The sequence below is a fragment of the Marmota flaviventris genome, unplaced genomic scaffold (genome assembly GCF_047511675.1).
Source record: "Marmota flaviventris isolate mMarFla1 unplaced genomic scaffold, mMarFla1.hap1 Scaffold_428, whole genome shotgun sequence".
Classification (NCBI taxonomy): Eukaryota; Metazoa; Chordata; class Mammalia; order Rodentia; family Sciuridae; genus Marmota; species Marmota flaviventris.
Window position 1 is genome coordinate 6,012 of NW_027288258.1, and position 72,089 is coordinate 78,100.

At 37.2% G+C, this 72,089-nt stretch overlaps 1 protein-coding gene and 1 long non-coding RNA gene across 2 annotated transcripts; both read right to left on the minus strand.

Annotated features, from left to right (window-relative positions):
- Positions 1 to 12,859: 12,859 nt before the first annotated feature.
- LOC139704170 (amine sulfotransferase-like) lies at positions 12,860 to 23,212 on the minus strand. Its single transcript, XM_071607238.1, has 4 exons — positions 23,122 to 23,212; positions 22,208 to 22,302; positions 15,110 to 15,296; positions 12,860 to 13,119 (listed from the first exon to the last, which is right to left on the minus strand). Exons 1-4 carry the CDS (start codon positions 23,138 to 23,140, stop codon positions 12,998 to 13,000), a joined length of 423 nt encoding a protein of 140 aa, XP_071463339.1. The 5' UTR covers positions 23,141 to 23,212; the 3' UTR covers positions 12,860 to 12,997.
- A 3,333-nt stretch (positions 23,213 to 26,545) lies between these two features.
- On the minus strand, positions 26,546 to 39,625 carry LOC139704171 (uncharacterized). Its single transcript, XR_011706215.1, has 3 exons — positions 39,563 to 39,625; positions 28,309 to 28,460; positions 26,546 to 26,684 (listed from the first exon to the last, which is right to left on the minus strand). It is a non-coding gene; the product is annotated as an uncharacterized lncRNA (long non-coding RNA).
- Between the last annotated feature and the right edge of the window lie 32,464 nt (positions 39,626 to 72,089).

The following is a 72,089-nucleotide window of genomic DNA, read 5'->3' on the forward strand; positions in this document are numbered from 1 at the left end:
GCATAATCTGCTCTAATGCCATCCATTTCACTGCAAATTCCATGATTTTGTCATTTTTAGTGCAGAGTTATATTCCATTGTGTATAAATGCCACATTTTTTTTATCCATTCATCTATTGAAGGGCATCTAGGTTGGTTCCACAGTCTAGCTATTGTGAATTGTGCTGCTATGAACATCGATGTAGCAGTATCTCTATAGTATGCTCTTTTAAGGTCTTTAGGGAATAGTCCAAGAAGGGGAATAGTTGGGTCAAATGGTGGTTCCATTCCCAGCTTTCCAAGGAATCTCCATACTGCTTTCCAATTGGTGGCACTAATTTGCAGTCCCACCAGCAATGTACAAGTGTACCCTTTTCCCCACATCCTCGCCAGCACTTGTTGTTCGACTTGATAATGGCTGCCAATCTTACTGGAGTGAGATGGTATCTTAGGGTGGTTTTGATTTGCATTTCTCTGACTGCTAGAGATGGTGAGCATTTTTTCATGTACTTGTTGATTGATTGTATGTCCTCCTCTGAGAAGTGTGTGTTCAGGTCCTTGGCCCATTGGTTGATGGGGTTATTTGTTTTCTTATTGTTTAATTTTTTGAGTTCTTTGTATACTCTGGATATTAGGGCTCTATCTGAAGTGTGAGGAGTAAAAATTTGTTCCCAGGATGTAGGCTCCCTATTTTCCTCTCTTATTGTTTCTCTTGCTGAGAAAAAAACTTTTTAGTTTGAGTAAGTCCCATTTGTTGATTCTTGTTATTAACTCTTGTGCTCTGGGTGTCCTATTAAGGAATTTGGAGCCTGAGCCCACAATATGTAGATCGGAGCCAACATTTTCTTCAATCAGATGCAGAGTCTCTGTTTTGATATCAAGCTCCTTAATCCATTTTGAGTTAACTTTTGTGCATGGCGAGAGAAAGGGATTCAGTTTCATTTTGTTGCATATCGATTTCCAGTTTTCCCAGCACCATTTGTTGAATATGCTATCCTGCCACCATTGCGTGCACCTTTATCAAATATAAGATAGTTGTCATTTTGTGGATTGGTCTCTGTGTCCTCTATTCTGTACCATTGGTCCACCTGCCTGTTTTGGTACCAGTACCATGCTGTTTTTGTTACTATTGCTCTGTAGTATAGTTCAAAATCTGGTATCGCTATACCGCCTGACTCACACTTCCTGCTTAGAATTGCTTTTGCTATTCTGGGTCTTTTATTTTTCCATATGAATTTCATAATTGCTTTATCTATTTCTACAAGAAACGCCCTTGAGATTTTGATTGGCCTTGCATTAAACCTATAGAGAACTTTTGGTAATATCGCCATTTTGATGAAGTTAGTTCTTCCTATCCATGAACAGGGTATATTTTTCCATCTTCTAAGGTCTTCTCCTATTTCTCTCTTTAGGGTTCTGTAGTTTTCATTGTAAAGATCTTTCACCTCTTTTGTTAGGTTGATTCCCAAGTATTTTATTTTTTTTGAGGATATTGTGAATGGGGTGGTTATCCTCATTTCCATTTCAGAAGATTTGTCACTGGTATACAGGAATGCCTTTGATTTATGTGTGTTGATTTTATATCCTGCCACTTTGCTGAATTCATTTATTAACTCTAGTAGTTTCTTTGTAGACCCTTTTGGGTCTGTCAGATATAGTATCATATCAGCCGCAAATAGTGATAATTTAAATTCTTTTTTTCCTATTTTTATGCCTTTAATTTCTTTCTTCTGTCTAATTGCTCTGGCTAGTATTTCAAGAACTAAATTGAATAGAAGTGGTGAGAGAGGACATCCCTGTCTTGTTCCAGATTTTAGAGGGAATGCCTTCAGTTTTTCTCCATTCAGAATGATGCTAGCCTGAGGTTTAGCATATATAGCTTTTACGATGTTGAGGTAAGTTCCTATTATTCCTAGTTTTTCTAGTGTTTTGAACATAAAGGGATGTTGTACTTTGTCGAATGCTTTTTCTGCATCTATCGAGATGATCATGTGGTTCTTATCTTTAAGTCTATTGATGTGGTGAATAACATTTATTGATTTCCGTATATTGAACCAGCCTTGCATCCCAGGGATGAATCCTACTTGATCATGGTGCACAATTTTTTTGATATGCTTTTGTTTTCGATTCGCCAGGATTTTATTGAGGATTTTTGCATCTAAGTTCATTAGAGATATTGGTCTGTAGTTTTCTTTCTTTGAAGTGTCTTTTTCTGGTTTCGGGATTAGGGTGATCTTGGCCTCATAGAATGAATTTGGAAGATCTCCTTCTTTTTCTATTTCTTGAAATAACTTGAAATGTATTGGTATTAATTCTTCTTTTAAGGTTTTGTAAAACTCTGCTGTATATCCATCCAGTCCAGGGCTTTTCTTGGTTGGTAGTCTTTTGATGGCTTCTTCTATTTCCTCCTTTGTTATTGGTCTGTTTAAATTGTATGTATCTTCCTGACTCAATCTGGGCAAATCATATGACTTAAGAAATTTATCGATATCTTCACTATCTTCTATTTTATTGTAATATAGGGTTTCAAAATAATTTCTAATTATCTTCTGTATTTCTGTAGTGTCTGTTGTGATATTGCGTTTTTCATCCCGTATGTTAGTAATTTGAGTTCTCTCTCTTCTTCTCTTCATTAGCATGGCTAAGGGTCTGTCGATCTTATTTATTTTTTCGAAGAACCAACAATTTTTTTAATTTATCAATTTTTTTAATGGTTTTTGTTTGTTTGTTCAATTTCGTTGATTTCCACTATGATTTTAATTATTTCTTGCCTTCTACTACATTTGCTGTTGTTTTGCTCTTCCTTCCTTTTCTAGGGTTTCAAGATGAAGTGTGAATTCATTTATTTGTTGGTTTTTTCTTTTATTGAGGAATGAACCCCAGGCAATGAATTTCCCTCTTAAACTCTTAAAACTGCTTTCATTGTGTCCCATAGATTCCGATATGTTGTGTCTGTATTTTCATTTATCTCTAAGAATTTTTTGATTTCCTCCTTTATGTCTTCTGTAACCCATTGATCATTTAGTAACATATTGTTCATTTTCCAGGTGATGCAGGATTTTTCCTTCCTTCTTTTATCATTGATTTCCAGTTTCATTCCACTATGATCAGATAAGATGCATGGTATTATCTCCACACCTTTATATTTACTAAGAGTTGCCCTATGGCATAATATATGGTCTATCTTTGAGAAGGATCCATGTGCTGCTGAGAAGAACGTGTATCCACTTGATGATGGTTGATATATTCTATATATGTCGGTTAAGTCTAGGTTATTGATTGTGTTATTGAGTTCTATAGTTTCTTTATTCAGCTTTTGTCTGATGGATCTGTCCAATGGAGAGAGCGGTGTGTTGAAGTCACCCATAATTATTGTGTTGTGGTCTATTTTGCTCTTGAACTTGAGGAGAGTTTGTTTTATGAACGTTGCAGCACCATTGTTTGGTGCATACATATTGATAATTGTTATGTCTTGTTGGTGGATGGTTCCTTTTAACAGTATATAGTGTCCTTCTTTATCCCTTTTGATTAACTTGGGTTTGAAGTTGATTTTATTCAATATGAGTATGGCCATTCCTGCTTGCTTCCAAGGACCATGCGAGTGGTTTGATTTTTCCCAATTTTTCACTTTCAACCTGTGTATGTCTTTTCCTATCATATGAGTCTCCTGAAGGCAGCATATTGTTGGATTTGTTTTTTTAATCCAGGTTACTAGCCTTTGTCTCTTGATTGGTGAATTTAAGCCATTAAGGTTTAAGGTTACTATTGATATATTGTTTGTACTTCCAGTCATGCTTATGTATTTATTTATTTTAATATGGCTCGTTTTTCCTTTTTGGTTATTTTTTTTTCTTCCCTTTACTGAGTTACCTCCCACTGTTAGTTTTGGGTGCTGTTTTTCAATTCCTCTTCTTGTAGTGTTTTGCTCAAAATGCCTTGCAGTGCTGGTTTTCTGGCTGCGAATTCTTTTAACTTTTGTTTATCATGAAATATTTTAATTTCATTGTCAAATCTGAAGCTTAATTTTGCTGGATACAGTATTCTTGGTTGGAATCCATTATTTTTCAGCATTTGAAATACATTGTTCCAGGATCTTCTTGCTTTCAATGTCTGTGATGAAAAATCAGCCATTAACCTAATTAGTTTACCCCTGAATGTAATTTGCCTTCTTTCTCTCGTAGCTTTTAACATTCTCTCCTTGTTCTGTCTGTTGGATATCTTCATAATTATGTGTCTTGGAGTTGGTCTATTACGGTTTTGTATGTTTGGGGTCCTGTAGGCTTCCAGGATTTGGCAATCCAATCCATCTTTCATATCTGGGAAGTTTTCTAGGATTATTTCATTCAGTAGATTGTTCATTCCTTTGGTTTGAACCTCTATACCTTCTTCTATCCCGATGACTCTCAAGTTTGGTTTTTTTATGACATCCCATATCTCTTGGATAGATTGCTGGTGATTTCTTAGCATCCTTTCTGTGTTGACTATATTCTTTTCAAGTTGATAAACTTTGTCTTCATTATCTGATGTTCTGACTTCTATTTGATCTAGTCTATTTGTAATATTCTCATTTGAGTTTTTAATTTGGTTTATGGTTTTCTGCATTTCTAGGATTACTGTTTGATTTTTTTTTAAATCTCTATCTCCTGGTAGAGCTCGTTTTTTGCCATTTGAATTTGCCTATTTAATTCATTTCCAAAGTATACTTTCATTGTTTGGACTTGCTGTCTAATGTCTTCTCTAAGATTCCGTTCCATCTGAGTTAGGTATGCCTTGAGTTCTTTCTCTGTCCATTTTTCTGATGCCTCTAGGTTCTCCTGTGAATTTAAGTTGTCCTGCATTGTTTGTAATCCTTTTTTCCCTTGTTTTTTCATGGTGCTCACGTTACTTTCCAACTCTGTTTGACTACTCTGTTTCTGTTTTCTTCTTTAAATTTGTTTTGGTTTTTATAGTTCCAATATCTCTCCTTTGTGTTGGGAGACAATGTTTAGAAATGTTGGATTTAATTGTGATTTAAGGTAAATTCATTAGTTTCATTAAAGGCCTACAGAATTTGATGGCATGTATAGAATTGAGGTTTGAACTTAGGATTTTATGTTGAGGTCGGGCGATTTGATGGTATGGAGGTTAGTATATGTTAGCTTCTTTGGGGTGTTGCTCAAATGCAGGCGGATATTAACAAGAGAAAAGACAGGAGTACTTGGGAGTAGTTAAGGGCTTAGGCGGACTATGGACCGATTTGTAGTATTCATCTATTTGCATTTAGTAAGTTGTACGTAATCTGGGTGGTCATGCTTAAGAGGAAAGATGGGGAAAAGGTAAGGAAGCAATCCAAGAAAGAGAGAGGTAGAGAGGAAAGAAAGAGAAAAGAATAGAAAAGAAAAAGAAATGATAATAAAAAATAATAATAAAATGCAGTAAAATACAAATTACATTTAAAAAATAATAATATAATTATAGAAAAGAAAAAAAATTAAAATTTAAAAATTTTTAAAAAATTTAAAAAAAAAAGAAAGAAAAATGGGACACTGTTAGACTTCTATTTTCTTCGCTTCCAGTAGGTGGTGCTGTGTCTTCTGGGCCAAGATTTTGCCCTCTGGCTGTAGGAAACAATCCATGTGAGGCCACAACCTCCTCCCCCCCCTGGTGTCTCTCAAATCCTGTTAGCTTAGGTTTATTACTGGTTTCTAGTCTCCTGACTTCTCCTGTCAGCCAGGCCTTTCCCGGTGTGATACCTCTCAGCAGTTCAAACTACACTCTGTGCCTGCAGTTTCCTGGACATGGAGCGCAGATTTTGGGAACTGGCACCTTATTGTTTTGATTCCCTCCACTAGCCCCTCCTCCAAGACCTGGCGCTACAGGTTTTGTTTTCGCCGCTGTTGGGGGCGGGAGTTGGAGGTCAGGTGCCTTTACCTTTCCCCACAGGTCTATTCACGTTCACTCTGTTAATCACACCCCCAGAAAGCCGGGGAGAGATTTTATGTGATTTCCCCACTGTATGGGAGATGGTCTAAATGACACAGACCTGTTCTATCGCTAAATGAGCTGCAATCTGTCGAAAACTGGCGATGGTGACGTCAGCTCTCCAAGATGGTGGCCGCTGGCTTCCTAGGTGGGCTGCCCAGTGTGGAGGATAGAACTGAACCGCTTCCTTCCCCCGTCTCAAACCCAGAACTCAGCCCGGAGCACAGTGAGGGCACAGCTGGCAGGAGCCCACAGAATCTGCAGCACCATTTCTCTGCATTGCTAGCTTGCCATTTCTAGGGACGCCGTTTCCCAGCACGCCACAGTCTCTAGCAGCGGGGTGGGCCACTGAATAAACAGCTTGAATCTCTGGGCGGACAGTTCACTCATGGTTGAGCCCCAGTAACTGATCCTTGGGCGATGGAAATCCTTCCTCTAGGTTTTGGTGCACCCCAATTTTGCTGGAAATTCCTAACAAGATAGCTTTTGGCCGTTCTAACTCGTCATTCACCAGCGCAGTGACGCGGTACACGGGGGTGATGCACTCCATTCGCCGCCATCTTCCACATTCTGATAAACAGTGGAAATTTAAATTTTGCCTTTCCTGTTATCCATTGTATTTCCCTCTCTTGCCATATTGTTCTGGCTAGAATTTCTAATTCTATATAGAATAGGAGTGGTAGGAGTGGATATCCTTAACTTATATTGGATTTTAAAGAAAATGTTTTTGGCTTTTCCCCATTCACTATAAGGCTTTGGGTTTGTCATATATAGTCTATAGGATGTTATGGTAAGTTCCTCCTACCCCTCATTCCTTTAGTGTTTTTATCATGAAAGAGAGTTGAACATTGTTGAAGATTTGTCTACATCTATGGAGATGATTTGTGATTTATATCCTTAATCCTATTTATGAAGTGAATTACATTTAATTGAATTGCAAATGTTAAACCATCCTTGTAACCTTGGGTTGAAATCAACTTGGTGAAGATATCTAATCTTCTCAATATATTGTTGAATATGATTTGCTAATATTTTATTGCAGATTTTTAAATATAATTTAATCAGTGATTTTGGTCTATGAGTTTTCTTTCTTTGGTATGTCCTTACCTGGTTCTGGTATTAGAATGATACTAGCTACATAGAATAAATTTTATTTTTTTTATATTTTAAGGAATAACTTGAAGAGTGTTGGCATTCTTTTTTCTTTTTTCCTACTTTTTCTTGAATCACTTTTGTAATATAATCTTTCCTAGTAATTTAACAATTTTAACTAAATTTAAAACATATTAAAAATAAGTTTTCAATAACATCTTTTGTTCTATTTTCTACTATATCTGTAGTTGAAATTTCCTTTTTATTCATAGTATTATGTACTTGGGTCTTTTAACCTTTTTATTGTTCAGTTTTGTCAAATATATTTTTAGGAATTTATTTCAACCTTTCAGAAACGGGACTTCTGATTATTTTAAATATCTGTTATCTATGTTATCAATTGTTGCTCTTTATTATTTCATCTAATTTCTCTCGTTTTATTCTGTTATTCCTCTAATTTTTAAAAAATTAGATGTTTAACTCATTTACTATAAGACTTTTTACTTTTTTTAAATGAACATTTTTTAAAGCTATAAATATCTAAGTTCAGCATTAGCTGCAGCTGCAAGTTTGACATGTAGTTTATTGACATGTATTCACTACTACATATGAAAAGAAATTATGATTTCTTTTTGAATATGTGAGTAATTTGAAACTTTTTTAAAAGAACTTTACTAAAGTATCTTTGAAAGCAATATCTCATACTTGGTTTCCTCCACAATTACAGTAAATGTATGGTGCAAGCATCATGTCATCAACATCATGGTGAGGGGACTATGGCGGAGTCATAACATAGTGGAGAAATGGACCTAGGTGTGTATAGAAAGGGCCAAGGCAAGGACTGGCCTCACTTTATGACAACCATCCCTCCTGAGGCAGCATCAATCCATTCATGAATGGTGGACTCCCATGACTTTGTAGTTTGGATCTTGAATGACCACTGGGAGGTTCATGTATTCAACACTTGGTCTCCAGACTGTGGTGCTATTGGGAGGGGGTGAATCTTCCGAAGATGAGGCCTAATGGAAAAAACATGATTTGGGGCATGCACTTGAAGGAGTTATTGAGACCCTGGCCCCTCCCCCCACCCCTGCTCGCTCTCTCTCTCTCTCTCTCTCTCTCTCTCTCTCTCTCTCTCTCTCTCTCTGTTTCTTTGTCACCATGATGTTAACAGGCCTCCTCTAACATGCATTCCTACCATGATGCATTGTTGTGTCACAGACCCAAAGCAACATGGATTAAATCCTCTGAAATTGTGAGCCAAAACAAACTTTCCACCTTTCAAATTGTTTTTCTTGGGTATGTTGTCATAGCAATAGAAAACTGACTAACACACCTTCTACTAGGCTCTATCTCTTAAACAAAATGGGACTAAGCCTAATACCATCATACTGAGGATCAAGATGTCAGCATATGAACTTTTGAGGAAAAAAATCCATATCCAAACCACAGAAGAATTCTCCCCTAGAAGCAGCAGAGAGAACATGGCCCCACATGTCTACGCCTGAATTTCTACTTGTAGCCTCTAAATGTATAAAGGATAAATTGTCACTGTTTTTTTCCTTGTCTTTTATGGAACTGGGGATCAAACCCAGGGTTTTGAGAATATGAGGCAAGTGCTTTGCCACTGAGCTGTATCCCAGCCCAATTTCTACTGTTTTAAGCCACTCGTTTTGTGGTACTAAGCTACAGAAATCTAAGGAAAATAATATTTTTGATAAAATATTTTCAATATTTTCCATGCCTTTTAATCACGTCCTGCTATTTTTCTATCCTTACTTCCATTTTGGCCATTCATATTTGCTCAGAAAAAAAGGTTCATGTCATCAGTATATTATAGCTCAGTAAACAGGTATTGCAAAAGGTAGTCTCATTTAATCATCTCTGTATCTGTGGTCATATAGCATACTATTTCCTGTTTGTGTTTTTTTTTCATTTTAATGAGCTTAACAGGTTTTGTTCTTCACATTTTCAGAAAAAAAAAAAACAGAAGAATGTGGAACACTTGTATTTATTGTCATTCCAATTGTTAGACCATTTTCAAAATATTACTTTTAGTTCTTATCTTTGTCAACATCATCGTCTTTTCCCATTTTCTAGCTTCTTCAGAAAAATGCTTAGTTCTTTGCTTCCATTCTTACATGTAAAAACTTAAAAGATGCACATTTTAATTGAGACCATTCACCAGCAGGTCTCTCTCAAGTTAGGACCAGAAAAATCGATATAAGATGTTGTTATTTCTCTATACTCAGAATAACCATGTTTTTTTTTTTCAGGCAAATATGCATTAATGGGTAGGACCCCAGTGGGAACCCAGGATGCTATAGGATCCAAGAAAGATTCCCACAGTCCCTTCCTCACTCAGTTCTCTCAGCAGCTCCACTCTCCACTACTTCACATTTGATCCCTTACCTGTTGGTTACTTGGAGACAACTAGATTCTCAGAAGTCTTCACTCCTTTTTTGCTCTACTGAGCTTTGAAAATTACCTTTTCTGAGTGCATATTCTACCCGTCCCTGTCTCCTAAAGACCTAACTTTTGTGCCCTTTGAAATCCCTGTTTATTATCAATCAAATACTCTGAAATCTCTGTTTGCTTTTGAAACATACCCTTTACCTTTTTGTTCTGAGTCAACAGTCCACCTTTTCCCAGCTTCTGAAACCCTATCTCTTATCCCTTTGAAATCCATAGTCAATTATCAACCAAATATTCTATAATATCTATGTCTTCTGGGAACCTGTCCTTCACCTATTTGCTCTAACTTGGCCAAATTTCTACGCCTCCTCTGCTTCTGAAGCCCTATATCTTATGCCTTTTGAAATCATGGGCAACTATCAACCAAATACTCTTTAACATCAGCAATCTTCTAGGAACCTGTCCTTCAACTTTTTATTATAGGAAACATTTATCTTCCTTATGAAAATAATGCTCTCCTTGTAGTATTTTTTTTTCCAATTGTGGCCATTTTCTGTCTCATGAGTGGTGTTTGACAGTCCTTCTTTTTTATTGCTAACTTCATATAATTAGCCCATTGTCCTTCATGAAAGACTCAACCCAGTGTTGAATGTTACATTATGTCCACATATCACCCATTATCCATTCTTACTATAGAGATCAACCAACTTGATTCAGTTCTCTCATTCATTGACGATTCCACCTCCTTGATAGCTGAATTGTTATTCCTATTATTTACAACTAGAAACTGATCAAAGCAACTATCAGATGATGTTGAAAGATGGAGGAAAAAAAGATGATTTCCCAGAGATTAAGGACTTCAGTAGCTACCCAGTGTTAAGTTCTGTCTGTTCCCCCTTCTATATATCCAAGCCTGGATACAAGGACAATATATACCCAGAAATTTCAATGGGCACATACTTTAAAAATTTCTGAGCCTGGCGCAGTGGCACACGTCTGTCATCCCAGCAGCTCAGGAGGATGAGACAGGAGGATCGTGAATTCAAAGCCAGCCTCAGCAACAGCAAGGTACTAAGCAACTCAGTAAGACCCTGTCTCTTAATAAAATACAAAATGGAGCTGGAGATGTAGCTCAGTGATTGAGTGCCCTTGAGTTCAATCCCTAGTACAAAAAAAAAAATTTTTTTGTGAGACAGGTCTGCTCTCTCAACAAGTGGATGGCAGTAAAGAGATCTTGCAGAACAGAATCCTTTTTCACCCTTTCCCAATCTCTTCCAGGCAAATACTAAGGAAAAGCCACTTACCTCCTCCACAGTGGGTTCTGCAGAGACAGTGGGTTTCAGCCTACTTAACTGGAACTTCCCCATGAGCATAAGCAGAGGTGAAATCTATTCCCAGCCATATATATATATATATATATATATATATATATATATATATATATATATATATATATATATATATATATTAGTTATACGCGGACACAACATCTTTGTTTGTATGTGGTGCTGAAGATCGAACCCAGGCTGCACACATGGCAGGTGAGCGCGCTACTGCTTGAGCCAATACCCATCCCAATATTCTTTAATCCTTGCAATGACATCCATCAAATTTAGTCTATAGGGGACATACATGATCCTTCCCTTCTCAAGATTCTCAAGGTTAGGAGACTTCTACCCATTTTTGAGAGGAAACATTAAAATTAACATTTAAAATATAATCAGTCCTTATTTTCAGTGGTTCTCTAAGAGCCCAATGCTTTGTTCTCTTTCTTTTTTCCTCTGGAACTTTTTGCATCTGAGCACATCATTGAGTATTCCCTAATTTTTAAACTTTTGCTAACTATGAATTAATGTTTTGTCCATTTAATTACTGCAAGATTTTTTCTGCTCTTTGGAAATGTTTTCTTATTTATTTTATAAATCAAATAAATGTATGGTAAAAATCAGAAAAATATACAAATCCTATGTACACTGTCACACAAATATTCCCAAAAGGAACAGTACTAAGATCAAGGGAAAAGAAAAAATGCTAACATCCCAGAAGTGCTCTCATTTACCTGTTAAGTTACTGCATTATTCCTTGAAGGTGAACACCCACCTTCTAAAACCATCATTAGTTGCACCTTTTTTCGAATCATATAAGAAAACATGCAATAAGTGTCTGGCATGTTTCCACTGAATATTATATTTCTAAACTTGTGTATGTTTTTCAGAGAATTGTAATTCATGCTTCTTTATAGATAATTTGTTTCATAATGTGAAATATCACAATTTACTTATTTATTTGGATGTACATGGATATTGGTTTGTGCTATGGTTTGGGTAAGTGTCCTCCAAAAGACCCCTGTGTTGAAAGCTCCATCCCTACTCCTTAGTGCTCTTGGGAAGCAGACCACCTGTCGGGTCTAGATGGAGAAAGTTAAGTCATCAGGGCCATTCCATTGGGGAATATTAGGACCCTAGACTTTTCTTCTTTCTCTCTTTTTCCTTCCCAGATGCCTTGAAGGGAGGAGCTTTACTCCACTACACACTGCCCATCATGAAATAATGTTTCACTACAGCCCATAATCCACTGAGTCAAGTGACTGTGTCTGAAAACTCTGAAACAATGATCCAAAATGGACTTTTCCTTTCTTATGAATTTATTATCTCAGGTATTTTGTTATAATAATGGAAAGCCAAGTAACACAGGTTGTTTCCATTTGATGACTTTGTATGGTGCTACCCTTAAAGGCTTATAAATCTACTAAAGTTTTATTAAATATTCAACTGTTCAATTTCTGTGATGTAATTTTATTGAGTGATACATTATGGATAGAACTTTGTTGTAGTGGTGGTAGTGTTACTGTACTGGGGAATAACCACAGGGGAGTTCTACTACTGAACTATATCCCCAAGCCTCCTTTCCTTTTCTAAAACTTTTGACACAGGGTCTCTGTATGTAGCTGAGGCTGGCTAGAACTTGCTATCCTCTTACCTCAGCTTCCTAGGTCGTGAGATTACAAGTGCATGCCATCCTGACCAGCCTGAAAAAACTATTTTTTCATCTAGTGCAAACTGTGATCTGTTAAATTATTAAAAAGAAGTACCTATTTATATAGGACTTCTCCATTTATTCTATATCACATTTGAATATCCACATTGATTTCGAAACCAAAGAATTAAAATTTAAGTACAAGAATAAAATGATTTTTAATGTTTAATTGATCCTGAATTTAATTGTGGGTATTGGAAAATACACAATACAGAATAATTTCTGAAGATATTTGCAAGTCATGTTTTTTGCTTCCTGTTTTGCCATTTTCATGCAGGGTACCAAAGCTGCAAAAGCATTTTAATTTCTGATTTGTAATTTTAATTATTAAAGTAAAACTAATTTTTTTAAATTTTAAAGAATTCATGGCAACTGATCTAAGCATAGTTTATTTATTTTGTTAATGAAGTTTTATAATTAGTAGTAGGCATTATGTATGTTATTATTATTATGTATGTTAAGGTATAGCATTTGATTAGAGTTTACATGATTCTTTTATAGTTTGATTAGAATTCTACTCCTCATTTATATCCCAGACGAACTTGAGGGGAAAGTCTTTCATTTCCCTTTGGAATATCTGGTCAAATCTTTCATTCTGCTCCACAGTAAAATGATGTTTCCAATCTCCAATGGTACCTAATGGGATATGAACATGAATGTCACTTTGGTGAATAAAGAACACTTCATGCTAAAGACTGCCTCAACCATTTGAACCCATGTGTCCCATTGTCCCAGATGTGGAACCCCTGTCAAATTTAAATGGAGCAACCAATATACCTATTTTTTAACTTTCTAATAATATGTGAATATTATTGTGTTCACAGAATTTAAAAATTGGAAATTAATGGGTTAATCTCTTTTCAACCAAGCTAAATATTTGTTCAGATCCACAGGATTGGAGACCTCATCTTTTCTTACACAGGAATGATTGAATAAAGAATCTAGGAACAAAATAATGCAGTAAAGAGATTTAAAATTTACTTCTCCATATGTTAGCCTTTCCCACTCTGTGATCCTTAGGAATAAAAAAACTATAAAGATATGAATACATTAGAATTTAAAAAGTATTTTAATATATATACTCCTGTATATATACTAAGTGAACCTCATACTAAGTGCACCACATTTATCAACTGTAATATAATTCTTACTAAAACCCTCCAAGATAAGTATTTCTTTCTTTTTCAATTTGAAAAAAAAAAAAAAAAAACAAAACTCAAGTATTTTCAACCTATAAAATCAAAGTCATATAGAGCACCAGAGCTTCTCTTTCTGCATCTTTTTTTTTTATACAAGATTAAACCATCATTATGCCATTCTTTTTCGTGGGGGTGAGTACCGGAGATTGAACTCAGGGGTACTCGACCACTAAACCACTCCCCACCTCTATTTTGTTTTTTATTTAGAGCCAGGATCTCACTGAGTTGCTTAGCACCTTGTTTTTGCTGAGGCTGGCTTTGAACTTGCATTCCTCTGCCTCAGCCTCCTGAACCGCAGGGATTACATTATGCCATTCTTCTTAAGTGAAAAATAACTTGGCATTTCCAGCTATCAGGTTCACATGTATAGACATTATTATTGGCCTTTGGAAAAGATAACAAGCTCTTAGGGATATGAGAATTGCTTTTTATCTACTGTAGCTGAGGAATTAAAAGGGAGAATTTATAATAAATGTCATCAAAAAAAGGAATTTAAAAATATATCAATATCTAGGGCAATTTCCATAGGATGTTTATACAATTGTTCATAAATTAATATCCATCATCCTATTGGTAAATTATGAGCCAATTATGACATAAAATGTGAATAAAGTAGAAGTGAAATGTTTAGAATGTTTATACACTAAATGATTAAATTAAAAATTAACAATTTGAAGCCAGGTGTGGTGTTGTATGCTTGTAATCCCAGCAGCTCAGGAGGCTGAGCAGGAGGATGTTGAGTTCAAAGCCAGCCTCAGCAAGGGTGAGGCTCTAAGCATCTCAGTGTGAGACCCTGTCTCTAAATAAAATACCAAATAGCAGCTGGGGATGTGGTTTAGTGCTTGAGTGCCCCCGAGTTCAATCCTTGGTACTACTATACTACTAATAATAATAATAATAATACTTTGAATTTAAAGGGTATCAGTTACAAGGGAAATAATATTCATTCTTGACAACTACTTCAAGCATGTAATAAGATCACAGTAAAAACGATTTCAAGGATTTTTTGAAGTAACTGAATTCATAGCAGATAGCACTAATAAGATATCACTCTTTGTGATGACACATGGTAACACAGTAATCCAAACCTCCTCCCAGCACAGCAAAACACACATTAAGTTTACTCCTTAGATTATTCTAGAAGAACAAAGGGAAAATAAGGATTATTGTTCTTCTCATTTAATATACCTGACGAGGCTCATGTGACTTAGAAATAAGGCAATATTAATTAAGCAGTTTGTATACTAAAACACTTAGGTTTCTTGAAAACCTCTTCAGACCTACTCTCAATTAGATGCTTAATTTCTCTAGGTTCCAAATGTCACTGTTACTTGGAGAGACATAATGGAAGCACTTATTATTTCTCCTAGGTATCAAGGACTTGAATGACAGCTTACATCTTGCTACTAAGAACTACTGAATAGTACCTTTCCGCAGAAAATTTCCTTCGTTGTTTCTCACTCCCATTTCCTGTTTTACAATATCATCATAATTTGCTTGTGGATTAGTCTTCATGTTCTGAAATGAAGCCTGTTTCACAACAGTATCCACGACTTCTTCACTAAGTTCTTTCTCAAGAAATCTACAGATTTTCAACACTGCACTTCTGAGGTCCTGAAAGAGTCATGAGTATGCATGAGTTACAGCCAAACACACAACATTTTCATATTCTAGTGAAATTGATTGCTGGAATGCAAAGAAGTGTCATCATATGAACCATGCAGTTTGTTATGAAAAGAGAATGGGGAAACAAACTGACATGATTATCTCAATTGATGCACAAAAAACATTTAACAAAACCCAACATCTTTTTATGATGAAACTCTCAATAAATCTGCAATGGAAGGAATCTACGTCAACATGAAAAAGTCTTATATGGAACAGCTAACAGCAAACTCAACTAAGAGAGAAAGATTTTCATCTGAGATGTGGAGTAAGTTCAACTCCATTTTTCCACTTTAATTTATCATGATACTAGAAATACTAGCTGCAGCACCTAAGCAATAAAAACAAAAAAGGTACTGAAATAGAAAATAAAGCAAATGAAGTGGTCCCTGTTAGCGCATAAGATTATCTTTTACATTAAAAACCCCAAGTACACTCACACACACACACACACACACACCAAAACAAACAAAAAATAAAACAAAAAAGACATTAGAACAAAGAAATTTAAGTTGTAGAATAAGAAACCAAATATCTTAAAAGTTCTACTACCCAGAATACATAAAGAATTCTTACAAATCAACGAGAATAAAAAAATCAGTCCAATTAAAAATTGGCAAAGGATTTCTTCAAAGTAGATATACACATGTCCAATAAGTACATGAAAAGATGCTCAGTATCACTAATCATTAGGGAAATGCAAATCAACCACAGTAAGGTACCACTTCACACCCATTAGGAAGGCTATTATTATTTTAAAATTTTAAATATTTTATTTATTTTTATTTCAATATTTTTATTATTAAAAATAAACCACATCAGACAACAATAAGACCAATGAATCAGAAAAATTAAGATTTATGCATGTTGGTAGAAATGTAAAAATGCTGCAAATGCAATGGAAATAGTATGAACCTAAAAACAGCATTACAATATGACCCAACAAATCCACTTCTGTGTATGTACCCCAAATATTGAAAGTTAAAGTCTCAGAGAGAGATTTGTACACCATGTTCATACATCATTATTCACAATGCAGAATATAAAAGTGATCTATATGTATGTATATGTATGAGATACACAAATACAATGTAGTACATATGTACATTGGAATATTATTCAGCCTTAGAAGGAAGGCATTATGCTACAAATGCATGAACCCTGAAGACATTATGGTAAGTTAAGTTAAATGAGCCAGTCAAAAAGGACAAATACTGTATGATTCCACTGATATGATATACTAAGACTAATCAACTTCATAAACACAGAAAGTAGAATGTTTTTTTACAAGACCTACAGGGAGCTGAGACTGGAGAATGAGGGATTATAGCCTTGTGAATATAGAGTTTCAGTTTTGCAATATGAATTCATTTTAGAGTAGGAGAGTGGTGATGTTGGCACAAGAATATGAACATACTTCATGACACACAACTGTTCCCTTAAAAAATGGTTAAAGCAGGCTGGGAACGGTGGCTCATGCCTGTAATCCCAGGGACTCAGGAGGCAGAGGCAGAAGGATGGTGAGTTCAAAGCCAGCCTCAGCAATTTAGCAAGGGCTAAGCAACTCTGTGAGACCCTGTCTCTAAAAAAATACAAAATAGGGCTGGGGATGTGACTCAGTGGTTGCGTGTCCCTGAGTTCAATCCCTGGTATCCGCTTCAAAGTCGTTAAAGTGGCATATTTTATGTCATGGATATTTTATCACAAGTAAAAAATATACTTTATGTCATGGATATTTTATCACAAGTAAAAACTTCAGTGGGAGGATAAAACCTAAACAGAATTACTATAGGCAATAGTACTTTAACTGGAAAAACTGTATCTCAAAGAGGTTATAACAATTTTCATGAGAAAGGAACTTTTCTTTCAATTCAAGAAGCAAAGATTTCTTTTCTGGATAAAATTTTAAAAAATGAGCCCCCAACTAAAGAAACCTGAAACCCCTAACCCTATGAAATGTGAACTTCAAAGTGCTTGATACACTATGTGCTCACAAGAAATGGAGATGGGTTGGCAGGTTGGGGACAGAGGATACAGGGCCTTGCTAACTTCCTGAGTATGTTAGCTGTATTCTTGTAGGGGAAAAAATGTAGTGTGAGAGGATGAATAAAAATAACAGGTCCACAGAAAATGCTCAGGGGTTACTCCAGTTGAACTGGGCTAATTGGGCTGTGCAAAATAACCACACAAGGGACACAAATACCTTTTTCTTTGGGGTCGCTGTGATGGCTCCTCTGACCTTAAGGGTCCGCAGGAAGAGAGAGAGTGCACATGCCCTGACCCCTTTTATTGAGGAGAAGCTATTCAAATGAGGCAACGGGTCAGGTTTCAGGGGGCTGAGTCTATGTTCATGATGTCCACTGTCAGCAGGTTTACTGACACCTGGGTAGGCCACACCCAAGGGCAGAGTAAGAGAAGGGGACACACACAAGGCACTTCCATGGAAGATTCTATCCTAAACAGGGCAAGGGGTTATATTACAAAAGAACAGGTGAGCATAGCTTCACCCATGGGGCTGTAGCAAGACACACCCATGCACGAAACACCAACCCTTGAACCCAAGAAGGGTGGGGAAAGCTCTGCCACATTTCTGTGATTGAGTGCCTCAGCACCCAGCAGAGGAGTGTGACTCAGTCATGTGCAAGGTTGGTCTCCCACACCACAGTTATTAACTTATTTCTACACCAAACTTGGGTGCAGAAAAAAATAATAAAATTAGGATATAAATGAATACAAAGGGATAAGAAAATGTGAACAAGTTCTAGCATAAAAAAGACAATAAAATAGAACTATCGATGTTACAAATGTAGAAATTATCCGAAAGAATTTCAAAACAGCTATACTTGTCACATACAAGGAAATAAGAGATAAAATTAAAGTCTTTCCCTCAAAGCCAACTATTATTAACCAAAGTATCAGATAAACCCCCAGCTTGTTAATCGAAATGTAGACTTTAGTGAATAATTTTAATGGAAGATGAAACACAGATTGTTTTAGTCAGGTTTTTCGTTGCTGTGACCAAAAAAACCTGACAAGAATAAACGTAGAGGAGGCAAAGTTTTTTTGGTGGCTCGCGGTTTCAGAGGTCTCAGTCCATAGACAGCCGGCTCCATTCCACAGGGCCTGAAGTGAGTCAGAATATCACGGTGGAAGAATGTGGTGGAGAAAAGCAACTCAAGACATCACACCAGGAAGCAGAGAGAGCTCCAATCAGCTCATGACATTATACCACAAAGGGATATCCCTGATGACCTACCTCCTCCAGCTCTACCCTACCTACCTGCCTAAAATTACCACTTAGGATATTAATGCCCTGATTAGATCAGGCCTTTTATCATCCTATCATATATCATCCCTAAACTTTTCTTTCATAGTCTCACATATGATCTTTTGGGGGACAAGTCATAATTAAACCATAACATAGATTCAGAGATTATTTTCTAGGTCTTGCTACAGTCTTGTACTTTGGCCAGTTCTTCAGAACACCAGCCATTCCCTAATTCTACTACCAATTACTATCCAAAATTCTGAGCCATATTCCACAAAATGGTTTTTCATGTAACACAACGGGCAGCTCTCTTCTTTACCACTGTATTTGTGGGGTCTCCAAAGACAACTGCCCCACACCCTTCAGGTATATATGCATCTCTTTCCTAGAGGCATCAGCCAGTTCCAATATGTTGAAGGAAAAGATAACAGGATGGGAATGATTAAATCTCTCATATTAGACTCCCCCCAAAGGGGAGTATCATTTCTCTTAAGATAAAGTATTTCCAGAATTTTTACATTTTAAAATAAAATACATATATGAAAATGACACGCATTCCAGAATCCCCCAATAAACACCCTTTCCTCATTTTAAACCTTGTCCTTCCCCTAATGGTAACCTCCATCCTCATTATATGATAATGAATTATTGGTCTTCTAACTTGACTTTTTCCACCTAAATATGAATCTTTAAACATTATAGTTATAATTGCTTCTAGTTCAATTATATACCACTCGACTCTACTTGTGACAGGAAAGTAGAAAATAATCCTGCATAGTCATTAAGGTTCTAGGGCTACTACTACTAATTAAGTGAGAAATGTGAAAAATCCTCTGAGAGAAACTGCCCTGAGTTTATACATTTTGCTGGGTTTATCACTGGAGAAGCAGGCATGGGCAGTGTTTCGTAAAACTACCAAGACATTTCCAAGGGAAGCAACAGACAAAGGAAGACTCCAAAACGTATTCCAACTTTGATGAATACCTAATGTTTTTTTAAAAAAAATATTGTTTGAATGTTGATGGACCTTTATTTTATTCATTTATTTAAATACGTTGCTGAAAATAGAACCCAGTTCCTGACACATGCTAGGCAAGCACTCTACCAACTGAGCCACCACCCCAGCCCTGAATATCTAATTTTTGACAACATTGTGAGGTTTCTCTAGAAAGAGCTCTAAAGCGGAAAACTTGAGTTGACCAATGTCTATATTCCTTCTCTCCTTTACTTCCTTACTCCATCCTACCCCAATCAATTTTATCCACATTCATTCTTCTCATACATTCTTTTGTTCTTTTTGGTATTGGGAATTGAATCCAGGGCCCCTTAACCACTGAACCACATCCCTATCCCTTTTTATATTCTATTTTGAGATAGGGTCTCATTGAGTTGCTTAGAGCCTCACTAAATTGCTGAAGCTACTTTTGAACTCTCAACCCTCCTGCTTCAGCCTCCCAGGCTACTGCCATTATATTCTTTATAGTGATGATGTTCAAATTAATGGCATTAATATCTAAAGGCAGAAATCTTTTTGAGTTTGATTTGTATTTTTCATTTGTTTCTCACTCTATTCATTTGATTTCTTCTAAATCCCTTTAATCTTCACAGGTCAAAAACAATGTCATATTCAAGCTCCTCTGATCCCCCTCTAACCCAACCCTGCCTCAGAGTGCCCTAAACACCTTCACGAATGAGACCACTATCTGCACACCTGCACCAACTGGAAATAAAGGAAGCATCCTTGATACCTCTCTCTTTATCATTTGTACTTTGTACAATCCCTTTTCTTTTTACATCTTAACTGTGCCTCAAAACTCTGTATTCTCTTCATTCATAATGACATTACTCCAATCCAAGGAAGCACTGATGTTCAGTGGATTAACACACTGGTCTGTGTCTGGACTGGATTAGTTATACTCACTATTTTTTCTTTTTAATTCATGAATGGGAATAACATTCAAAAATATAAATCATATTCTATGGCTACCCCTCTTAATAATTCTTTTAGAGGCTCTTGACTACTTTTAACTTTAAAGAAATCACTCTCATTAACATAGTCCACAGATCTTATAAAATCTGGCTCCTACAAAACCCCTCTATATTAATATTTCATCTCTTCCACATTGTTCAAGTTCTTCCCTTAGGTCTTCAAAGGTCTCATGCATTTTCCTTTTTTCTTATAAGTCTCTCCCATTTCTTTTCTTTCTGTTCGCTCTTATTTATTTATTTCAGGAAAAAAAAAGACCTTCACTTTCAACTATACTAGATACTCTCAGTACATATGCACATTGACATTATAGTTAGACTTTTCCTTAATAATTTCACTTATTACTTTTGAACTACATATACTAGCTTGGTGAGTACCTGTTTTCCCTGATAGATTATGAGTTCTGTTTATAAAAAATTCAGTCATCTATTACTCATGATTCAGTGCCAGTCACAGAGCAATCATTCAGTGATTGTTGAAGTAACTGAATATATGATGTATTAATGAATCCACATACCAACCAGAGTCCACAGAACAATAAATTTCAACTATCTTGTGTTTGAATTACACAAAGTTTTCAGGCAGTTTTGAAACTTTCACCAGCATATAAGCATCCTATGACTTCACATGAAGATTCTCTTTAAAAAACAGGAAGAACATGCCTCACAGGCCTCACCCTCATCTATAGCAACAATTATCCTGTCTTTGAAGTGGCTTCTTCCCCCATTGTCATGGTGTTCCTTGATGAACTTTCTTAAGTACAAGTACCATGGAAAAAAGTTTGTTGTATGGTGTATCCTCAAAAAAAAAAAAAAAAAAAAAAAAAAAAAAAACCCACTAAACTAAAAACAGAACTACTCTATAATCCAACTGTTACATTCCTGGGTATATATCAAAAAGAAATAGAGTCACCATAGAAGAGACAACTCACATGTTCATGTTTATTGTATCACTATTCACAATAGATAAGGATTCAGCCTAGGTGTCTATCAAAGATGAACACATAAAGAAAACATGGTGCACACACACACACACACACACTGGACTATTATTCAGATATAAAAAAATGAAATCTTCCAGCAAAATTCATGAACTGAAGGAGATCATGTTAAATAAAATAAGCCAGACATACAAAGACAAGTAGTGCAAGAGGCACACGTGAGAACAACAACAAATATGGACTGAAACTAGAATCATGAATACTAGTGCCTGTGAAGGGTCCAGGGGGAAGGGTAAGTAAGAGTGGAAGAAGGGAGATTGTATATGATCAGTGCATGTTGCATGGTCATATAGAAATCAGATAACAAAACCCATTAATACGTAATTAATATTAATAAAAATGATTTACAAGATTGGTATCCTAGATATTTGAGGTTGCCTTTATTTCTACAGTTTTTAAATGATAACCATGGTGACTGTGTGTAGTGAGAAGACACCCTTGAGGAAAACCAGTAATAATTAATGGATAAGCAGGAAATTAGACCCCCCACTTACCCCCCAAAAGCCTACGAAATATGTATGAAAATGACTAGGAGAATGAGTTTTACTGAAACCAGGAGAAAAAAGGTTTAAAAATAGAATTTTAAAAAATACTTCTTATTTTACCTTTTTCATATCTTCATAGCTCATGAACAGAATATTGAAGTCATGTCTGTGTTCATACCAGCCTTTTATGTGATCAAACCAACGACTTCCCACCACTGTGCAAAAAATAATTAGTAAGAAGGTAAAGATGTTGCACTTATTGAATAGCAAAGTATTCTGTCTTTTCCTCCTTATGGTCACAAAAACAAAAATAAAGGCCCCAACCACTGAACATCTATATTACTGTTTTGAAATGATTACTGCTTAGGGGAACAATCATGGTTTTCATAGAGAAGTGATCATGAAAAGTGACTTTATGGATGTAGGAAGGCAGCAATGAAGAAATGAGAAAGCCCCTGGGTCTAAGTTTAAATCAGATTTCTTTAAAGCAATTTCCTCCACTTTCCTATATCCACCAGAAAACACACATGTCCATTTTTCTTCTCATTCTCTAAGATTTCTGGATAGCAAAGCTACCTGTTTACAATGAGACAAAACCTGAATGTAATCTTTAAATGAGTGAGATCCTGATACTTCTCACTACAAGTCCCTTGCAACCTTCAATCCTCATCAGTAGTGGAGTGATAAACTCCACCATGGCCCTAGAAGGCTTACCACAGGTCCAGGAGAGAGTACACAAACACCCTGATCATTAGTGATTCTGGAATGTATTGTTTTAATTATATTTGTAGCTAGTTTAAATTGATAGAATACGTGTAAGCCTCTTATGGACTGGTCAAAATATTTTCCAAACAACATGCCTTTGAAAACTTGACAAAACCCACATGGTCCTGGCAAGGAATGGAAACGCCACTGGGTGGCAGACTAAGTTGATATGTCATAGTAACTACTCAAGAGCATGCATTGTACAATTGCCCTTTTCCATCTCTCTACATATCTTTCCTAAGTTTCTTGATAAATAAACTCATAGTTACCTTGTCCATCTAGAAACATTTTTATATAATTCTCAAAAGTTTCAGAATTCTTTAATATAGCCACCCAATTTGAATAATGAAAAAAGGAAACCAAAACATCTTTAGGATTTCTGTAGATATAAAGAATCTGCAGGAAGAATTAGAAATAATATTAACAATTCCAGCATATTATTTCAAGTTTTTAACAGTTGCATCATATTCATTAGCTGAATGAATCATAATCATCTTAATCCATTCTTCTAGTCATGGAAAATTAGGTGTTCCCCCAATTTTTCTCTATTACAAAAAGTGTTGAAATAAATTCTTTTACTTATAGGACAGAAACTGTATAAAAAAATTAATATGAAAATACCACTAATGAAAAGTTGAACCAAAAAAAGGCCTTTCACAGAATACACAATAATTATTGTCAATAACCTATCAAAACAGGCTTAATCTCATTAGTGAGTATGGACATGTAGGTTAAGATCACTTTAGCATACCTCTTCATAAATAACACATTGAAAAAATTTAAAAGTCTGATATGTATCATTACTAGGAGGAAGTCAAAACATGTCCATTAGCAATTTAGCAGGAACTGATACACCTGCTTTCTTAAGAAAATATAGTCCCCATCCCATAGAACTGAAAATCCTTGTACTTTTGGCTTTGCAGTTCCCTTCTTGGATGTATATTATAGGAAAATTCCTGCATATGTGCCCAAAGGCCATTCTCAAGAACATTCATAGCAGCAAGTAGTGATATGCAAATGCTGGAATATTCTAATTTTTCTATGAAGAGAAAGTACAGATCTGATAGAACTACTTTCAGAAGTTATATTATGCAGCAGTGAAAATGGCATTTCAAATCAAGAACAAACAAGAGCATGTGGCAAAATCCCAGAGATTTAGAGAATAAGGAACAAAATGAAATTAAGTAAAATTGTAGGCCAAATGATTTAACATGATGGCCCATAATTTGTTTTCAAAGACCAACAGAAAAGGAACCTTTGTCCACTGATGATCATAATAGAAAAACTTCAATGGAAAAGTTCCAGTAAATCTGTAAGTATTTTGATTTAGCCACAATCATAGTAGAACACTTACAGAGAACTGTCTTTAACATAACAATAAAAGCAAAAATAAATTTATAAAATTGATTATTAAAATTTTATTTCATTTAGTTTTTAAAATTTGTATAAGTACCCAACACAGAAAGTTTATCTCCTTTTCTCATGTATGAAACATATTACATGTTTGAAAACTGATCATGCAATTGACAATTAACTTTTAAATAAAATCCAAAAATTAGAATATGTAAACATCATTGCCCATGATAGAAAACTATACAAACACTTTTAAACTAAAAAAGTCTCAAGAGAGCTGAAACCAATTATAAAAGTAAAACTGAAATAACAGAGTTTTAAACATTAACAAAATCATATCCATAGTTATACTAAAAGTGATATTCATTTTAAAATGTTAATATTGACAAATATAAACACTGGAAATAGGTAAACTGAACATTTAATTAAAGAAGATAGAAAGACATATACTAAAATGAGATAATAATTAAAATGAAAGTATACATCCAGAAAAAAAGCTAGTTCCTCAGAGGGTGAAAACCTAGTAAAATAGAAAACTCGTTATATCCTGAAAACTCTAAAAATAAGAGAATATAAAATTTTTATCTTTGCAGCATGAATGCAAATATATAACCACAAAATTGGAGTAAATTGACGAGATTATTAAAAAGTTATACTTTTTTCAATGTTAAATATCTACAAGTGGGTAAAAAGAATAATAAAAGGTACATATTGATGGTATTAAAGTAGACCTGATAAAATAGAGACATAGAATGAAGCTCCAAGAATGTTGGTATATTGCAATGTTTGTTTTCCCAGAAAAAAATCTCTCTTAAATTAAAATCCACATTTGATAAGCGTTGTGGAACTACGCTATATTGTAAAAAGTAGATAGAAAACTTTGCCTTATCAGTTAAAATGTACAAAACAGGGAGGAACTGCTACATAATCAGCAGAAGTACCTATTTTTGGAATAAAGATTGCACACTGAAGAGAGAGACAATGAAAATTTAGCATATCAATATATAGACTTCAAAATAGTGGAGATACTCAAGTCAAAGATTTAAGAAAATATTCTGTGTCAATTAGTATCTCTTGGGACAAGTATAATGCAATATTCATATCTCATATAATAAGTAGTATAAGATTTAATTTATAATCCTAAGAAGGTTTTAATATAGCCAGGCTTGGTGACTCAAGTCTGTAGTCCCAGCTACTTGGGAGGCTGAGACAGGAGGATCACAAGTTCAGAGCCAGCCTCAAAAAGAGAGGTGCTGAAAATATATAACCACAGAAATGAAATGAAAGAATGAAACCCTGTCTCTCAATAAAATACAAAATAGGGCCGGGGATGTGGCTCAGTGGTTGAGTGATCCTGAGTTCAAGCCCATGTACCTCCCCCAAAAAGGTTAAAAATAATGTTAGCTAGGAGGGTATTTACATAATCTTTGTTGTTGGTGTTGTGTTTTCTTAGTAAATCACCAGAACCAGAAGTCAGGAAAGAAGTATTAACAGTTGGGTTACATAAGGTTAAAAGTTTTAAGCCGTTTTTCAGAAAAGTCTTTTCTTTTTAAAGGGGAAGACTGCCCCAAGTAAATATTCCACAAAACAGTAAATAAGACAACCTAAAGACACAGGGGCAAAAAATAAAAAGGATATTTAAAGGCCTATAAAATATATAAAAAGATAATCTTATTAAAATTGAAAGTGAAATTCGCTCAAAAATGAGATTACTTTCTTACTTAGCATATTAGGCAAATTTGAAAATTCCCATTATTAGTAAGCATGTGAGGACAGAGGCATTCCTACATGGTATTTGATGAAGTATGATTCATATATTATAAAAAGCAGGTAGGTAATCCCTGTCAACACTTAAAATATTAGACATTTTAATTTGAAAACTTCACATTAATTGAAACATGGCATGAGAAATAAAGTGCAAGTCTTTATAGGAATGTTTATGACAACACAAGACATCCATTGGCTGAAACTTATCTGTCCATCAAATACACATTAATTATTGCAAAGCCACACAATAAAATTCTATGAAATCATAAAAAAGAATGGCATTTTATGGCCAATGTGAAAGAATTTTTGTTATATGCTATAGAATAAATTGCAAATTATATCCACAATTGCTTATTACAGGCATAGTTTTTAGGACATTCATATATTTTTATTGTGGAAGGCAATATCCTAAACATAATTTGGGGAATCTACTTAAAGCAGGTTATTTTGCTTTTGCAAAAAAAAAAAAGAGAGAGAGAGAGAGACTAAGCTCTATGACATACTTTAGCTTTTTTGTTCTTCAGACCTTTTGGAACTAAATAATATGGAAGATGAGAACTGAAGATTCGAGGGGATGGTATTTTGGTAAAGTCCAAATTATGATTATTGTATTCAAAGAAGGGAGCTCTATCTATTGTTTTGATGTCTTCGGTTCTGTTACGATGCCCCTCAAAATAAATCAAGCTTAGTATCTGCTGAGTCCAGATGGTACCTGAAAAAATAAATCATCTTGTTTTCAAACTCAATTAGTCATTAAAAATTAACTCAACAATAGTGTCATTCACCATAATCATTTGAGCTTTCTTTTCTTTTAAACACTCTAAGTATGCTAACAACTTTGTCCAACTTTCATTTTTGTCTCTATGAAACTTTAAAGTTAATAAAGATAAAATCAAAGACTCTAAATTCCTTTGTCACTTGAAGAGCTGTGTTTGTTCTGATTCCATGATAGTAATGATTTAGATTAATTCTGCCTCTCCTTCTCTGTTTCCTGCTCCATGTTAGGTCCTTTTTCGTGTTTTTAACTTTTTCCTTAACTTATAATAATTCTACATATTGATGGGGTAGAGTGTGGTATTCCACACATGCATACACCCTGTACTATCACATCAGGGAAATTAGCATTTCCTTCTCTGTGTCATTTCTTTCTGTTTGGAGTCTTCGAGCTTATTCCTTCTGTACTTTCTTACAATATGTTATTGGTTACTGAGTCCCTTTTGACTATATTTTGTGGGTACCTGTTTTTCTTTCATGAAATTCCTTTTTCAGAACTTTACCCTTTAGAATTATAGACAAATTAACAAAATTATAGCGAGTTCACTTTCCCCTCCTTTTCTCTTTACCATGTAAGGTGGTTTTGTAAACTATTTAAGCATCCAAGGATGTCAGGAAATAGCAGAACTTGACATGAGTGTATATATATATATATATATATATATATATATATATATATATATATATCATTTTATTCACTTGTTTGGCCTAATCATGTATGATCAACTTCTTTGTGGTGTTCTGGGGAAACCACACTATAAATAAGCAAAACATTGTATGTAAAATCTTAATAACTACAGCTTTACTCCTTAGTCTGCATGGGCCACTCTAAAAACTCAAACCAAGCCAAGCATCCCGCCCTGCTGAAGTAGAAGTCACTATTACTATTATTAGTACTTGTTTAGCCCAACAGGATTGTGTTTTACCACTTCTTTGTAATGATTATCTTCACAAATCTCAAAATCATTCTTATTTCATTTTCTAGTAGAACTTACTGGTTGAAAACGTTTTTGAGAATCTTCAGTGGAACTCAGCTGACATGGAATACTTCTCAAGAAAATGAAACATCTTAAAACATGTATAATTATGGAAGATAAATCTTCCAACTCAGGAAGCATTTACAAATTAGAGAAAAGATGAGTTTGGACTGTCTCAGGTCTGTCCAACAGACCAAGCCAACAGGTCAGCCTTTACCCAGTACCTGCTCATGGCTCAGTATTTGGTTTCTTTATATATATATATATATATATAAAGAATATATATATATATATATATATATATATATATATATATATATATATATATATATATATATATATATATTAACAGAATTGACAATATATCTATTGCAAATGAGCTTTGGTAGTATAGATTTGAGATTTAGCTAACTTTTTTTCTGATTCCTAATGGATATATAAATGTAGGTCAGGCTGCTGTTGATGTCTGAGCACATTTACATACACAGAGACACAATCACACACACACACACACACACACACACACACACACACATACCAAACTTTGGAAAAATCTACTCTCATGAGGCCACTCTTTACACTTACCAGATTTTGGATAGGTAACTATGAAGACATCATCATCTCTAATTTCAAAATCATCTGCACTTCGTACTATATGCATTTTAACTAAAGACCTTTCAAAATTGTAGCCTTTAAATTCAAATAAGTATTCCTCTGTGTTGTCCATAATTTTTCACCTACAAGTGCAAACATATAATATCAAGTTATTTTAGAAGTGAATAATAGTTATTGAGTGGTCAATATATGCCTAGCACTATTGCAATGACTGATGTGTATGAACATATTAATGACACTAACCACAGCACATATATGAATGATTTAAAACTTCACAAAACACCAACATTGCTGTGTTGCTAGCATCAGTGTTTTAAAGATGAGGCAGCAGAAATGCTGAAAAGTGAGACAACTCTTCTTAAAGGTCCATGAGGAACAGATACCATGATCCTCAACATAGAGAAGAGGAATTAACTCAGAGAAGTCAACCAAATTATTTAAACTTGTCCAGCTAGCTGAACTGGAAAGATTGGAGAAGGGATAATTTGGCCAGAGAATTCATAATTTTTATCCAGAAATTCTTAGTGTTTTACATTTTTATTGCTTATATTTTTTGATTGTTGTAGAAATAAGAAATTCTTCAATGGATATTCTTTTATTTCTAATGTTTTTCTAGAGTATGCATAACTCATTGCGTCTGAAAGAAACTTCTGAATTAGGGATCTGAGATGCTGTTGAAAGTGAAAAATGAAAATGCTTTGCTCTTTAAATTGTTGTTACTTCAGAAATGCTGCCCTCGTAGTTACAAGTTACTTCATGAAAGTTATCCTAGTTTACAGTAGGAGATTTTAAAATCAGAAATCATATGAATCTCAATAATAAACTAAAACAAAAATGGAAAGCAAACAATGTAAAGACAAATATAATTAAAATTTTGTAATGAGAACAAAAAGGGAGACATAGAGGCAAGATGCAAAGGGAGGAAAGATGGCAGAATGGCCAAGCTGCCATATATATTTATTTATATCCATAGGTTACTTCAGGTCATTGGCATCATTAGTACATATTGTTCATTGTATTACAGACTTAGCAACATTATGCAGCTAATCCTCAGCTACATACTAAATTGCAATGTGCAATGTTAGGTGTTTTATGTAGCTCTCAAGAAAGTCCACTGTATAAAGTTATTGTTATGTGGAGAGGTTTAGGCTCAGTGAAACATTGTGTTTGTCCCAGGAGCTGTGTGCCTGAGATCAAGGTCTAGGCTAATAAGACTCTAGGGGCATTGCCACAGCAGCTATACATTGCACATGTATTCATTATCTTACTAGTTCCTAGGAGAAATTTCAGGGCATTCTAAGGGTGGGAAACAGAGTTCCAGTTACCCTCTCTGAGTGTGCTCACAAGAGGAATGCTTCCATGTATATTTCCATGGTCAAAATACCTACAAAATTCAGACCAGCCAAGCATTTCTATTTGCTCTTCCTGAGAAATCTTTTCTTGAAGGTTACATGATTGAGACAATCCCATAAGTTCTAATAGTAGATTTAGAATCAATATAGATTTCAGGTTTTTTTTTTTAATTCTGTGCATGCCAAGAAACTGAATTTGCTAAAAAGCTGCAAATATGGCTTTGTTTAAATTGTATGTCAAGAAATAACATTGAGTTCTTTACAAACAATCCAAGTTAACTGATCAATAGGAGGAATTCAGAGTTTAGTCTTTTCCAGAATAAGAACAGAAAATGATTAATGTTAGACTCACCTGGGTGATGCCTTCATGACTGGTTTCTTGGCTACCAAATGAAAGATAAAATTAAGGCCCTACTAAGCTGCTAGAGGTTTCCCCTCATTAAGTTGACATCTAGGAAACATGAAATATTGAGTCCTGGGGACAGAAGAGCTGGGCTGATGCATCAAAAGATTGTTTTCAATGCAGGCAGATGGAGAGCTATTTTGATATTGACATCCTGCATTTCCTAGGAAAAACCTTGGAGAATTCAGCCTTCAAATTGTAGTGAGGGAGAATTTATACTGCATCACATGGATAAACGGAGAAGCGCATAGTAGGAGATATAAGTTGAGGAGAAAGCCAAAAGTGAAGTGTGATCCCTACCACATCCTTCCTAACCGCTAGTAACACCATCCACACACCCTTTGAAATTTCACAAAGGGTTCCAGAAACTCTGAGTGATGAGAAAGAGCATCAGGCAGCATCTACAAACATTCCGAATTCTTCTATTTAGTCACTCAACTGTCAGTCTGAGGGGAGAGAAAATTTTGAGAGCTCTGGTATCACAGAAGCAAAGGAAAAAGCTGCATGTGAAGAGGATTCAGGTAGGTGCCGTCTGGCTACCCAGTATAGTTTGCATGTCTTTGATGCATGTAGGAGAAGGAAATTGTGTAAGTAGCAAGCCTTTCTGTGTCTCCTTCTTATTCCTTCATGGAAGTCCGAAAGAAAAGGGGTGAGGGTGTTCATAGATAATTATGGAGAAAAGGAGGTCAATACAGATATTTGTCTCTCATGCAAAACAGGATGAGAATTGACAATGGCTCAGAAACTATTCTGTTACTCACTGTTGAGATCAGCTGCTGAAGGAAAACCAGCTCTCACAAAAATTTTAAGCTGACAGGAACTGCTCTGTCACTGAGGAATAAATAGTCCTATGGAGTTTGTTTTGGCCAGTGAGTAGTGTTCTAGAACCTGACTGAGTAACTCAGCTCTTATAAATTGGGTAAGATTTTGTTGACACTGTGGAAAGCATATCAGGTTATCCCAGGTTTTTTTTTAAAGGGATCAAACCTTTGGAGATACTTTAAAAATTTCAGAATAAGAGAGGGCACATTTACTGAATTACAGCAATTATGAAACAAACAAAAAAACACATTCGAAATCTTCAAGGACAGCTTCCTTGTACCTGAATGATGGTTAAGTCTGTCTTTCCAGCCCATCTCAGGGGCTGGTGATCATTCTTAAGATCTTTCCTTGCATAATCTCACCCAGTTTGTTTCTTCTGTTGTTTGACTGGCAGTGGCTACAGAAGGCTCTAGGGGTTATATAAACTTACAAGTGGGTTATATAAACTCGAAAAGAACATAAATTTGTTTTCCAGTGCACATAGAGTTTGCCTTTTCTAATCAATGTGCCTTTATTCATTTTAATGATAGATGTTAGCTTTTTGTTTTCCACAAATAACTATGATTCATCTCAGGTCTTTCTAACATTTCTCATGGAAAATTGAGTCATTCCTCAGTCTTTTGTTGCTCATAAAATCTGCTCTTAGATAATGATTATCTAATGATTGATTTTCAAGTTCCCACTACATACAGAATTTGAACCTAGGAGAGATCTTGAATCTTTTCAAAATAAAATTCCTTCTGGTTAGAAAGTAGTGTGTAATCTGAGGCTAATTTCAGTTTATAAATATTAAACCTGTCTCTTATTCCTCATGATATTTGTCAAATTAGAGTTTCTAAAATAGTCCATTTTGTGAAAATAAATACAGCATGAAAAGTAGAAATCAATAGGAGTATTCTATTTATTATTATGACAGGCTCAATAAGAATTTCTTTTATTATACAAATTTTAATGAACCGAATGTATAAGGGGGTCTTTTGAGGTTCTTGGAATCTTTTGCCTTCCTCTCTTCCCTCTTTTTCTCCCTGACTCCCAATAATTATCAGCTGTGAGACATCTAGACCAGTCAGTAATAACAGCCAAGTGAATAAGACAGCTGCTTCCATGAGCAGAGGCAGCATTTTGATTCCCTTCTTCCCTTCTTGCTAGATGTTATGTGCATCTAGCAAGTAAGGCGGCCTGAGAGGAATCCAGAGCAATGGCTGAGTGCAGAGGTGGGGCAGTAAAGGATAGATGTGGGACATCTTGTACCACAGTGTAAAGATTTACACAAAGAATAATGAAAAAGTCAAAAGGACACCAGAGCCAGCTTGCAGGTATCACATCTGACCACTTCAAGAACAATTCGAATTTTGCAATACATAATCATAGAATAGATCACAACCTTTTCAGTACAATAAGGAAATGTGAGTTTATATAAAGGTAAGACAAACCTTACTGGCTGAGACATACATTAAAAGTTTTAGGCCTTTCAGGACAAGGGGCAAGAACAAAATAGTATTCAGATGTTATCAACAAGAAAGAAAAAAGTCCCTAATTTTTTCTAACAGATGCAAAGATAACACTAATTTATAACAGTTCTTGTCAATACATGTGTAGTAAAATTAGAGTGCACTCATTTTGGAAGGGGAGTGTGATGTTAGGCAACTTTATTTTCTCTGGGCACATGTGTTCAACTGCTTTAATCAAAGTTCATTTACTTGAATGAACAGCAGGAAACAGCCTACCTTGCTTGACTCACAAATGAACACTGAGAAGTTTGTTTACAGCATCATTTTCATTTTTCCTTTTTTTTTTTTTTTGGAAAAAAACATGCACTTAAAAAGTATTACTATATCCTCTTTCCAAAGACTAGACTCTTTAGTAGGCCTCACCCATTAAATCTCATTAAATTTTTTTTACCAAAAAAATAAAAAATAAAAATAAAAATAAAAATGAATCTGTAATCAAAGTCAACATCTTAGTGATTCATTTGATAGTCAAGCAGGGCAGACTATTTTCTGATGTTGAATCTATGAAACCATGTTTAATATTTTGTCCCATCCTATCAGATGTGGAACACCTATAAAAGCTTAAATGGAGCAAAAAATATAACACTTTCAATAACTTTAGTAGCCTGTGTTGAAATATTTGCAAAACTAAGAATTTGGAATTTGATGGGTTTTAAGCTTCTAAATGTTTCTAAACATTTCTTTCTTGTGACTTGGGAATATTGTGATGATTGCTTAATCTGATAATGGTGATATACACTATGTTCTTTAGCATTTGGTAGCCAAATGGGTGCTTTGCCAACTTCCTTAATAAGAGGTAATCCACACTCCGTGTTTCCTTAAAAATATTCATAATACACCTTTCTCTTCTAGCTTTTACACACTGAGTATGCACTGGTGATTTTAAAACATTAACTAACTACCAGGGTATGACAAAACACCTGCCACATGAAGCACTGTTGTGTTACAATGACATCACTGTGACTTGTAGTGCGATAGGCAACAGTGCAAAGCAATGTTCATGTAGACAGCCAGGTGTAGTTTCTGCAACAATTGCTCAAACTGACTATGTAATACAAAAGTGATCAGAGACATATTAAATGAATGACCATAACATTTTGAAAATGAAACTTCATGAAATTACACTGAAATTTAGAGTTCATATAATGTTTATGTGAAAAAAATTATTTTAATTCTTTTCCATTCATGAAGGAAAATCATTCTTCCTTCACAGACTATATAGAAACAGATGATGGGATGGATTTGCCTCACATCTGTAGATAAAATATCTCTGATGGATACTGGTAAAAATGAAGGCATGATTAAATATGTGAGAAGGAAAAATATCTCTTTGGACTGAAATATCAAGAAGTAAATATAGAAGAAATAATGGGAGGGAATGCTTGAATGAGGAAAAGGTTATTTACATGTATTCAAAGCATGTACTGTCAAATAATTAATTTTTATGTAATAAAGTGCAGAAGAGTCATTTTACTAGGTAAAACCCAGATAGACACCACTTTAACCAATTTAATCAAAGTAGCATCCCTAATACTGACATTAAGCCAACCTACATTTCTCCTGTTGACCACTGAGAGCACATTGAATTTAGGGCATTCCTGTCAAAAAGTTCAACCTTATTCTATCATGAGTAAACATCAGAAAAACTCATTAATACCCATTATGCCATATACTATTTTTAACAATGCCAAAAGGAGTAAGCAAGCAGGACAGAAATGATTTGAGAATAAAGGAAACTAGCTAGACATGACAATTAAATACAAAGCATAGTCTGGCACAATGGTGTACACCTGTAATTTCAGTGACTTGGGAGGCAGAGGCAGGAGGATTGCAAGATTGAGGGCAGTCAGGAAGGTTAGTCAGACACTGTCTCAAAATAAAAAATAGAAGAGCTTGCTGGTGTACTTATGTGTTACAGTGCCCCTGGGTTCTATACCCAAGACCACAATATAAATAAATTAATAAATATGCATGATGTTGCATTTGATCCTATCACAGAAAAAAAATCTATAGGATATTGTTGTTACAACTGAACATTTTAAAATATATATTTGTAGTTTATATAATAGGACTGCATCAATGTTGCATTTCCTGCTTTTGATAATTGTATTATGTTTATTTTAGATAATGTCATTATTCTACGGAAATACCCATATAAGTAAATAGAAATAAAAGGACATGATTTTAGTCTCAAAATTTTTTTAAACATTTAGTTTTTAGTTGTAGGTAGACATAATACCTTTATTTTATTTTTATGAAGACAAATTATGCTTTTATCAGTAAATATAGAAAAAGTATTTCGCAAAATCTCATGCTCGCTCATTTTGAAAAGAAACTCCAGCAACTTAATATTGGAGTGGGACTTTATTTTATGATAAATATCTTTAAAAAATAATGCCTACATCTAGCATTGTACTTAATGGTAGAAAAATAAATTATTTTATCCTAACAGAAAAGTAAGAATGTGCCTTTATCACTCCTATTGTACTACGTGGTCTAGATAATACAATTACACAAGTAAAGGAAATGAAATGTATACTTGTTGACAAGAAAGAAATAAAACTGGTTCTGTTCATAAATAATGTGAATATTATTTAGTGAAAAAGGTAATGTGCTATGAAATCATGAAAAGACAAGGAGGAGATTTAAATGCAAAAGGTGCAAAAAGATCAGTCCAAAAAGATTAAATACTGTGTAATACCAATTATAGCATATTCTGGAAAGGGCAACAATAGAAATAGTGAATAGATTAGTGGTTTCCAAGGTTTGGGTTAAGGAAGAGAGGTTAACACGTGGAGCACATAGGATTTTTACTGAAACTATTCCGTATGAACTTTGAATGCTGGACTCATGATGCATTTGTCCAGACTATAAAACAAATTCAACATGAACAATGAACCCTAATGTAAACAGTGGACATTAGTTAAAAATGCTGTATCAATATTGGTTCATCAACTATGACAAATATGATGATTAGCTTGCAATCTTTTTATGTTATAGAGGACACTTGGAGCTTCCTTTCTCCCTCACTCCATCCTACTTAAACTGAAGCAAAATTCCTAGGCTGGTATTACGGTTTGGATATAAGGTGTCTCCCAATAAGCTCATTGCAGTACTCAATACAGGAATGCTCAGAGGTGAAATGATTAGATTATGAGAGTTGTAACCTATTCACTAGACTATTCCATTTTATGAAATAACCTCTGCCCTTTGCAACAGTTTTTTGAGTTTACACCAGTTTTCTCATACTAAATAAGAGACTATAGACTGAACTTCTGAAGATATGAGCCTAAAATAAATTTTTTCTCCTCTAAGCTGTTCTTGTCAAACATTTTATCACAGTGGCAAAAAGCCATCTAACGGAGCAGGAATGCCATATCAAGGTTTCATGGTTTCTTTTTAAGCTGTTCATCCTTCACATTTCAAGTTTTTCAATTGGATCTTCTTATGTAAGGAGATTCTTCACTTCTCTGTATCACTCAGGGTGCTGGGTGTCCTTGATGTAATTTGAGAATCATCAGCAACATCAGCTAAGACTGTAGTACTTACTTCTGGGGAAATACCTGCCCTATGTGATGTCCTGGGGTTGTGCCCAGTTTTTCTCTTCATATTAAAGAAAGTATATTATCTTCCAGTATCTTGTCTCCTCTTTGGGGCCTGTCAGCCAGGCCCTGCTGTGAGTATGAGGCCAGTTTTATCAGACAAACTGTTCTGCTACTCATGACAAAGTCTGGTTGTTCTCCTATTAAACATAATCAATCTTACATAACATTAGGATTAGACAAGACCACTCTGTGGCCATGATGGATCAAGACAAAACAATATCACTCTGTTGACAAAAAGCAGTTTTTGTTTATTGTTTTTTGTTTTATTTCTGTTCTGGGCAAGTTAACTTTTCAAGGACACCTGGGAGGGGGAGAGCTTTTTCTTTCCTTTCTTTCCTCATCCTGCCAGCTGTTACCATGGAGCCTAGTTGATAACTCCCTTATCTTAGAAATGTAGCCATCACTGTGAAGCCCAGCTCAAGGCCAGAGGCCTTATTTACATATTTTGTGAAAAACTAGTAAGGGAGTGTCTAGCTTTTGGAGCACTGATTTTTCCAGCCAGTGGCCAAGTAAAACAGGGCAACACGAAAAAAAGGAAGTTTATCTACACTGAACTCTTTTATAGGGATTCTTTTGCTGAAAGTCCTAAAATCAGCCATGGTGAAGATTTCTGGAGAAGGTCAGTTAAGACTTTTTGTGGGCCTGGGTAGGGAGGGGGAAGACGGGGAAGGCAGGGCTGAGAGCAGCTCTGGTGGATCTGAGAATGAGGAAGGAGATGTAAAAGAATAATGGGAAAGTGGTTTGGGATTTTCCTAGCAAGGAAAACTTGAGCAGTTGAACAGGTAGAGCAGAGGGGAAGACCAGAGTGAATATCCCAAAAAGCCTGTAAGGGACTTTAATTCTTAGTAACCTGTTTTCAGTGATGACAAAGCAATGTTAAAGGCCATTTTCATCAGGTCTCTGATACGGGGGTCTGAGGGCTCTACTCAGCTTGTTTGAGTTTTGAGTTAGCTGGCAAGAGGACCTGGTGGGTCTGAGTGTGGGCACTGACAGAAGAGAGGAGTGAGTGGGGGGAATGGCAGCTTGTTGTATCCCTGAGGCATATTGTTCTGCAGTCCCTGCGAGCATCCCCATGGTAAGGGGAACTACAGGAGTAGCATGTTGATTTCTTTCTGCCTGTTCGGATCCAATGTGTGCTTTCTCTTTGTTGAAGCATCTTTTTCTTTTAGAATTTTTTTTTCTGGTTATACTTTGGAATAATTTCTGGAAACCTTAGAATCTATAAACAAATTATTGTACTTTGATAAGAAAAATATCAATAAAAATGTAGTTTAAATCCTTAGATGTTTTGTAGACAGAATTATATTTGTTAGGGTAGAGAGAAAAGATGGGGGGAGGGGAGGGGAGGGGGATAGCAGAGGATAGGAAAGGCAGCAGAATACAACAGACACTAGTATGGCAGTATGTAAAAACGTGGATGTACAACCGATGTGATTCTGCAATCTGTATACGGGGTAAAAATAGGAGTTCATAATCCACTTGAATCAAATGTATGAAATATGATATGTCAAGCACTATGTAATGTTTTGAACAACTAATTATTAAAAAATGAATAAATAAAAAAGAATTATATTTGTTTATCATGTTTTGAGTTTGAACAATAACTTTGAGAATTAGAAACTACTTGAAGATTGTATTTTCACTTAAAAGCAAATTTATAGTAAATACATTTATCTCAAATATCTGTAACTGAAAAGGCAGAGTATCTGATGAATGTACGTATAAAACATAAATTACGAGTTTTCTGTTAAAAAAAAATTAGGCAAATATATATTAACTAAACAATTAGACATGTACTAATTATTTTACAGATTATATTAAGAATAAGGACATAACTTATAATTGTATTAACTTTATGTAATCACGTGGTTTTTAAAATACTTGGATCCATTTCAATTTATTTTTACCTAGGAGTGCACTCTTTTATGTGATGTCACTTGATGTAACTGAAATAAGATCCTTGTGTATACATTTTTATTTTTTATAGTCAGGAATTAGAATAAGGGTTTTTTTTGGTCATTACAGGAACATTGCTGGCTTTGTTCCTGTGGCGAGCAAATGCTTCTCCATAACCTCCAAAATTAAAGTTAAATACAAACAAGCATGTTAGATATCTCTTATTAATAGATTATTTAGTAACACAACTATAAGAAAAGCCAGGTTATCTTTTTTTAATTTTTTTTTTTTTTTTTTTTAGAGAGAGAGAATTTAGTTTTTGGCGGACACAACATCTTTGTTTGTATGTGGTACTGAGGATCGAACCCAGGCCGCACGCATGCCAGGGAGCGCGCTACCGCTTGAGCCACATCCCCAGCCCCAAAAGTCAGGTTATGTAACTCAGAACTAACTTAAATTTAGGGCTGCAACATAGAAACCTGTGGAATTAAATTTTGTCTGAAAAAAATATCTTTCGTTAGCATTTACAGATAGGCATTCTTAAAAATATGGGCTCTGGGCAGCTCTGGAAGCAATCTGAAACAGAAAATACAGGTTAGTGATTGGAAGGCGGGACTAGAAGTTCTGTCTGAGTGACTGTGGAAGAATCAATTAGAAGCCCACCAAAGTGTGGGAGGTGGGACCAGGAAACTTGCTCTTTCCCCAGGCACCCCATGGTTACCATGGTGAGGCAAACAACAAGGAGTTGGCTGCCCATTGTCCGGGCAGGAAGAATCGCCAGGACCAAAGCCCTCCAATCTGCCAAGGTGCATGGTTGATGGGCAAAGCCCTGAAGTAACTCCTTGAGATCACCTGGATCCCAGGGATACCAGGCTGCAGGGCGATTACCACCTGGATTAATATTAACAGGAAATAATTGATATGGCCCTGAACTAAGCTGTGAGCGGGGTTCTGACTCCGTGTGGAGCCAGCAACCGGTAGGAGACTTTGAGCCCTTAGAAGGGAGTACAGCCTCGGTCCGGAGTTCAGATATGGTGGAGGAAGGGCAGAGGGTGACCTGCCAGGGCTGCTGGTGGATGCTTTAAAAGGGTTCTGAGAGGATTCAGAACTAGGTAATGGAGGGTGGAGAGAATTTCCCTGTCTAGGAGGCCATGGAGCAGCATCAAAGGGGTCCAAGGGTCCTGCATTTTGGCTCTCCCCGGACTCCTCATCGCCCCTTTCCCTTTTAGGACTGGCTTCAGTTGAAGGTGTGTGGTCAGGGTCTCCTAGGGGAATAGATCTTGTCCCGAGTGCCTCCCTTAGCTGCGGGCCCTTGACCTCTGGTGTGGAACACGACCTACTAGGAGGGCAACAACTCTTAAGGGCTGACAGGATGGGATAAACTCCAAGAGGAGGAATTTCACCCCGATTAACCTGGGCTTTTCGGACCAGCTGTTCAATCCTATCCCAGGTCTCCCAATCAAATAAATTACTCTCTGGTAGCCAGGAAGCAGCCTTAACCATAGTCTCCCAGGTCTTAAACGCCTGAGTGTCAGAAATCTCGAGACCTCTACTCTTAAGGAGGATTCCGAGGGATTGAAGGGAGAGATCATTTTTTGAAGAAGACTGCCCCAGAACTTATGTGGGTACACTCACCCGTAGACTGATTGCTCATCAGCGAAGTTCCCTCCTCACATGGGGCACCAGCTGTCAGAACTGCCCTCCGATGGAGATTAGCAGAGAGCACTAGACCAGCTAGTGTCCCCAGGGCTTAATGAGATGAGTGTCACAACCCGGCCTCTGCCACCCCGCCTGGACAAAAATCACACAGAGTCCGGAGTTGAGTCAGCCGAACTGGCCCAGCAACTCTTATTGTGTACATAGGCTTTTTATAGAGAAAGAAGGAGGGGTTAGAATGGAGGAGATAGCAGGAGCCAACAGAGATAAGGCACACCCTTGTTGCTAGGGCTTTAGCAGAATTAGGTTTGCACATGCGGAAGCCATATCTGCCTTAAGGCAGGCACATACACGGAAGCCATAGTCCTAGTGTGTCAAGACACTTCACGGAAATCACAGGCATGTCTCAAGAGAGTAGCTGTCACAAGACTGAGTTCCTTGCAAAACTTTGACCCTGGATATTGCCCGACATCACCCGAAGATTTCCTCTGACATTTCAATGGAAGCTACAATGATGATACATCTTGCATTCTGTCTACTTGCCCAATGAGATCATGTGTGTAATGCCAAAGTCTGCATCTGCTATGAGCTGTGCCTTGGCTTGCTTGATCCACAGATGTGGCAGCCTCTGACTACCAAATTGGCTATACATAGAGAAATGATTCTCTAAGTCGTCCTGGGCATTCAGGGTGGCCTAGGGCTCTTTTCTCAAATGATTCTTCTCTGCAATACTTTTGAAACAAATTTGCATTTTTATATCTCAGAGCCTGTGATGGCTGCTCTTGAGAAATCCTTCTTATTGTCCAAGTGTGAAGCATTGCCATGCCCATTTTAGTTGAAACTTTCTGTACTCTTTCTTTTCTGGTCAAGCTAAAAATTTCCCAAATCCCTGTGCTCTCTTCCTTTTTGCTTTTCAATCCCATGCATCAAAATCAGTCAATAACACCAATGCTATGATCTAAATGCTGTGTTGTATTGAAATTTCCTTCACCAGATAAACTAGTGCATCATCTTTAAGCTCAGACTTCCAAAAGTGTCCCACAAAGGAAAGGACAAAATCCAGGGAGTTTTATAAATGAAGAACTATGAATAAAGCACATATGGACATTATATTGAAACTTAAAAATATATTGAAAAATAAAATAAGACTTTGGGCTTGGAGTCTGATTTTCTTAGCTCCTAACTGGAGCAAATCAAACACTCTACTTAAAAACCCTGCTATTGCCCCCAAACAACCATCATTTTAGTCTAGAGGCTTCTCCATGAGTTTCAACACTAAATAAAAATTAGGCAAGGTTGATAAAGTTTTAAAGAATCTCCTAGTCAAAACAATCCTGTTGAAGAACAAGAACAGTGATGTTTGGGCAACAGAACAACATATACTTCAAACATAAGATTTGTGAACTGCCTTTCACATTGGTTGCCAATAGCATCTGCATATTTTCTTGTGACATATTCTCTCTCTCTCTCTCTCTCTCTCTCTCTCTCTCTCTCTCTCTCTCTCTCTCTTTCTGTGACATGAACTTTACTTGCTTTGGTTTGCTCAGCATATTAAAAATATTCAACATATTAAAAATTTATGGCTATCCTTACTCCTTGCCAACATCTCTTCCTATAAATGTTTGTTTGTGAACATTATCAGAGGCAATTCTTTTATTCTCTGTGATAGAAATCATGTAATTTTATATGTTTCATACTCTTGATATGAAACTTTCAAATGAAATGGAACTGTGGAAGAATTATTTTTAGAAGACCCTTAAATATCAATAAATGATGAGAATATAACCAATGTGAACAATACACTACCTATACTATATTTGATGCAAGAATTAGCTATTATCAAATAATCCCTATGAAGAGAAATTGGAGAATAATAACTGGAGAATAAAATAATTAAATAAAAGCTATAAGAATTTATATTGATTCTTTTCAGAACATCATAAAATTTTTAATATATATCTACAAAGATTAGGACATGCCTTTGGTGTATGAAATCAGGAACATTGTACAACTAAATTCAGAATGTCTTATGACAGTCTTAAGGTCAAAGATAAACATACACATTAAAGAAGAAACTCAGAAATAATATCTCAGGTCAGTTAATAGTAAATAGACAATTATTGAGCCTATATTTATTTTGTTTCTTTCTAGCAAAGGAGGAAATAAATAAAAAATACAATTCTAATCTTGGCCATGGAAGAACCTAATGCAGTTTCTGAATAGGAAATATATAATTTACAAAATTTTATAGCAGCAATTCAGTGTTCTCAGAAAGAGCCACTCTAAACCAAGGAAGAATTGTTTGGGAATGGCATAAAGTGGTAAGTCCTTGAGCATAAAGATGATTTTAAAATATTTTTTGAGAGAAATGACATACTGGGAACTTATAAAGGCTATTAGCTGGTTCTTACCATATGAATGAAAATGATTTTTATTAAATTTACTTCACTGGGACAGAAGGTCTAATTGAACAAATAATTAGAAACAAAATTTGAGAAATAATAAAGCATATTCACCAGAAAAGCAATTCATGCCTGTATCCACACTGAACAGAAGAGTTTCTTTTCAATGTGAAAGTATTTTGACAGAGACTTTTCTTAAAAGTAAATTCACATTGCAATTCTGGGATTTGAAAAAACATACACTAGTATTTATGTATAAAATGCAACTAGTTATTGAGAGGGTAGAGGAAGTTTCATTAATTCAGTTGTGAAAGAAAAAACAGTGTTTTTTAAAATATATATTTTAATTGTCAGCGGACCTTTATCTTATTTAATTTACATGTGGTGCTGAGAATGAACCTAGTGCTTTACACATGGTAGGCAAGCACACTATCAATGAACCACAATCCCAGCCCAAAAGCAGTATTTTAAAAACAAGATATTAGGGATGTCACATTTAATAAAGAGGAGTAATATTTGATGCCTTGTCTTTGGTCATGTGTGGCTGAAGATTGCAATATGAAATTCATTCTTTCTAGTTCTTAACTCACTGGAGCAGATAATTGGCTTAAATAATGAGATAGAAAGGAAACGAACACATCTTAAAGACAGAATCGACATGATTTAGAAATCAAATTGGATTTGGTGAGAGAAAGTAGAAGAGGGAGTGGAAAAGAAGGTAAGGCAAAAGTGAAGAAATATATAACCAAGCGATTTAAATTTCATAAATGAAATATGACAATGTACCTCATGTGGAATATGTATCTTGCTATGATGTTTTTCTTTAATAACTTAAACATACAAATCATATTACAGGTGTTTCCTAAGAAAGTTCTAGGATACGTTTGGTTCATTCATGGTATAAATTTTTCACTGAAAAATCTAGGATTTCAAATTATTGAAATTCCCTAAACATCCAACTGAGTCTTCATGAAATGATTCTTAAAATACTCTTTCTTTGCCGCAGTCTGGCTGGGCACACAATCACGAGCCACCACACAGCTTGTAGATTCAAACAGCAACTCTTTATTCCCGAACTCACACCAGCCGTCTACAAACACGTTCTGGGGAAATCCACGTTCTCTGCCCAAATCCACTCTCACTGGGCTTCTGTCTCCCAAAAAATACTCTGAATCCCATGAGAACTCAAGGGGAACTCAGGCAGCAGGATATGCCCTATTCCCAGCAGGAATAATCTTAAACCTGGAACGCCCTAAACCCAATTATCCTAAACCGGGAACACCCTAATCCGCCCTGGTCCTTGAGCAAGGTCACCTACATGCAATGTCACTGCAACATGGGGTATGCTGGCAAGGAAATTGTCATACCTACTTGGCTAATGGCTCCCAGCATCTCCCCCCTTCTGATTAATTAAACAACAAGCAATGTGGCTTAAGGACCGTGCCTGGTAGGTTGTCCAATTCAACATATGGTTCTTACCCGTCATCGGAAAACTGACCTTTAGGCATCAGCCTCCTGTCTTAGGTTGATACCACTGCAATTGAATCATACCCGTAACTGACCACCAGTCCAGCATACAGCCATACTTGTGGATAGGTCTATGCACCAGTGGGGGGGGGGGTGAGGTTCTTTGCCTCACCTCTGTTGGCCCCCAAATTTGGCCTTGGTGCCAGTGGGGGAGTGAGGTTAATGTGGCTTAAGGACCGTGCCTGGTAGGTTGTCCAATTCAACATATGGTTCTTACCCGTCATCGGAAAACTGACCTTTAGGCGTCAGCCTCCTGTCTTAGGTTGATACCACTGCAATTGGATCATACCCGTCACTGACTACCTGTCCAGCATAAGCCATTGGCCCCCAAATTTTAGACCATCACTAGCAGAAGGGAGGAGGATACAGAAATGCCACGACACCAAGCCAATTGACGGCTCCTTCAGCTTGTAGATTCAAACAGCAGCTCTTTATTCCCAAACTCACACCAGCCGTCTACAAACACGTTCTGGGGAAATCCACGTTCTCTGCCCAAATCCACCTCCACTGGGCTTCTATCTCCAAAATATACTGTCTGAATCCCGTGAGAACTCAAGGGGAACTCAGGCAGCAGGATACGCCCTATTCCCAGCAGGAATAATCTTAAACCTTAAACCTGGAACCTAAACCGGGAACGCCCTAATTCGCCTTGGTCCTTGAGCAAGGTCACCTACATTCAATGTCACTGCAACATGGGGTACGCTGGCAAGGAAATTGTCATACCTACTTGGCTAATGGCTCCCAGCAATTCTGTATTGTGTATTTTCCAATACCCACAATTAAATTCAGGATCAATTAAACATTAAAAATCATTTTATTCTTGTACTTAAATTTTAATTCTTTGGTTTCGAAATCAATGTGGATATTCAAATGTGATATAGAATAAATGGAGAAGTCCTATATAAATAGGTACTTCTTTTTAATAATTTAACAGATCACAGTTTGCACTAGATGAAAAAATAGTTTTTTCAGGCTGGTCAGGATGGCATGCACTTGTAATCTCACGACCTAGGAAGCTGAGGTAAGAGGATAGCAAGTTCTAGCCAGCCTCAGCTACATACAGAGACCCTGTGTCAAAAGTTTTAGAAAAGGAAAGGAGGCTTGGGGATATAGTTCAGTAGTAGAACTCCCCTGTGGTTATTCCCCAGTACAGTAACACTACCACCACTACAACAAAGTTCTATCCATAATGTATCACTCAATAAAATTACATCACAGAAATTGAACAGTTGAATATTTAATAAAACTTTAGTAGATTTATAAGCCTTTAAGGGTAGCACCATACAAAGTCATCAAATGGAAACAACCTGTGTTACTTGGCTTTCCATTATTATAACAAAATACCTGAGATAATAAATTCATAAGAAAGGAAAAGTCCATTTTGGATCATTGTTTCAGAGTTTTCAGACACAGTCACTTGACTCAGTGGATTATGGGCTGTAGTGAAACATTATTTCATGATGGGCAGTGTGTAGTGGAGTAAAGCTCCTCCCTTCAAGGCATCTGGGAAGGAAAAAGAGAGAAAGAAGAAAAGTCCAGGGTCCTAATATTCCCCAATGGAATGGCCCTGATGACTTAACTTTCTCCATCTAGACCCGACAGGTGGTCTGCTTCCCAAGAGCACTAAGGAGTAGGGATGGAGCTTTCAACACAGGGGTCTTTTGGAGGACACTTACCCAAACCATAGCACAAACCAATATCCATGTACATCCAAATAAATAAGTAAATTGTGATATTTCACATTATGAAACAAATTATCTATAAAGAAGCATGAATTACAATTCTCTGAAAAACATACACAAGTTTAGAAATATAATATTCAGTGGAAACATGCCAGACACTTATTGCATGTTTTCTTATATGATTCGAAAAAAGGTGCAACTAATGATGGTTTTAGAAGGTGGGTGTTCACCTTCAAGGAATAATGCAGTAACTTAACAGGTAAATGAGAGCACTTCTGGGATGTTAGCATTTTTTCTTTTCCCTTGATCTTAGTACTGTTCCTTTTGGGAATATTTGTGTGACAGTGTACATAGGATTTGTATATTTTTCTGATTTTTACCATACATTTATTTGATTTATAAAATAAATAAGAAAACATTTCCAAAGAGCAGAAAAAATCTTGCAGTAATTAAATGGACAAAACATTAATTCATAGTTAGCAAAAGTTTAAAAATTAGGGAATACTCAATGATGTGCTCAGATGCAAAAAGTTCCAGAGGAAAAAAGAAAGAGAACAAAGCATTGGGCTCTTAGAGAACCACTGAAAATAAGGACTGATTATATTTTAAATGTTAATTTTAATGTTTCCTCTCAAAAATGGGCAGAAGTCTCCTAACCTTGAGAATCTTGAGAAGGGAAGGATCAAGTATGCCCCCTATAGACTGAATTTGATGGATGTCATTGCAAGGATTAAAGAATGTTGGGATGGGTATTGGCTCAAGCAGTAGCGCGCTCACCTGCCATGCGTGCAGCCTGGGTTCGATCTTCAGCACCACATACAAACAAAGATGTTGTGTCCGCCTATAACTAATATATATATATAAAATATATATATATTTAAAAAAGAATATCTTCCCTGTAACTGTTAGGGAATGAGGTAGATAATGTTTCTTAAGCCAAACATCTGTATAGAACCTGAAATACACAGGACCCTTAAAAAGATCTAGAAAAGGAATATAAATTTTCATTTATATGGATTTTATTTTATCATAAAAGTAAACACACTGGTTTACACTTATCTGGGAAAGTCTGAAACTCTCAGGTCACCCCTTAATAAGGTCAAGGTCTGGTCTGGGGTTGTATGTAGCTCGGTGGAACAGCACATACCTAGCATGTGTGAGGCACTGGGTTCAATTTCTTTTAAAAGATTAATAGTCCATTGACAAGTAAAAAAAAAATATTTAAAAGAAGGTAAGGTCAAGAGTCTATCTATTTCTCACCTTTCAATGGAGTTGAAGGAGAAAATAAGGAATCCCTTACCTCTAGAATCTTGGATAAATGGGGAAGAAGATGAAGTTTAAATTCAATACAACTGTAAACTGGAAAAATCAGGAATTCTGGGAAAGTAGGGAATTCAAGAAAGCACAGGATCCAAGGAAAAACTACAGATGCCAGTTGTGGGGGAAAAAAAAGTACCATACAAGAGAGAAACCCACTTAAGAGACCAGGATTTTTTCTCAAATAAATCAGGCTTACAGGAGGTTAAAACTCCATGTGGTTATTCAAAAATTCATAAAACCCTACAACGAAAACCATACCATTCAATTTTCCATACCATTATGGCAATTTACCACCCTTTGAGACCCTCTGTCAAACATCTGTAAACTCTAGGCAAATAACAAAAATACAAGTAGCTGAAGATACAGAAAGGTAAGAAAAGGCAGGAAGATTGTGGAGGGGAAACAAAACTCAAAGAAGAATCTAGAATGGGGAGGGTAAAGTTTTCCCTTTTTTGTTTTTTTGTTTTTTATTTTTGTGTCCCTTTGCTCTCAGGAGCCAGTCACAGATAATAGTACTGGCAGCTGGAACACAATAAAAACTTCAACCTGTAAGTGGTGCTCATGAACACTGCCCATTCCAGAAAATTTACTCTATTTAGTGTCTTTCATATGATCAAAAGAGGCATTTAAATTTACCATTAATTATATATCCAGTGTACAGTTATTATGAGTACATTTTATACTTAGAAAAATGAACAAAAAGATTTCTTATTTGATGATAATGTATTGGCCTCATATGATAATTGAGAGTGAAAGTCACATTAGTCTCATTTCTCTCATTCACAACCATGTCAGAGAAACTGAAGATGTGCTTATTTTTTCATCATAAACAATATTAAAAAATAAATTTATGGCATTTACTTCAACACAGTTCCTGTCTTTGATAAATAATGAATATTGTTGAAGTGTAACTGCAGGACCTACAAGATTTCCGTGTTCACGGGACTCTTCAATAGTGCTGGGCTCTGCTCACTCACTAGCTGAGTGATTTGCTCCCTAGGAGGCACCTTCCAGCACTGATACAAATTTAAGCCCAGCGCTTTAATTATTCTCTCAATCTCCTACAACTTGGTAAGGATTATATAGCTCTATGACTCAGCAGTGGGGTAGTTGTTATTTTCTACCCAATTTATCCTTAAATCTCCATTATCATCATTTAAAAAAATAAATTCAACCTACAGACTGAATCTCACAAATCACCATCAGTGTTAAAGAGTGACTTCAAGTAAATATCCAGGCAATTTAAACACCCTGTCAGGGTTGTTGTCCTGTCAATGAATCTTCCCTTTCTATTTCTCCTTCCATAAATGACACAGGACATGGAAGCTTAGTGTCCACATTTTGTGTTCTGTCTCCTTGATCTTTGCTGACCTTCACTAAGATGTGTCTTCTTCCACCTAGGCATCCAACAAAGGTATCTCTCAAGTAAAATTGGCAACTACAATTGGGAACAGTGGACCTTCCCTTGTCTAAGATCTCAAAAGTCTTCACTGAGTCACTTCCTTACCCTACCCCAAGCCCTTCTTCATCCTTTGACAGGAGCTTGGTGGAAATTCTTTATGTCCTAGAACAATGATTCACACCCTGTTAAGTCCTTATCTCTAGTATTTCCCAATTTTATTTTCCCCACAATACTCTGTTTTAATGGAAGTATAATAGACATACTACTAAATACATATATTAACACATGGATTATGGATTTTATAAAATATATACATTTCCACCAACTCAAATCGTTTCCAGTCAGTTTCCATATCGGAGACAAGCATTATTTCAGTTTTCTTAACATAGGTTTTGCTTCCTGAAACTTCATATAAAGGATAAAAATCATCTTTTGCTAAAAAAATTGAGACTCTTCTGTTTTCTAATGTATACCAGGAGGTGTTCTTTTGTAATTGCTGAGTAGAATTTTGTATGAAAATAACACAAATTGTTCAGTTACCCATTGATAGCTTAGGTTGTTTCTAGTTCAGGATTTTCGTGAATAAAATTGCTATGAATAGTCTTGAACAAGAACTTGTTTTTGGACAGACATTAAGTCTCTTGCATAAATACCTAAGAATAAAATCACCAAGTCCTAGAGAAAATGAATTGTTTACTTATAGGAAACTCCTGTTTTCCAAAATGATTATACCATTTTACACTTCCAGAATCATTTGTGAGAGTTTCAATTGCTCCACATTCCCACCCTATTGAGATTATTTGTCTTTAATTTGTAATCATTCTAGTGAGTCTGAAGTATTTTATTGTGATTTCATTTACACTTTTCAAAAAGTTCTAATTCCTTTACTCTCCTGAGATAAAATCTACAGATAGCATGACCTAAATATATATATATGCAATTTGGAAAAAACTCAATACCATAACTAAAAAGCAGAAACACGAGTGTAATAAAATTGATTCACATATATTTATATGTGAAATATGCAAGTACTACTAACATAATAAGGTGCAAATTATTACACTTATAAGAAGAATCACTATAATTCAAGAACTACAAATGTATAAAATATATACATTGTCTTGACAATTCATGTATAATATAAAGCCTTGGAATCAATAATGCTATTTTGTTAAATGTTGATAAGCTCTTGATACATTTCTGAACACAAAAAAGTGTAATCTTTCCTCCATTTTTATGGCAATTACACTCTTAAAACCCTCAATGGATATTAAAAGTTTACAAAACAAACTTTGAGTTTATATGTAAAATGGAATGAAGTTCTACACTCAATTTTATACATGTTTTTCCACTGTCATAAATGTCTAGAGAAACATCAGAAATTTGTGCAGCATTTGGAAGAGCTTTTTGTCTTGTGGGACTATACATATCAGAAAATGTCTAGTATCACTGGCTCCTACCCACTTTGGTGTATCCAAACACTCAAAAATGCTCCCACATATTCCACTGCCCACCCAGAACCACTCTTGTTAGCACAACCTGGGGTCAGTGGGAATTAGCTTAGGCACTAGCTCAAGACCCTCCTGACCAAATTCTGCTCTCAGCCGGGTCTGATCTACTACCATCTGCCATTGAGTCACCATGATTCTTTAATTTAAATCATTGTATAAGATGCCTTAGTTTGAGTTCTCCCAGGGAAGAGACGGATTTGTATATAGGCTGGGAAGAACTCCAAGGAACAATATTTTTGTGGGAGTAGAGCAAGCATGACTGAGCAAGGGAGAAGCTGAACTGAAATGCAGTTGCAGTAGAGGCCACAGTTGATCAAATAGGGAGATAAGGAGCTCCCTATTCTACTCTTCAGAATTATGCTAACTTGAGGCAGGTTGGCTGCCACAGGTGGGAACCCAGAGCAACATTGTGCAAACTAAAGGAGATACACACTGCTAAATAAACTTTTGACTTTTTCTGGGTTTAGATATTTTGATGATATAATAACAAAGGAAGATGGAGACATATACAGCAATGGAATTCAATTGTGTAGGGCTTGTGGAATAAGATGCAGCAGGAAACATTTATAGGCAAAGCCCAGTGAAAAGCTTTACTGTAACTAACCAATAACTCAACTATTTTCCATTTCTAAAAATGAATCATTAAATATTATTATCCCCACCCTTACAGATGAGACAAGGATCAGACAGGTTCAGTGAATTTTCTTCAAATTCACACTACTTGTGCATGACTATTTCAATCCCTCATTCTAAACAACTGTACCATACATTTGCACACTAAGAAATGTGCCAACATAACTGGTGAAGTAACATATTAATTTTTTAAATACTAAATCTTCACTCTTATTTCTTGTTTTCTCTTGTGCTAAAGCCCCTCAGCACTGGCTCAAAGTATGCAAGTTCATTACCAATTGATTTCCAATGAAGATAGACAGAAAAACACCAACCTTCCCACAATATAAACAAATGTGCAGACTTCCTATCCCAAACAAAATCCCATAAAATTAGTTAATAATAGGAAGGAAAGAGAGTAGTGGCAAATATGATTTTACTTAAAATATGAACTTCATCAAAGCTATTGTTTCCCATTTTCTAATCACTGATTTTGTTATTGCTATAAAAATTCATTTTAGTATTGGCATATAAGTGCATCATGAGATAGTTTATGGCCCACCCCTGCCTCCTGCTTTTGGGGGGGGGGGGTTAAATAATTTATCTTTAAAAAGGGGGAGAACTAAAGATACTTTGTTTCCAACTTATTTTCAATGAATCCCAGGGTGCATCTTTCATATAAAAATGGTTCAACAATAAAACATCTCCAAAAGTAAATACTCTTCACCTCTGTGCAAGTAAAGAAAGTCAGAAAAACTAGCCAGAGTGTTCTTTCAAAGAAAAATTGTTGCAAATGTAGAGATGAGGTGGAAGTAGAAGAGCAAATTCTTAAGTATGCTTAGGATGAGCAAATGCCTCATAGAAAAAGCCAATAGGCAGGAAAACAAAACAATTATTTTAAAACATCAATTAAATGTTTAAGGAAATGAAAAGATTTGGTTAACTATGGGAAACAATTCTCTTACTTCTTTGAAAACAACCCTTTTTCTCATTAGCCTCTTTCAGAGACTACACTTTTCCTAGAGTATGAATCAGTCTGTTTCTCTTACCCTTCCTATCTCCTTTTCCACCCAGTGCTCTCTTCTCAGTTGGCTTAATATACCTAAAATATTTAGCTGCAATCAGAGAATTGAGAAACAATGAAATGCCACTTAACTTGGTGGTTCAGGACTCTAAACAATACCATTTATGTTGGTGTGCTCACTTGTGGTGTATTGGGGAGTGTCTTTGAAAGTGGTTATTACAGAACCTAACCTATATTTTGGTGTGGCTACAAGTGGATAAAGTGCTGGTCAGAAAACACGGGGCCAAACTGCATTATTTTACTTCTTTTCTCAGTGAGGAGGGAAAGAACATTCACATTACCACAAAGGACAGCTGGCACCCAGTAGCACTCAAGTGTTAACTGAATCAGTTGCTCACCTTACTGGCTCAATAAGTCAGCTTAGTCAACAGATGTTTCAAAGTGAACATTCCCAATCAGCAACGACAAAATAAATTTGTGTGTATCTTTCTTACTTTCCATAGTGCTTGTGAAAATGAAATTTTTAAAAGTTGGACCAAAAAATGAAAACTGGGTTGAGGTTCAGTCACTTAGAAAGGATAATGCAAAATAAGTTTAGATGTAAGATTAAATCATCATAGACCATTTTTTAAGTCTTTTGATGACTTGAACCAACAATTATGAGTTTAACCAACAGAATGACCCATCAGCCACCTTCTGACACAAGTAACTTCATCAAAAGTTCACATGAATCCACTTAAAATGAAACCTGAAAACCTAACAATATACATTTTTGACAGTATTTTTAAATGTCACTTTGACACAGTTCTTAAAACAGCTAATTGTTGTTGTTCACATATATACAGTTACACAAATTCTTACTTTTCATGTCTTCTCTTCTGAAAAAGTTTACTTACCATTCAATGTTCTCAAAAACCACTCGCTACAGTTATTAAAGTGTGTGATTCATTTTGACACCAAATCACATATTGTCTCCGACTTTTACCATCTGACATGTGTATTCTTCAAAAGACAAACACCATATATTGAGGCAGTTCCCCTGCTTTTCATTTGTACTTCAACACACCTAACAAAGTGCAAGCACACAAATACTGAAAACCCACAATAATTTTCTTTGTCTGGAATCCAACATTGCATCTCTTTCCTTCTTGGCACATGTATCTTGAGTTTGTGACAATACCATCAATAAACTCATTCTTTCCATTGAGATGTGACTGATCACTCTCCTTGGTTCTATCCCAAGCAGGCAATGTCCACATAACTATTTAATGATGTGCTGCTGCCTTAGATTACAACCTGTTCAGCCTTTTACCCAGGAGAGCCCCACTGGCAAAAGTACATCAAGTAATGTGGAATCTACTACTGTCCAAAGATGTAGTTGGCAAAAATGAAATTTCTTTGAAGTCTCATGTTTTATCTTTTGAAGTACATCATTTTGCATTCTATTCCATAATTCATTCATTCAACATTACTAGCTGCTTACTCCATGACAGGAATTACTAGAGTACATTGTAATGAATATAGTTTTTATTTTTAACCTGGTAAAATTTAACTTGGCTCAAGTAGAAAAACTAAACAAAGATTTGCCGAAATCCTAGAAAAAAAACAGATAATTCAAGACATGCTAATTATTGCTTCATATACCATTAGTCATGGCTTTGCTCATCCTGGGAGTCTGTGTGCTCTGTTTTGAAAAGCTGAATCTTGATTTAATTCCCAAAATAACACCAAGAGCAAACTGAATACCTACATGAAAGGACTTGTAAATGATATTAGAACTAATCAGGTAATATTTATTTTATCACTAGGTTTTGCCTATAGTCTGAAATAACAAAAGTGGAAAGCCATATCAATACCTGGAGAAAATGTATACAACTGATCCTTAAAAACAACAAGAAGTGGAGAGAGGAATTTTTTATTTTTTGGCAGTACTAGGGATTGAATTCAGAACCTCACACGTACTAGGTAAGCACTCTACCACTGAGCTACATCCCCAGGCCTGGGAATCATTCTTGAAGATGCGAGGTCAAGTCTTCACTGAACTCAGTACCACATGGCTCCTCACTACTATTTTAGCCGCAGACTGCTTCTTCTACGTGCTTATGCATCTTTTATTTTATTTTCTTTTCCCATTTTTAACTTTATTTTTAGTTGATATATAAAAACATGAAATTTTTACATATTAACAGGTTAGCACATTATTTTTTTGGGGGGGGGGGTTGTAAAAGTCTTTTTTTCCTTATTATTCATTTTCTAATTTCTTTTTTTTTTTCTCTTTTCTTTTTTTTTAATTTTTTATTGTTGGTTGTTCAAAACATTACAAATTTCTTGACATATCATATTCCACACTTTGATTCATGTGGGTTATGAACTCCCACCTTCACCCCATACACAGATTGCAGAATCACATCAGTTACACATCCATTGATTTACATGTTGCCATACTAGTATCTGTTGTGCTCCGCTGCCTTTCCCATCCTCCACCATCCCCCCTCCCCACCTCTCCCCTCCCCTCCCCTCCTCTCTCTCTACCCCCTCCACTGTATAACCCTGAGGGTCTCATTCCATTTCCATGCAATTTCCCTTCTCTCTCCCTTTCCCTCCCACCTCTCATCCCTGTTAAATGTTAATCTTCTTCTCCTGCTCTTCGTCCCTACTCTGATCTTAGTTACTCTCCTTATATCAAAGAAGACATTTGGCATTTGTTTTTTAGTGATTGGCTAGCTTCACTTAGCATAATCTGCTCTAATGCCATCCATTTCCCTGCAAATTCTATGATTTTGTCATTTTTTAATGCAGAGTAATACTCCATTGTGTATAAATGCCACATTTTTTTTATCCATTCGTCTATTGAAGGGCATCTAGGTTGGTTCCACAGTCTTGCTATTGTGAATTGTGCTGCTATGAACATCGATGTAGCAGTGTCCCTGTAGCATGCTCTTTTTAGGTCTTTAGGGAATAGACCAAGAAGGGGAATAGCTGGGTCAAATGGTGGCTCCATTCCCAGCTTTCCAAGAAATCTCCATACTGCTTTCCAAATTGGCTGCACCAATTTGCAGTCCCACCAGCAATGTACAAGTGTACCCTTTTCCCCACATCCTCGCCAGCACTTGTTGTTTGACTTCATAATGGCTGCCAATCTTACTGGGGTGAGATGGTATCTTAGGGTGGTTTTGATTTGCATTTCTCTGACTGCTAGAGATGGTGAGCATTTTTTCATGTACTTGTCAATTGACTGTATGTCCTCCTCTGAGAAGTGTCTGTTCAGGTCCTTGGCCCATTTGTTGATTGGGTTGTTTGTTCTCTTATTGTCTACTTTTTTGAGTTCTTTGTATACTCTGGATATTAGGGCTCTATCTGAAGTGTGAGGAGTAAAGATTTGTTCCCAGGGTGTAGGCTCCCTATTTACCTCTCTTATTGTTTCTTTAGCTGAGAAAAAACTTTTTAGTTTGAGTAAGTCCCATTTGTTGATTCTAGTTATTAACTTTTGTGCTATGGGTGTCCTATTGAGGAATTTGGAGCCCGACCCCACCGAATGTAGATCGTAGCCAACTTTTTCTTCTATCAGACGGCGTGTCTCTGATTTGATATCAAGCTCCTTGATCCATTTTGAATTCACTTTTGTGCATGGCGAGAGAAAGGGATTCAGTTTCATTTTGTTGCATATGGATTTCCAGTTTTCCCAGCACCATTTGTTGAAGATGCTATCCTTCCTCCATTGCATGCTTTTAGCCCCTTTATCAAATATAAGATAGTTGTAGTTTTATGGATTGGTTTCTGTGTCCTCTATTCTGTACCATTGGTCCACCCACCTGTTTTGGTACCAGTACCATGCTGTTTTTGTTACTATTGCTCTGTAGTATAGTTTGAAGTCTGGTATTGCTATACCGCCTGATTCACACTTCCTGCTTAGCATTGTTTTTGCTATTCTGGGTCTTTTATTTTTCCATATGAATTTCATGATTGCTTTCTCTATTTCTACAAGAAATGCCGTTGGGATTTTGATTGGCATTGCATTAAACCTATAGAGAACTTTTGGTAATATCGCCATTTTGATGATGTTAGTTCTGCCTATCCATGAACAGGGTATATTTTTCCATCTTCTAAGATCTTCTTCTATTTCTCTCTTTAGGGTTCTGTAGTTTTCATTGTATAAGTCTTTCACCTCTTTTGTTAGGTTGATTCCCAAGTATTTTATTTTATTTTTTTTTGAAGATATTGTGAATGGAGTGGTTGTCCTCATTTCCATTTCAGAGGATTTGTCACTGATATACAGGAATGCCTTTGATTTATGCGTGTTGATTTTATATCCTGCCACTTTGCTGAATTCATTTATTAGCTCTAATAGTTTCTTTGTAGAGTCTTTTGGGTCTGCTAGGTATAGAATCATATCATCTGCAAATAGTGATAGTTTAAGTTCTTCTTTTCCTATTTTGATGCCTTTAATTTCTTTCGTCCATCTAATTGCTCTGGCCAGTGTTTCGAGAACTATGTTGAACAGAAGTGGTGAGAGAGGGCATCCCTGTCTTGTTCCAGATTTTAGAGGGAATGCCTTCAATTTTGCTCCATTCAGAATGATGCTAGCCTGAGGCTTAGCATAGATTGCTTTTACAATATTGAGGTATGTTCCTGTTATCCCTAGTTTTTCTAGAGCTTTGAACATAAAGGGATGCTGTACTTTGTCGAATGCTTTTTCCGCATCTATCGAGATGATCATATGGTTCTTATTTTTAAGTCTATTGATGTGGTGAATAACATTTATTGATTTCCGTATATTGAACCAGCCTTGCATCCCAGGGATGAATCCCTTAAGCAGTATGTAGTGTCCCTCTTTATCTCTTTTGATTAACTTTGGCTTGAAATCTATTTTATTTGATATGAGTATGGACACTCCTGCTTGTTTCCAAAGTCCATATGAGTGATATGATTTTTCCCAACCTTTCACCTTCAGCCTATGTATGTCTTTTCCTATCAAATGCGTCTCCTGTAGGCAGCATATTGTTGGGTCTTGTTTTGTGATCCATTCTACTAGCCTGTGTCTCTTAATTGGTGAGTTTAAGCCATTAACATTTAGGGTTATTATTTAGATATGGGTTGTTCTTCCAGCCATATTTGTTTATTTATGTTACTAAACATGGTTTGTTTTCCTCTTTGATTATTTTCCCCCCCTTTACTGTCCTACCTCCCACTGTTGGTTTTAATTGTTATTTTCCATTTCCTCTTCCTGTAATGTTTTGGCGAGGATGTTTTGAAGAGATGGTTTTCTAGCTGCAAATTCTTTAAACTTTTGTTTATCGTGGAAGGTTTTAATTTCATCTTCCATCCTGAAGCTTAATTTCGCTGGATACACAATTCTTGGTTGGAACCCATTTTCTTTCAGTGTTTGAAATATGTTATTCCAGGATCTTCTAGCTTTCAGAGTCTGTGTTGAAAGATCAGCTGTTATCCTGATTGGTTTACCCCTAAATGTAATCTGCTTCCTTTCTCTTGTAGCTTTTAAAATTCCCTCCTTATTGTGTATGTTGGGCATCTTCATTATAATGTGTCTAGGTGTGGATCTCTTATGATTTTGCACATTCGGCGTCCTGTAGGCTTCTAGGATTTGGGATTCTGTCTCATTCTTCAAGTCTGGGAAGTTTTCTCATATTATTTCATTGAAAAGACTGCTAATTCCTTTGGTTTGGAGCTCTGTACATTCCTGTATCCCAATGACTCTTAAGTTTGGTCTCTTAATGTTATCCCATATTTCTTGGATGTTCTGCTCATGGCTTCTTAACAGTCTTGCTGAGCTGTCTATGTTCTTTTCCAGTTGAAATACTTTGTCTTCATTGTCTGATGTTCTATCTTCTAAGTGTTCTACTCTGCTGGTAGTATTCTCAATTGAGTTTTTAAGTTGGTTTATTGCTTCCTGCATTTCTAGGATTTGTGTTTGTTTGTTTTTTATAACCTCTATCTCCCTGTATAGTTGATCCTTTGCTTCCTGGATTTGTTTGCGTAATTCATTGTCGAAGTGATCTTTCATTGTCTGATTTTGCTGTCTAATGTCTTCCTTGATACTCCAGATCATCTGAAGCATGTATATCCTGAATTCTTTATCTGACATTCCATCTGCTGCAGCTGTTACCTCTTCTAAAGTTGCGTTGACCTGCATTGCTTGTGGTCCTTTCTTTCCTTGTCTTTTCATACTGCTTGCGTATCTTTCCTGCAGTCGCGGGCGGCGGCTCTGCTCTCTCCTTATTCCAATTGGGGTGTCGTGACTACCATGCTTGCAGGTCACTGGGCCTGTTCTGGGCGCTGGCAGCGGCTCTGTTCTGCCCCTACTCCAATTGGGGTGACGAGTGTACCACGCTGGCAGGCCACTGGGCCTGATCCGCCGGTCGGTTGCAGGTTTGCCTACCCTGCAGGCGCGGGCGGCGGCTCTACTCTGCCCCTACTCCAAATGGGGTGACGTGTCTGTCGTACCGGCAGGCCACTGGGCCTGTCCCGCTGGTCGGTCGCAGATCTGCCCACCTTTAGGGCACGGGTGGTGGCTCTGCTCTGCCCCTACTCCAATTGGGGTGTCGTGACTACCCCGCCTGCAGGTCGCTGGGCCTGTTCCTGGTACGGGCGGTGACTCTGCTCTGCCCCTACTACAATTAGGGTGGTGTGTGTACCACGCCGGCGGGCTCCTGGGCCTGATCCGCCGGTCTGTCGCAGGTCTGCCTACCTTGCAGGCGCGGGCGGTGGATCTGCCCTGCCCCTCCTACCACGACTGCAGACCGCTGGGCCTGATCTGCAGGTTGGTCACAGGTCTGCTCACCCTGCGGGCACGGGTGGCGGTTCCGCTCCACCCCCACTCCAATTCTGGTCATGTGACCACCACACCGGCAGGGCCTGATCCGGACGTGGGCGAAGGATCTGCTCTGCCCCTACTCCAGTTGGGGTGACGTGTGTACCACACTGGCAGGCCACTGGGCCTGACCCGCCAGTCTGTCACAGGTCTGCTTACCTTGCAAGCGCGGGCGGCGGCTCTGCCCTGCCCCTCCTACCACACCCGTGTACCACTGGGTCGCGGGTCTGCCCACCTTGCGGGCGCCGGTGGCGGCTCCGCTCCACCCCCTCTCCAATTGGGGTCACGCAGTCACCACGCTGGCGAGCTGCTGGGCCTGCTCCAGGTGCTGGCGGCGGCCCGGCTCCTCCCCTCTGGCTCGACGACAAATCGAGGAGACTCGGGTGTCTGTGCCTCACCCCCCCACCAGGAGACCAACTGTTTCTGTCGCCGCTGGTATTGATGAAGTTCTCTCCTCCACCGCTTTCTGATGACATCAGATCTCTGCCATGTTGGTATCCTATGTGAATGGCAGCGTTTCGTTCCCCTTGCCGGGCAACCAAAGCAACGGGTGAGTCCTGACCGGCCCTCAGCAGGACCCGGACCAAGAAGCAGTTTCCGTGGGCTCCTAGCCCTGGGCCAGGGCAGTTCCGGGAGCCGGAACTCGGCCGCCCCGCGCTCGATGTATGCTCTGATAAGAGCAGGGTCCAAGAAGCAGCCTCCGCAGGCTCCCCAGCCCAGGGCCAGGGCGGTTCCGGGAGCCGGAACTCGGCCGCCCCGCGCTCGGTGCTCGCTCTGATAAGAGCAGGTTCTAAGAAGCACCCAGGCACTGAGCCCGAGCAATCTGTCTGCAAGCCGCAGGTGAATGGCAGCCTGAAATTACCTGTTCTATGGCTGAATGAGCTGAGGTCAGTCGAAAACAGGGATAGTGACGTCAGCTTTCCAACATGGTGGCCACTGGCCTCCTCTGTGGTCTGACCGGTGTGGAGAACAGAGATGGACCGCTTCCTTCCCCCGTCTCAAACCCAGAATTCAGCCCTGAGTACGGTGCTTTCACGGCTGGCAGAAACTGCAGCTCTGTATCCCTGCGTCGCTATCTCTTCGTTTCCCAGTGCACGCTGCAGACTCTAGCCGCGGGGCGATTTGCTGAATAAGCAGTGTTACCCTCCGTGCGACAAACCTCTCGCGTTTGAGTCCCCGTAGCCGAACCTCGTGCGATGGAAATCCTTCCTCCAGGTTCCAGAGCACCCCACTATTGCTGGAAATTCCTAACAAGATAGCCTTTAGCCATCCTGACTTGTCATACTCCCACACAGTGAAGCAGCACACGGGGGGCAATGCACTCCCCTCACCACCATCTTTCTTGCTTCATTTTCTAATTTCTAATTAGCATTTTTTTTTATTATTAGCTGTTCAAAACATTACAAAGCTCTTGACATATCATATTTCGTACATTTGATTCAAGTGGATTATGAACTCTTATTTTTACCCCGTATACAGATTGCAGAATCACATCGGTTACACATCCACGTTTTTACATACTGCTGTACTAGTGTCTGTTTTATTCTGCTGCCCTTCCTATCCTCTACTCTCCCCCATCCCCTCCTCTCCCTTTACATCTTCTCTCTCTACCCCATCTACTGTAATTCATTGCTCTCTCTTGTTTTTTTCCCTTTCCCCTCACTTCCTCTTATATGTAATTTTGTGTAACAATGAGGGTCTCCTTCCATTTACATGCAATTTTCCTTATCTCTCCCTTTCCCTCCCACCTCTCATCCCTGTTTAATGGTAATCTTCTTCTCATGCTATTCCTCCCTGCTCTGTTCTTAGTTGCCCTCCTTATATCAATGAAGACATTTGGCATTTGTTTTTTAGGGATTGGCTAGCTTCACTTAGCATAATCTGCTCTAGTGCCATCCATTTCCCTGCAAATGCCATGATTTTGTCATTTTTTAGTGCTGAGTAATACTCCATTGTGTATAAATGCCACTTTTAAAAATCCATTCATCTATTGATGGGCATCTAGTTTGGTTCCACAGCCTAGCTATTGTGAATTGTGCTGCTATGAACATCGATGTAGCTGTATCCCTATTCTATGCTCTTTTAAGGTCTTTGGGGAATAGTCCGAGAAGGGGAATAGCTGGGTCAAATGATGGTTCCATTCCCAGCTTTCCGAGGAATCTCCATACAGCTTTCCAAATTGGCCGCAACAATGTGCATTCCCACCAGCAATGTACAAGTGTACCCTTTTCCCCACATCCTCGCCAGCACTTGTTGTTGTGTGACTTCATAATGGCTGCCATTCTTACTGGAGTGAGATGGTATCTTAGAGTGGTTTTAATTTGCATTTCTCTGACTGCTAGAGATAATGAGCATTTTTTCGTGTACTTGTTGATTGATTGTATGTCCTCCTCTGAGAAGTGTCTTTTCAGGTCCTTGGCCCATTGGTTGATGGGGTTATTTGTTTTCTTATTGTTTAATTTTTTGGGTTCTTTGTATACTCTGGATATTAGGGCTCTATCTGAAGTGTGAAGAGTAAAAATTTGTTTCCAGGATGTAGGATCCCTATTTACCTCTCTTATTGTTTCTCTTGCTGAGAGAAAAACTTTTTAGTTTGAGTAAGTCCCATTTGTTGATTCTTGTTATTAACTCTTGTGCTATGGGTGTCCTATTAAGGAATATGGAGCCAGACCCCACAATATGTAGATTAGAGCCAACATTTTCTTCATCAGATGCAGAGTCTCTGTTTTGATATCAAGCTCCTTGATCCATATTGAGTTAACTTTTGTGCATGGTGAGAGAAAGGGATTCAGATTCATTTTGTTGCATATGGATTTCCAGTTTTCCCAGCAACATTTGTTGAAGATGCTATCCTTTCTCCATTGCTTGCTTTTAGCACCTTTGTCAAATATAAGATAGTTGTAATTTTGTGGATTGGTCTCTGTGTCCTCTATTCTGTACCATTGGTCTACCCGCCTGTTTTGGTACCAGTACCATGCTGTTTTTGTTACTATTGCTCTGTAGTATAGTTTGAAGGCTGTTATCGCTATACCGCCTGATTCACACTTCCTGCTTAGAATTGCTTTTGCTATTCTGGGTCTTTTATTTTTCCAGTTGAATTTCATGATTGCTTTCTCTATTTCTACAAGAAATGCTTTTGGGATTTTGATTGGCATTGCATTAAACCTATAGAGAACTTTTGGTAATATCGCCATTTTGATGATGTTAGTTCTGCCTATCCATGAACAGCGTATATTTTTCTATCTTCTAAGATCTTCTATTTCTCTCTTTAGGGTTCTGTAGTTTTCATTGTATAAATCTTTCACCTCTTTTGTTAGGTTTATTCCCAAGTATTTTTTTTGAGGATATTGTGAATGGGGTGTTTGTCCACATTTTCTTTTCAGAAGATTTGTTGCTGATATACAGGAATGACTTTGATTTATGCATGTTGATTTTATATCCTGCCACTTTGCTGAATTCATTTATTAGCTCTAGCAGTTTCTTTGTAGACCCTTTTGGGTCTGCTAGGTATAGTATCATGTCAACTGCAAATAGTGATAATTTAAGTTCTTCTTTTCCTATCTTTATGCCTTTAATTTCTTTCGTCTGTCTAATTGCTCTGGTCAGTATTTCGAGAACTATGTTGAATAGAAGTGATGAGAGTGGGCATCCCTGTCTTGTTCCAGATTTTAGAGGGAATGCCTTCAATTTTTCTCCATTTAGAATGATGCTAGCCTGAGGCTTAGCATAGATAGCTTTTACAATGTTGAGGTAACCTGTTATCCCTAGTCCTGCTAGTGTTTTGAACATAAAGGGACGCTGTACTTTGTTGAATGCTTTTTCTGCGTCTATCAAGATGATCATATGGTTCTTATCTTTAAGTCTATTGATGTGGTGAATAACATTTATTGATTTCCGTAAATTGATCCAGCCTTGCATCCCAGGGATGAGTCCTACTTGATCATGGTGCACAATTTTTTTTGATATATTTTTGTATCCGAGTGGCCAGAATTTTATTGAGGATTTTTGCATCTAGGTTCATTAGAGATATTGGTCTGTAGTTTTCTTTCTTTGAAGTGTCTTTGTCTGGTTTCGGAATCAGGGTGATGTTGGCCTCATAGAATGAATTTGGAAGAGCTCCCTCTTTTTTTATTTCCTGAAACAACTTGAAAAGTATTGGTATTAATTCTTCTTTAAAGGTTTTGTAAAACTCCGCTCTATACCCATCCAGTCCTGTGCTTTCCTTGGTTGGTAGTCTTTTGATGGCTTCTTCTATTTCCTCCATTGATATTGGTCTGTTTAAATTGTGAGTATCCTCCTGACTCAATCTGGGCAAATCATATGACTTAAGAAATTTATTGATGTCTTCACTATCTTCTATTTTATTGGAATATAGGTATTCAAAATAATTTCTAATTATCTTCTGTATTTCTGTAGCATCTGTTGTGATATTGCCTTTTTCATCCCGTATGTTACTAATTTGAGTTCTCTCTCTTCTTCTCTTCATTAGCATGACTAAGGGTCTGTTGATCTTATTTATTTTTTAAAGAACCAACTTTTAGTTTTGTCAATTTTTTCAATAGTTACTTTTATTTCAATTTCATTGATTTCCACTCTGATTTTAATTATTTCTTGCCTTCTGCTATATTTGCTGTTGTTTTGCTCTTCCTTTTCTAGGGTTTTGAGATGAAGTATGAGCTTGTTTATTTGTTGGTTTTTTTCTTTTTTTGAGGAATGAATTCCAGGCAATGAATTTCGCTCTTAAAACTGCATTCATTGTGTCCTATAGATTCTGATATGTTGTGTCTGTATTTTCATTTATCTCTAAGAATTTTTTGATGTCCTCCTTTATGTCTTCTGTAACCCATTGATCATTCAGTAACATATTGTTCATTTTCCAAGTGATGTAGGATTTTTCCTTTTTTCTTTTATCATTGATTTCCAGTTTCATTCCATTATGATCAGATAAGATTCATGGTATTATCTCCACACCTTTACTATTTTATTATCACACACACTAAGGGTTGCCCTATGGCATAATATAAGTTCTATTTTTGAGAAGGATCCATGTGCTGCTGAGAAAAAAGTATATCCACTTGTTTATGGTTGATATATTGTATCTATGTTGGTTAAGTCTAGGTTATTGATTGTGTTGTTGAGTTATGTAATTTATTTATTCAACTTTTGTTTGCAGGATCTGTCTAATGGTGAGAGAGGTGTGTTGAAGTCACCCATATTTATTGTGTTGTGGTCTATTTGATTCTTGAACTTGAGGAGAGTTTGTTTTATGAATGTTGCAGCACCATTATTTGGTTCATAAACATTGATAATTGTTATGTCTTGTTGGTGAATGGTTCCTTTTAACAGTATATAATGTCCTTCCTTATCCCTTTTGATTAACTTAGTCTTGAAATTGATTTTATTTGATATGAGGTTGGCCACCCCTGATTGCTTCCAAGGACCGTGTGCATGGTATGATTTTTCGCAACCTTTCACCTTCAGCCTGTGTATGTCTTTTCCAATCAGATGTGTCTCCTGAAGGCAGCATATTGTTGGATCTGTTTTTTTAATTCAGATTACCAACCTATGTCGCTTTATTGGTGAGTTTAAGCCATTAACGTTTAGGGTTACTATTGATATATTGTTTGTACTTCCAATCATGTTTGATTATTTATCTTTTTTTTTCAATTTGGTTTGTTTCTCCATGATTAGCTTCCCCTCCCACTCTTGATTTACTGAGGTACTTCCCACTGTTGGTTTTGGTTGTTGTTTTTCATTTCTTCCTCAGGTAGTGTTTTGCTCAAGATGCTTTGTAATGTTGGTTTTCTGGCTGCGAATTCTTTTAACTTTTGTTTATCGTGAAAGATTTTAATTTTGTTGTCGTACCTGAGGCTTAATTTTGCTAGATACAAAATTCTTGGTTGGCATCCATTGTCTTTCAGTGTTTGAAATACGTTGTTTGAGGATCTTCTCGCTTTCAGCGTCTGTGATGAAAAATCAGCCGTTAACCTTATTGGTTTACCCCTGAATGTAATCTGCCTCCTTTCTCTTGTAGCTTTTAATATTTTCTCTTTGTTCTGTTTATTGGATATCTTCATAACAATGTGTCTTGGCGTTGGTCTACTATGATTTTGTGTGCTCAGTGTCCTGTATACTTCTACAATTTGTACATCCGTTTCCTTTTTTATAACTGTGAAGGGCAGCCATTCGTTCATTTGCTGGGTGTCTGATGCGAAGAGTGGGTCTGGTCTGGCTCTCCCAGGTCCCATCTCAATTCTGCACCCGCTGCCTAAGAAGGCTCTGTTGGTATCACCCCAAAAGGTTCACGGAGGAACCGAAGAGTTGTTTCTTTATTCTGCGGGAGCGTCTGTGGCACTGAGTCTCAGCGGTTTGGCGGTGAGACGCAGTCAATCAGCCAGAAACTGCGTTTGGGAGCCTGAATACACCCCCTCAGGGCTTGGTGTGGGTTCTGAGGGGTGCAAACTGCTCGCCCCAGGTCCACTTCAGCCGAGCATTGCCAAGTGATCCTGAGCAAACAGCATTCAGTCGGTTTAAGACTCCCTTTGCCCGCGCAGCTGAAGAGGTCACAGAATTGATCTCTCAGTGCCCGCCGCCATGTTGGATCCCTTATGCATCTTTTAAACAGCTTTCAGCAGGAGCTTTTAGATAAAAAAAAAAAAAAAAAAAAACCTCACATAACAATTTGTGGATCTCTCCTGCTATTCTGTTCTATTGCTCTGGCATCAAGACTGACTACAAGTTTTCTTAAAAAAGTATTAAATTACCCAGTGATAATTTGGCTTTTAATAACAAAAGTCCAAAAGTCAATGTGGGATTGATATAGTTTTGTTTGCAGGTATGTGGCATGGGTCTTTTTTGACTAGACATCTCTTTACAACAGCACAAGTGATTTCCCACTGGATTTGGAACAATCCTCCATGGCTTCAAAGACTGGAAATTTCACATGAAGCCTGGCTCTCCCATATGGTACGCCCAAGTCAATCATTTCAAATTAATACAAAGACAGTTTTACACATGTATGGAGATTGATGTGTGTTCTTCTTGCACACAGTGTATAACTCTGATAATTCAGAAAACTTCAGACTGGCTAATTAGAAAGCAGATGGGAAACACTAAAACATACAGATGTCACAATTGCAAGACAGTAGTTCAATCAGGAGTGTGCATCAGAATCATCTGTAGAACTGGTATGCAATCACACTGTTTAAAAATGCAGACTGGGACTTACAAAAGTCTTACCTGAGAAGTGACCTAAGAATAAACATCTCTTAAAAATACCACAAATTCTGACTCCAATACTACTATTATATTGAAATCCATTTTTTCTGCCTATAATATGGGCTCTGGTTTTATTAAGACATAAATTTATTGTGTCAGAAGGATCTAGGATTAATGCTCTATTTGACACATCCTTCTAATACAAATGGCTACACTTAGAAACCAAAGAAACATCTATCACCATCAGAGAAATTCTAAGTTACTCTGATTCCTCATGTATGAACCCTCATATGCCAAAGCCTACCCTCAAGTCTTGGTGTTATAGGCAGGATCTCTCTTCAACACTAAATACCTTTAAATATGTTATCTTCTACTCATCAATTAGAAGACATGAACATTCTATATTTGAAACTTTAAGGTCAGTTTATTAAGTCAGTGATGAAAGTGATCAGAAGAATAGTCTCCTGAAAATTATTATTTTTTCTTGAAAAAAAAGAAAGCAAAATCAAAACCCTCTCAGCATAGCCACAGATGCTGTGGCAGTCAACTACTCTGCAGATGGGGACAGTCCATTAGTCAGCCGAGTCACTCCCTGGGTCAGCTGGATTGTAGTCTGGATCATCTTCATCATCCTCCAGCTCCAAGTCATCCATTTCCTGGAACAAAGACTCATCTACCTCCACGTTGTTTCCAGCTGCAAAAAGCAAAACAAAATTCCCTCTCAGCTTTATACTCAAAAATCAAACATAGAACTCACTGGAGTACCAGACAGAAGCTTCTCAGTGTATATAGGAGGTGTCACTTATGAAATCCCAAACTACTAGTGCAAATCACATCTTTCTTTGTCAGTAGAGACTCTCAACACTTTAACAGCAATTTCATTCCTCCAGGTCACAGTTCAAAAATATCTTGTTGTTATTGTTGTTGTTAAGGGATTATCATAGAATACATATTTATAATGTGGCATGTTATATACTGAAGATATGTTGCTCTGATTATAGTAAGTTAACAATCAATAAGACTTATACCAGAAATCTCTCATACTTGCTAATTAATTGACAGATGGAACTTGACCTTTTCTCTCCATCAGGACTCCTTGTATTCAGTAGACTTCTCTAGATTCCATGTGTCTGAGCCCTACAGTAAGCAATAGCCAGGTTCCCCATTAAACATCTCACTCTTCACTTTGTCTGAAGTAGATAAATAAAGGATAGCATAGCTCTATTGAATCCCCACCCAGTGGAAACTTCCTTCCTTCTCAGATTTACTTACTGACCTTCACTGTAATGAGAATGTAAAGAGAACAAGTGTTGTTTCATGCCTATGAGTAGATCAGAAAGAAAAATATGAAATGCTAAGCCCTAGTCAACGAATAACTGTCTCTGTAGGGTTTCACAGAGCAAATGAAATCTAAAATATCTTTGTGATATATTTGAATCCACCAAGAAGAAAAGGTCAGGTGAAAGTAATTGTTGGTAGAAATGTATACAAAAGCAAGAATAAGAGTAAGACCTTGAATATGTCGAACTGGAAGGCAAGATTTTTTAGGAAAAATACCAACAGATAAAACATAAGGGTCAGACTGAGGACAGTATAACTCAACCTTTTTTTCAAACTAATGGAAACCAAGAAAGAATTTCAAAAGAGAGGTTTATGATTAAATATAGGTTTTAGAAATGCCATCTCAAAGGCAGCAACCATAAAACAGATAAGGACATTAGAAGGAGGAACAGATTTGGGGATACAGTTTCAGAGGCTACTACAAAAGTCCAAGTGAAAATGATAAAACCTTCAAGTAAGAGAAGGAAAGTGATGAGAAGACATTTCAGAGGCAAAATCAATAGGCATGTTTTGGTAACTTACTGGATATGAAGAGGCAGCAAGAGAGGAAATACTAGGAGTTCTATATCTGAGGTTTTTCCAAGCTCCATGAGAGACTATGGAAAATCATTCCCATAGACTTGTGATACTAGATATTTTGGGGAAACAAGTCATCTGAGTCACCTGTTTTCTTGTCACCATAGATGTCTATCTGTTCCTATCTAGAGATTGTTTAAGTTATCATAAAATGTTCAAATAGTACATTGTTGTAGAATTAAACATTCAGTTCAAATATTTTAACTGATCAACTGTTAAGAGTTTTTGCTTCAAAATGAATTTTTTTATCAGTCTTGGGAGGAAAAATTTACATTGAATTATCACTCTGATCTTTGTGGTTTAAAATTAACACAAGATTATACACATGTGGAATTCTGATATTATCTCACCATCCTCCAAGAACTGGATATCAGATGTGTCAAGATTATGATCTGTTTCAAATAGCTGTTTCCCTAAAAGATATAAGTATGATTAACTCAAATGGCATAGTATTCATTCACCTTCCCTATGAACACTGAAAAAAAATATAAAAATTCAGGAAAACAAGTCTGAAAATCTATCTTCCTACAAATTTCAATAAATTTGTGAACTCAATTAGTAGCTAGGATGCATATGAAATATATTCACATTAAAAAGGAACAAGTGATAAACCTAGTCTATATAGAGTACTAGAAAAGTGAGATTGCTTCTATATAAAATGTAAATATTCCTGTATTTCAAAATCTATTAGTTGTAATATTAATACCAGAAATCAGACATAAAAATTCCTCATAACCAGGCACAGTGAAACATGCCTGCAATCCCAAATACTTGGGAGACTGAGGCAGAAGGATTGCAATCAAGCCAGGCCTTGTCATCTTAGTGAGACCCCATGTCAAATTAAAAAATGAAAAATGCTGGAGGGGCAGAGCCGCCCCCCACCCCCCGCGCCTGCCAGGTAGGGGAACTGTGACCACCGACAGAAAAGGCCCAGTGGCCCGCGGCGGGACAGAGCTTCCAATCACTCCTGCAAGGTAGGCGGGCCTGCAACCCACCGGCAGAAGAGGAGCAGCGGCCTGCTGAGAGGCTGAGCCGCCCCCTCCCCCTGCGCCGGCAAGGTAGAGGGAACTGTGACCACGCACAGAGCAGGCCCAGCGGCCTGCTGAGGGGCAGAGCCGCCCCCCATCCCCAGCGCCTGCCACGTAGGTGGAACGGTGACCACCTACAGAAAAGGCTCAGTGGCCCACGGCGGGACAGAGCTTCCAATCACTCCTGCAAGGTAGGCGGGCCTGCGACCCACCGGCAGAAGAGGAGCAGCGGCCTGCTGAGAGGCTGAGCCGCCCCCTCCCCCTGCGCCGGCAAGGTAGAGGGAACTGTGACCACGCACAGAGCAGGCCCAGCGGCCTGCTGAGGGGCAGAGCCGCCCCCCATCCCCAGCGCCTGCCACGTAGGTGGAACGGTGACCACCTACAGAAAAGGCTCAGTGGCCCACGGCGGGACAGAGCTTCCAATCACTCCTGCAAGGTAGGCGGGCCTGCGACCCACCGGCAAAAGAGGAGCAGCGGCCTGCTGAGAGGCTGAGCCGCCCCCTCCCCCTGCGCCGGCAAAGTAGAGGGAACTGTGACCACGCACAGAGCAGGCCCAGCGGCCTGCTGAGGGGAAGAGCCGCCCCACACCCCCTGCGCCTGCCAGGTAGGGGAACTGTGACCACCGACAGAAAAGGCTCAGTGGCCCGCGGCGGGACAGAGCTTCCAATCACTCCTGCAAGGTAGGCGGGCCTGCGACCCACCGGCAGAAGAGGAGCACCGGCCTGCTGAGAGGCTGAGCCGCCCCCTCCCCCTGCACCGGCAAAGTAGAGGGAACTGTGACCACGCACAGAGCAGGCCCAGCGGCCTGCTGAGGGGAAGAGCCGCCCCACACCCCCCGCGCCTGCCAGGTAGGGGAACTGTGACCACCGACAGAAAAGGCCCAGTGGCCCGCGGCGGGACAGAGCTTCCAATCACTCCTGCAAGGTAGGCAGGCCTGCGACCGACCGGCAGAGCAGGCCCAGCGGCCTGCCGGCGTGGTAGGCACATTGCCCCAATTGGAGGAGGGGCAGAGCCGCCGCCCGCGCCTGCGAGGGAGACTTTGCAACTATACAAGACCAATATAATTATATAGGGGGAAAATTCAATAGGACAACAGTTTCACCAAGTAGAAAGGAATGCGAACAGTATGAAGAGACAAGGAAAGAAAGGACCACAAGCATTGCAGGTCAACTCAACGTTAGAAGAGGTAATAGCTGCAGCAGATGGAATGTCAGATAAAGAATTCAGGATATACATGCTTCAGACGATCTGGAGTCTCAAGGAAGACATCAGACAGCAAAATCAGACAATGAAAGATCACTTCAACAATGAATTACATAAACAAATCCAAGAAGAAAAAGATCAACTATACAGGGAAATAGAGGTTATAAAAAACAAACAAACAGAAATTCTAGAAATGCAGGAAGCAATAAGCCAACTTAAAAACTCAATTGAGAATACTACCAGCAGAGTAGAACACTTAGAAGACAGAACAACAGACAATGAAGATAAAGTATTTCAACTGGAAAAGAACATAGACAGCTCAGCAAGACTGTTAAGAAACCATGAGCAGAACATCCAAGAAATATGGGATAACATCAAGAGACCAAATTTAAGAGTCATTGGGATACAGGAAGGGACAGAGTTTGAAACCAAAGGAATGAGCAATCTATTCAATGAAATAATACGAGAAAACTTCCCAGACTTGAAGAATGAGACAGAACCCCAAATCCTAGAAGCCTACAGGACGCCGAATGTGCAAAATCATAAGAGACCCACACCTAGAAACATTATAATGAAGATGCCCAACATATAGAATAAGGAGAGAATTTTAAAAGCTACAAGAGAAAGGAAGCAGATCACATTTAGGGGTAAGCCAATCAGGATAAGAGCTGATCTTTCAACACAGACTCTGAAAGCTAGAAGATCCTGGAATAACATATTTCAAACACTGAAAGAAAATGGGTTCCAACCAAGAATTGTGTTTCCAGCGAAATTAAGCTTCAGGATGGAAGATGAAATTAAAACCTTCCACGATAAACAAAAGTTAAAAGAATTTGCAGCTAGAAAACCATCTTTTCAAAACATCCTTGGCAAAACATTACAGGAAGAGGAAATGGAAAATAACAATGAAAACCAACAGTGGGAGGTAGGACACTAAAGGGGGGAAAATAATCAAAGTGGAAAACAAACCATGTTTAGTAACATAAATAAACAAATATGGCTGGAAGAACAACCCATATCTCAATAATAACCCTAAATGTTAATGGCTTAAACTCACCAATTAAGAGACACAGGCTAGTAGAATGGATCACAAAACAAGACCCAACAATATGCTGCCTACAGGAGACGCATTTGATAGGAAAAGACATACATAGGCTGAAGGTGAAAGGTTGGGAAAAATCATATCACTCTTATGGACTTCGGAAACAAGCAGGAGTATCCATGCTCCTATCAAATAAAATAGATTTCAAGCCAAAGTTAATCAAAAGGGATAAAGAGGGACACTACATACTGCTCAAGGGAACCATACACCAACAAGACATAACAATCATAAATATATATGCCCCAAACAATGGTGTAGCTATGTTCATCAAACAAACTCTTCTCAAGTTCAAGAGTATAATAGACCACCATACAATAATCATGGGAGACTTCAACACACCTCTATCACCACTGGACAGATCTTCCAAACAAAAGTTGAATAAGGAAACTATAGAACTCAATAACACAATTAATAACCTAGACTTAATTGACATATATAGAATATACCACCCAACATCAAGCAGTTACACTTTTTTCTCAGCAGCACATAGATCCTTCTCAAAAATAGATCATATATTATGTCACAGGGAAACTCTTAGACAATATAAAGGAGTAGAGATAATACCATGCATCCTATCTGATCATAATGGAATGGAACTGAAAATCAACGATAAAAGAGGGAAGGAAAAAGAATACATCACTTGGAGAATGAACAATAGGTTACTGAATGATCAATGGGTTATAGAAGACATCAAGGAGGAAATTAAAAAATTCTTAGAGATTAATGAAAACACAGACACAACATATCAGAATCTATGGGACACATTGAAAGCAGTTCTAAGAGGAAAATTCATTGCTTGGAGTTCATTCCTTAAAAAAAGAAAAAACCAACAAATAAATGATCTCATACTTCATCTCAAAATCCTAGAAAAAGAAGAGCAAAACAACAGCAAAAGAAGTAGAAGGCAAGAAATAATGAAAATCAGAGCTGAAATTAATGAAATCGAAACAAAAGAAACACTTGAAAAAATTGACAAAACTAAAAGTTGGTTCTTTGAAAAAATAAACAAAATCGACAGTCCCTTAGCCATGCTAGCGAAGAGAAGAAGAGAGAGAACTCAAATCACTAACATACGGGATGAAAGAGGCAATATCACAACAGACACTTCAGAAATACAGAAGATAATCAAAAATTATTTTGAATCCTTATACTCCAATAAATTAGAAGATAGTGAAGGCATAGATAAATTTCTTAAGTCATATGATCTGCCCAGATTGAGTCAGGAGGATATAGACAACCTAAACAGACCAATATCAATTGAGGAAATAGGAGAAACCATCAAAAGACTACCAACTAAGAAAAGCCCAGGACCGGATGGGTATACAGCAGAGTATTACAAAACCTTTAAATAGGAACTAATACCAATACTTTTCAAGCTACTTCGGGAAATAGAAAAAGAGGGAGAACTTCCAAATTCATTCTACGAGGCCAACATCACCCTGATACCTAAACCAGACAAAGACACTTCAAAGAAAGAAAAGTACAGACCAATATCTCTAATGAACCTAGATGCAAAAATCCTCAATAAAATTCTGGCCACTCGGATACAGAAACATATCAAAAAAATTGTGCACCATGATCAAGTAGGATTCATCCCTGGGATGCAAGGCTGGTTCAATATACGGAAATCAATAAATGTTATTCACCACATCAATAGACTTAAAAATAAGAACCATATGATCATCTCGATAGATGCGGAAAAAGCATTCGACAAAGTACAGCATCCCTT

Coding starts and splice junctions, on each gene's coding strand:
- LOC139704170 (XM_071607238.1), bottom strand. Junction 15,297..22,207: donor GCTATGAAGATATGAAAAAG/GTAAAATAAGAA, acceptor TGACTCTTTCAG/GACCTCAGAAGTGCAGTGTT. Junction 13,120..15,109: donor AGGAAATTTTCTGCGGAAAG/GTACTATTCAGT, acceptor ATATCCCATTAG/GTACCATTGGAGATTGGAAA.